Source organism: Zea mays, chromosome 4 (assembly GCF_902167145.1).
Source record: "Zea mays cultivar B73 chromosome 4, Zm-B73-REFERENCE-NAM-5.0, whole genome shotgun sequence".
NCBI classification, from domain to species: domain Eukaryota; kingdom Viridiplantae; phylum Streptophyta; class Magnoliopsida; order Poales; family Poaceae; genus Zea; species Zea mays.
The window spans coordinates 183563861-183634742 of NC_050099.1; the positions used below are offsets into that span (position 1 = coordinate 183563861).

Consider the following 70882-nt stretch of genomic DNA (forward strand, 5'->3'; position numbering starts at 1 on the left):
GTCAATACAACTAACCAAACAAAAACATCCTGCACTCTCGAAGTCTGGTCTTTTACAGCTTGGCTCTCTATATACATGTTGGATCTAGCTAGACTCTCGGATTCCTAAACCAAACAGATGTATTGTGGTCAACCGCATTTTGGTAGCGTTCAATTTCGAGCTTAAGTGCCAAACGCGGTGTTTGGATGGAGCTACTAAATTTTAGTCTATTAAGTGTTCGGATGCTACTAGTTACAAGTATTAAATATAGTCTAATTATAAAACTAATCCGAACATATTAAGTCTAATTAGTTCATTATTGTGATGCTATAGTAAATATTTGGTAATCATGAATTAGTTAGGTTTAATAAATTTATCTCACTGCTAGGGGTGGACCTAGGTACATGGGAGTGAGGGCATAAATATTTGATTTCGAACTTGTATGTGTTGTTTATTCAGAATAGGTAAGGTTTTGTAAAAAAAAAAACTGTATAGATTTTTTTCCCCTGTATGTTAATTCGAGAGCTTCAAGCCACTCAGAGCATTGATGGGTTATTACCATCGTTTCCACAATCCATATGTATATATATGTACGACCAGTGGCTAGATGACCTGTTTCAGTTGTTTTCTTTGCAGCTTAGGAGTCAAAGAAGCTGTATGCATAGCTTTGGCACCTTCGATCATCTCTATAGCCTTTTTCTTCTATGAAACGGTAATACAGCTTCCTCTTTCCCGGAAGAAAGCGGACTCTGGCAGGAAAATACAGCACGGAAGTATAGGACTTGTGGGGGTATGAGTCCATGACATCACATCACTCTATAGGTCGCAGGCTAGCAGCACTGATTCTGTCGTTTCCGTGAAGACCTGGCCTCGGTTAGAAACTGAGTGCTAGTAGTGACCCGGAAACAGTGGGCAGTACGCTGACTATTTAGTTAGCGGGCCTCGTAAATGATCGTACAAATTATTATTTTTCACTTTATATTATATTATTTATAGACTAGAATTTAAAATAAAGGATAAGATAAGGAGTAGAATCGAGAGTCTTGCAGAGAACTTTGTATGCATCGTCACACCGTAGTAGACTAGTAGTACGTGCAGGAGCACCTCTGTCGAGTGTACATGGTCTGGTATCCGTATCCCTCGTGTAGTCGTGTTGTGTCGTGTCCCACGCTGCGGCGCCGGGGCCCGGGGGGCCACCTGAGTACCTGACAGCACGCCCCGGCCATCCGGTCAGGATCGATCTCGGTTGTCCGCTGCTGGCGGTTGGGCCCGCGCCGACGCCGGAAACCTGGGGCCGCCGCGGTACGGGGTTGCTGCGCGCCACGCACGCGGCGGCAGCCGGCAGGCAGGGCCCAGGATAGACGATGGCGCCGCGCCGGCCGTACCGCCGGTGCCCTGCTGTTTTATGGTCTCGAGTCTCGACTCTCGAGTGTGGCGTGATGCATCGTCCTGTCAGTGCTTACGTGCGGTACAGTATTTGTTAATCGCCCGAGGGTGATGATTGCACAGGGTACAACATGGGTGAACAGGGAGATCCTCCCGTGATTGCTCAAGGCCCGGCAGCAGCCAGCCGTGCTGTGCCCAACTGTCGATGGATTTTTTCTTCTTCTTGTTCCAGGCTCAAAGACTGCCCTGCACAGCACACCATCGAATGTGGTCTTCTTTTTCATGATTAGACAGGAAATCACACACCTCACATCTGACATGGGAGCCTGCCCGCCGGAGCTACTAGGTTCTCGAGTGGCAACAGCTTGATCAAACGGGCCGCAGCGCCACCCAGGGTCCTTGCGGCTGCATCCAAACCCAAGTCGTGCTCGCGGGCTGCGCGTCTCTGCCGTCAGCGGCAATAGATCCTAGGCTTTTCTGGGCCTGGGCCCAAAACGATTGGGCTGGCCAGGTTGGTATATAGATGGCTTCCTAAAGTTTTTAAGGCCTCCTTCGGCTTGCGGGGGTTTCTCTTCTTCCATTTTCTGCGTTTTTTCTGTGAAATCAACTTTTTAAAAATTTCTATAATACGTTCTCTGAAATTTCTGCCATACAAAGTAGACATAAATGATTTACGACAAAGGGGGGGTCTAGGCCTCGGGAAATATCACCCCACTTCTCTCCGTTCGCCGATGCACAGCGGTGACCATGCCAACGAAGTATAGGCATGTTGTCTGCCGTTTTTCTAAACTTTTCTACTTGAAGGCCATGTTCCAAATCTAAAACTACTAGTTAAAGGTTAAATTTAGCCGAAAGTTTAGAAGTTTAGAACGAATCTGCTAGTAGACCAGTTAATTGTTAGATATATTGCTTTAACGTAGCTAAAACCAACTAACAACTTAGTCTCGCTGCTCATTCCCGTGCTACTACACTGCTACCACAGAGTGACAGAGCCAGACCTATCCACTCCCTCATGCAGCATCGCGGCTAACTTCCCAGCCACTGCTTGCACCATCCCGATTCCCCCCCACCCGCCGCGCAACAAGGCGCAACCCAGACCCCGGCCCCTCCAGCTCGGAAAACCCCCCCGACGAGCCACCGCCACGCGACGCCCCCTCACTCACTCACTCCGCCGCCCGGCCCGCCGCGCGAGGCCGGTCCTGGAACACGGCGCGCCGCGCTCGTACCCATGCCGTAACGCCCGAACCCGCCAACCGAGCCGCAGCCGCCTCGCCGCGCACACATGCACTTCCCCTCGCCGCGCGCGCTCGCCATGGCCGCGCCGGCGGTCGCCCGCCCTCGCCTCGCCCCCGTGGCTCACCCCGCCTCGACCTCTTGCCTGCTGGCCCTCTGGGACCGGAGGCGCGGGCACGGCCGCGCGGTTGCGGCGGTGAGGGCGCGCGAGCAAGGCGCGGCGCCGCCCGACCCGGCGGCCTTCCTGCGCCGGCCGGAGGTAGCGACGGTGACGTCGACGGAGGAGGAGAGGGAGGCCGATGCGGGGTCCTCGTTTGATGGCCCCGGGGAGGACGAGGCGCCCGAGGAGGAAGGGGTCCGGGGGAGGAGGAAGGCGCCGGAGAGGGAGTGGGTGGATTGGGAGGACCTTATCCTCGAGGACACCGTGCCGCTCGTTGGCTTCGTACGGATGATCCTCCACTCCGGCAAGTACGCAACATTTCTCTCTTCCTGCCTCCTGTTTTGTTTGTTGGCACCAGAAATTCATCACGGACTTTGTCATCCATGCTAATAAATTTTAGAATAGCCTAATACCGTAGGTCATTGATGCTGTCGCAATTCATCGAACTTAATGCCTGCTAGGTAAACTTATCGTGCATGAGCCTGGAATGCTGACAATGCCCAGGAGGCACCATTGGATCAATTACATCTATATTTTTTTTCTTTTTGTATTCAACTCCATTGCTATAATGACCACAGTTGGTTTTATGCTGGACATAACACTATAAACAATGTAGAGAAAGCTATGTATTTATTGTTTTCTTTAAATCAAAGTATATTATTTATTTGTTTTTTTAAAAAAGATAAAATTGTGAATTATTCCTTCTGTCCCAAAAAGAATGGAAATCTCGGTTAACAAGGAGCCAAACAGTCCCATGTTTCACTAGGTTTATGATAGTATCAACATTTGTATCTTCATATAAGTTTATTGAAAATAGATTCCATAATTAATCTAGTAATACTTATTAGGCATAGCAAATATTAATAGTTTCTGTGTATATATTTGGTCAAATTTGGGATTGTTTGACTCCTCAAGAACCAAGATTTGTATTCTTTTTGGGGATGGAAGGAGTAGTTCAATTGGTTTTGCACAATTGGTTGCACAACATATTCCACCACAAGGCATGCAGTAGATTAATCTATCATGTATTACATATATACGAGTATAAATTATCATAGGTCGCAATTTGAGGGGAAGGTGTCATAACATGCTGCAGAAAAAAAACACAAAATCTACAACTCTTATAGGAGCGTTTGCATTTAATCCTACTCCCTGAGGCCTGAGCACTTAATATGTTCTGGTCTCGATTGGCTGCAGCGCTTGGCTCTGTGCCAGCAAAATTCTGAAACACTGATCTTTAAGTACCTGCTCTATTTTTTAGAGCAATAGTTCATTTTGAGAGGAACTTGCACTATTTTAACATGCATATTTGTTTAGATAGTTAATTCCAAAATGTGTTTCCTCCTTTCTTTTACAAAAGGCGAAAGGGTATCTAGCTGAGTTGGTTAGGTGGTCTGAGTAGCACTACTTAAGCTCCTGAGTTCGAATCCCAGTGGAAACGAATTTCAGACCAGTGTTTACAAGTCGTCCGACTAATCGCGATTAGTCGGTCTGGTCGCCTGGAAGAGGGCGATTAGGAGGACGACGCGATTAGGGTTTCTAGTCGTCCGACTAGTCGTCGACCTGGGCGATTAGTCGTCTGGTCGAACACTTCCTGGTCGTTTTTGGTCGTTGCAATTTTGGTACTGGGCTTCACTCTGGTTTTTGGCCCATCTACAGTAGCCCGTTCCTCCAAAAACCCTCCCAGCCGCCAGAAACCCGCCATAACCCTTCCCAGCCGCTAGAAACCCTACTCCTCTCCTCTGTCCTCTCTGGTTTCTGCCGACGTCTCTGCTCCAGCCTCCAAGTGCTCCAACCGTCCAGTACTCCAGTGCTCCTACGTCTGTCAGCTAGTCAAGAATTGAAGATGAGCTCGTCATCTGAAGGTAGCACCTGCTCTCCCTTCTCTGATTATCTCCCAGTCTCCCTTCCCTTTCCCTCTATTACCTCTGCAGCGTCCGGAAGATAGCAGTCATCTGGTATCTCCCAGTAGGCAGTAGCCCAATACCCAGTAGTTACCGTGCATCTCTGTTTGTGTGTTTGTGTTGTCTGTTCAGATTTTAATGGTGGCTGTGGACGTGCTAGTCTGCTACTAATTATGCCTATATTATTGCAGAAATGCAGTGTTTATATAGTTATATACATATGCATATGTCCTTAAATCTATAGGACGACTAACGGACGACCAGAGGTCGACCAGGACCGATTAGGTGAGGTCGACTAATCGTCGCCCTAATCGCGATTAGTCGCCTGGTCGCCCCTCTCACTTGACTAGCTGGTCGCCCGACTTGTAAACATTGTTTCAGACTAAAGTTAAAAAAGGCCACTCGCTGGTTCCCCTGATTGCCCTCATGTTGCACCGGGGGGGGGGGGGGGGGGGGGAAGCTTACGTGACCTTTCTTGGTCGGGGGCTCGGGGCTCCGATTGAGCTTCTTAATATAATACCGTGGGGGCGGTCTTTCCCCTACTGGCTGAGTTTTTTTTTCTTTTACAAAAGACCTCTCCTTGATGTACCTCCACTGCATGAGGCTGTGAGCAAGGTGTCAATGAACCATCATTTCCCCTTGCACATCCTTGTCAATCTGTTCGAGATGGTTACATATTCCTAGAATCCTAGTTGTAAACAAACAACCGCACATCGTGAACAATACTACTCCCTTTGTTCCAAATTATAAGACGTTTTGGTTTTTCTAGATTCATGGCTTTTGCTATGCACTTAGATATGCACTATGTCTAGATGCACAACTAAAGCAATATATCTAGAAAAGCCAAAACTCTCTTAATGAAACACGTTCAAATGCACGTTCCTGAAAAACAAAGCTTTATGTGATGCCAAGTTCAGCAGGAAAAGTGGGTCTTCACACTGGTATAAACGTATAGATCATGATACTGGTGTAAAGGCTGATCCATTCTACGCTTCTGTACTGTAGTGAGCCTTCGTGCTGTTCTTCACACTGGTATAATCGTATAGATCATGTTAGGCAGCAACTGTATATTGGAAATATGCAGCGTTACTTAAAGCAATATGCTGTTAGTGTAAGGCGACTCAGTCCTGACTAATGAAGCACATTAAATCAGCACTAGGCTTACTTTACAATAACATGTCTTATATAATATTGGACATGTCATGTGCTTCTATCATCATCCAGCAATCAACAGGATCCTGTTTTAGAACTGATCTGATCGGACTATACATCTATACAAAAAGATTAGGATACAACAACAGAGTATTAATTCTTCCTGTGGCAGTTATCGCGCTTGCAGTTTATGCTATGATTCCTGGATTGTTCTTCGTTGCTTTTTTTGAACGCAATCTCTTTTTTCTTGTCAAAAATTCACTTTGAAAACTTGGTGCAGGTATGAAAGTGGCGATCGGCTGTGTCCTGAACATGAGAAGGCGATTCTGGAACGTTTGCTTCCATACCATCCACAATATAATGAGAAAATTGGGTGTGGTATTGACTACATCACGGTATGTTGTCCTTGAAAATGGACTGAATAAATTAGTCTAGTTGTTGCCTTCAAGAAGTGGAGAGTTAAAAAAGTGATCATGTACAACTGTTTCTATATCTTATTGCCATTGAATGTTGAGCTTGAACTCTCAGTCAATTGTATGTCAACTTTGTGTTGTGATGTTTGAAGGACTTAAAACAGTAAAACACAATATAATCAAAAGATGCAACAAATATAAGAGTTTTTTTTTTCTGATCTGAACAGAGATTTCCTTTTCTTTTTTGAGAAAATCTGAATAGTTTGTTTCATTGACACCAGAGTTCTACACTAGTGAACGATTAGCCCTAAAATTTCAACGACAGTTTTATTTCAATCATATCAAATGCTGTTGGTTCGTGATACCTTAGTTTTTCATCTGACTTACTTGGGAACTAAAGTTGGTATGGTTTTGCAGGTAGGGTTACATCCAGAATTCGAAAACTCAAGGTGTTTATTCATAGTTAGGAAGGATGGCGAGCAGATCGATTTTTCGTTCTGGAAGTGCGTCAAAGGTCTCATTCGGCAAAAGTACCCCATGTACGCGGACAGTTTCATTCTCAGGCATTTCCGCAGGAGACAAGACTACTGAAGTAGTTGCTCGTACGGCTGTTTCAGTGTTATATTTTTCTGTGTAATTGATTTTGTCCTGTCCCTTTCATATCATGCGATTCTAGCATTTGTTACGTGGAGTTTTTCATTAAGCATATTATTCCATGCAACATAAATAGATATAGGTTTGTCGCTTGCAGATGAAATTGTAGCGCGCCATTTAGTTACTACATTTCTAATTGTGAGTCGTTCTTTTTAAAAAAATTATACTTTTTGCTGCATAATTAGATATATATTATGTATAGATGTAAAAGGTATATATAAAATAACCTAAATGACTTATAATTTGAAGAATGGAGGAAGTAGCATATTGTTACACTTTTCAGTTGTGTGTGTGATGTTTGCTTAACGTACACATGGCATTTAGAGATATGGGTTGGGCTACAAAAGTATTCTCACCGTTTGAAATATATGACACTGCGGACAATCCAATTAATAGTTTGTTGAACTAACTGGCTTGCCATCGCCATACTTTTATATTTAAAAAACGGAGGGATTGATTAATTGGTTTGTGATCAAAATGATTTTGTATCAAAATGAACTTCATGGAACTAGGGAAGGCGGCGACAAGAGCGGCTAAGAATGAAGTACCCAACTCTGTAGAATGTCAGATAAGACGGACTCCTTACCGAAGATTTGCTCCTGCTCCGCCAATGGTTACATGTTGCCAAAACCATCGAAGTCTGGTAAGAGTAGCATGATTTCTATTGCATAGAGCGGCCCCGTTTGGACAGCACATTTTAGAGGAACCATACAGAAATTGGACCAATTTTGCGTAAAAGCATAGTAGGAATTAGGAAACTTTCCAAAGCAGACCCCGCACTATCCCGTCCCCGTGCCCGGTGCCCCCCTGTTCCCATCCGCTGCAACGGCAAGCACGCAGATTCGCAGACACGATGGATCTCCCGACCCCGTCTGTCGCCGTCCCTGGGATGCTCAGACCTGTTATCCCGGCCGCCGGCAAGGATGCGACGTGAAGCCACTCCAGTCCTCTCCCTACTCCCGCTGCTCCCCTCCTATCGTCGCTCTGGAGACAGATCTGCTCGCCGTCCCCGGTCCTCCTTGTTGCCATCCCTTACCTCCTCCAGGGCTCGTGGCCGAGACGCGCCCCCGGGCGGGGAAGGTTGGCGTTGTCCAAGAGGCGGCCGCGCGCCCCGCTGTCTGGCACATGACGATGGATGTGCACGGCCGCACAGGACACGTCGCCCGCCCTTGCACGCGCATCAAAGGACAAAGGCCGGTCGCGGCGTATGGCCTGGGCTCCAAACGTGTGGCCGCTGGAGCCCCCCAAGCCAAGGCACGGTGCCATCTCGGCCGTTGCTGCCTGCTCGGTAAGCCCTGGCTCAATGTCATGCAAGTAAGCAGCCCAGTAGTACCGGGCGACCCGGTTCGACCAGATGGACGCAGCAGGAGCTATCAGAGAGAAGCCAGTGCACGGCACGCCTCGCGCCGGACCCGGTCCCGTGCGCGGGCGTCTCGCCGACGAGCGACACCGACACCGACCCTTTGGGCGGCTCATGGGGCGCCTTGCATTGCCGGTGTATCTATCACGGGTTCATGTACGTGGCCTCGGTGTCCCCACATGCTTGCCGCCTGCGCCTGGCCAAACTTTCCGGCTCTTCTTGGCTCTGCTTCAGCAATAAGCAAGCAGCGGCCGAAACTGGGGCAGCTCTTTTCCGCCCCTGTCTCCCCCCTGGTAACGGTTTTGGTGGTCTCCGGGTCCACTTGGATAGATGTGAACGTGTCAGTATGTACTCTCCAGAAAATCGAGCTTCCATTGCTTTAGAGAGGCAGATGCATATATAATTCTTGAAACGCCGCGCTGTTTCTCAACGTAGGTAGCCTCTGTCAACGCGATACAGCAGTAAACATGAGTACAACGTGAGCTCAGAGCCGTCCATGGCGTACGAGGGCACGTCGGTAAAATCTCAACGTCCCGTCCCGTGCCTGCCTGCCATTTCGATTAGTTAGAGGAGCTGCGCCTGCGTCTGCCTGCCCCCTTGAACTCCCCAAGAGCCAAGAACCAGCGCAGCAGCGCGCCCCCTCCCCGCCCCACAATAAAACAGCCACACGCTCGCCACCCATGGCCACCACCACCACCACCACCACAGCACAGGCCCACTGCCACCGCTACCGCTAACCATGGCCTCCTCAGCGTCCCTGCAGCGGTTCCTCCTGCCCTCCTCGCACGCGGCGGCGACGGCGGCCTCGCCGTCCTCCCGGCTGCGCCGCACAGGGCGCGCCCGCGCGGCCGTCTCCGTGCCGCCGCCGGCGGCGGCGGGGGAGCAGGTCCCGACGGAGCGGCTGGAGCCGAGGGTCGAGGAGCGGGCGGGCGGGTACTGGGTCCTCAAGGAGAAGTACCGGGCGGGGCTGAACCCGCAGGAGAAGGTGAAGCTGGAGAAGGAGCCCATGGCGCTGTTCATGGAGGGCGGCATCCAGGACCTGGCCAGGGTCCCCATGGAGCAGATCGACGCCGCCAAGCTCACCAAGGACGACGTCGACGTCCGCCTCAAGTGGCTCGGCCTCTTCCACCGCCGCAAGCACCAGTGTACGTCCACTCCCACTCTGCAACAGGGCTAGTTTACTTGCATGCAGCTCGTAATGCGGCCGAGCCGCTTGCCACTCGTTCGGTCTCGGGCGACTCTGTTCTTCACTTCTTGATGCGCTGTGACGTGCTGTGTCTGCGGCAGATGATTGAACAGGACAGTTGTTCTCTCTGAGACATAATGTCTGCCAATCGTTGCTTACGGCCGGCTTAGAGCTCGCGTCTGAATGTTCGACGCTTCCGTCTGATCGTTTTCGCGCGCTCATGTTTACCTTTTGGGCTGGTTCTGGAATCTGCATCTTGGTTTTGTTTCCCTTTCAGATCTGATTCACGCTGCGTCAACGTGCTTGCAAAGTGGTGAATATGCTGCGTGGGAGGGAGCCTTGTAAAGTAGTCGGACGCATGGGATTTCAGTCCCCTAAAATCACAACCTGTGCTAATCTCACCCGCATAACGACACAAGATCCCCTGCCGACTGTTAAAAACAACAGTTTAGGACGTCATTTCAAAAACAAAAACAAACGCGTAGCTGAACCCAAAAAAAGTCTCAGCTTGAACTCTTGGTAGGCAATAGAAAATTTCCTGTTGGCATCATGGGGTTGGCAGCACTAGCTAGTACTAAATAGAAGCATCCCAGCTGCCAAAGTTCTGTGCTGAATAGAACGTCTGTTCCAAATAAAATACACCTGAGGAGCCAAAGGTCAAGCATCCCAGTTGTTCAAACTGCCACTGTTACACTCCACGCTTGTGAATTGTTTTCCTTTCTTTATCCGTAATGGACTGCTAATCCAAACCTGCTACTTGTAGATTCCTCATTCGTCATGCACTTTTTTCCTTGATAAACTGGTGAAATACAAAGGTTCGTTTATATTATAGTAGCTTTTTATAGACAACGAATATATTATATACCTTACCTTTGTCACAAATACGATCTTTCCTGCCTTTCTGTGTTATCTCGAACCAGCGGCTTCAGTTTCGTTCTTTCTTGGACCACCCGTTGGTTGGTCCTACAGAGGAGAGGACAAGACGTCCCGGATTGGGTTCACTCCGAGCTGAGCCTGAGACCGTGAGACGAACTGGTCAAGCAAGGTGACAACACTGTTGTTAACTAACGAGCAACGACTAACGACACCTCCATCCCCATGGCTGTGCTGCACTGCAGACGGGCGGTTCATGATGCGGCTGAAGCTGCCCAACGGCGTGACGACGAGCGAGCAGACGCGGTACCTGGCGAGCGTCATCGAGGCGTACGGCGCCGACGGGTGCGCGGACGTGACCACCCGGCAGAACTGGCAGATCCGCGGGGTGACGCTCCCGGACGTCCCGGCCATCCTGGACGGCCTCCGCGCCGTCGGCCTCACCAGCCTGCAGAGCGGCATGGACAACGTGCGCAACCCCGTCGGCAACCCGCTCGCCGGCGTCGACCCCCACGAGATCGTCGACACGCGCCCCTACACCAACCTTCTCTCCTCCTACGTCACCAACAACTCCCAGGGGAACCCCACAATCACCAACCTGTCAGTCTCAGTCTCTCTCTCTCTCACACTGCGTTGAGTGAGCCGTTGACACGGTGTTACCAATCTGACACGCTGCTGCCGGTAATAACAGGCCGAGGAAATGGAACGTCTGCGTCATCGGCTCGCATGACCTGTACGAGCACCCGCACATCAACGACCTCGCGTACATGCCGGCCGTCAAGGACGGCGAGTTCGGCTTCAACCTTCTGGTGGGCGGGTTCATCAGCCCCAAGAGGTGGGCCGAGGCGTTGCCGCTCGACGCCTGGGTCGCCGGGGACGACGTCGTCCCCGTGTGCAAGGCCATCCTCGAGGCGTACCGGGACCTCGGCTCCAGGGGCAACCGGCAGAAGACGCGCATGATGTGGCTCATCGACGAGCTCGTAAGTTCCCCTCGATCGTCTCATCCATTCAGTCCAGTCAATGGTTATTGGTTACTACCCCAAGCGTAGGGTACGTAGCTGACACGATGCGCATACGTGCAGGGGATGGAGGTGTTCCGGTCGGAGGTGGAGAAGAGGATGCCGAACGGGGTGCTGGAGCGCGCCGCGCCGGAGGACCTCGTCGACAAGCGCTGGGAGCGGCGGGACTACCTCGGCGTGCACCCGCAGAAGCAGGAAGGCCTGTCGTACGTGGGCCTCCACGTGCCGGTGGGCCGGCTGCAGGCCGCGGACATGTTCGAGCTGGCGCGGCTCGCCGACGAGTACGGCACCGGCGAGCTCCGGCTCACGGTGGAGCAGAACATCGTGCTCCCCAACGTCAGCAACGAGAGGCTCGACGCGCTGCTGGCGGAGCCGCTGCTGCAGGAGCAGCGGCTCTCGCCGCGGCCGTCGATGCTGCTCAGGGGGCTGGTGGCGTGCACGGGCAACCAGTTCTGCGGGCAGGCCATCATCGAGACCAAGGCGCGGGCGCTGCAGGTGGCGCGGGAGGTGGAGAAGCGCGTGGCCGTGCCGCGGCCGGTCCGCATGCACTGGACCGGATGCCCCAACAGCTGCGGCCAGGTGCAGGTGGCGGACATCGGCTTCATGGGCTGCCTCACCAAGGACAGCGACGGCAAGATCGTCGAGGCCGCGGACATCTTCGTGGGCGGCCGCGTCGGCAGCGACTCGCACCTGGCCGACGTCTACCGGAAGTCCGTGCCGTGCAAGGACCTGGTGCCCATCGTGGCCGACCTCTTGGTGGAGCGGTTCGGGGCCGTGCCGAGGGAGAGGGAGGAGGATGAGGAGTAGGACCTTCGTCAAGCGCCGGCTGGGACTGTCCTGACCTATTTTATGAGGTCTTGATTGGATGTATATATATATTCATCTTAATCTATATGGATTTCTGAAGTTTGATCTAAAGTTCACACCAGATTACTGCAACCCACGTGGATTAAAGTGGATACGTAGCATTCAAACAAGTCCTCAGCGGTGAGATGTTGTTTGCTGTAAAAAGTAAGATGTTGCCTCTTCGCTGGCACGGCAAGTGTTGTTGTAGCCAAGACGTCCCCCCCCCCCCCCCCCCCCCCCCCCCTTCTCTATTCATTTCACGCTATAGAGAACGCCGATGTATAAAGTAACACGCTATCAATCATCCTACTACTGTTGTGGTCCGTCAACCTTGTTACAGTATTTTGTATGTTGTGAACTTACCCTCTTGTTTAAATCAGTTGGAATTTTTTTCGCTGTTTAATCGTCTCACAGAATATAAGGTTATTGACAATGCTACTGCGGGGTGATGTGGGTACAAGCACTATACAACACGAAATGGAAGTTCAGACGCATAGAGCAGCAAAACTGTGATGGGATAACCTACAAACATTGTAAACAATACTAGTAAGTAGCTAACATCAAAGGGGACGTAGCTCATATGGTAGAGCGCTCGCTTCGCATGCGAGAGGCACGGGGTTCGATTCCCCGCGTCTCCATTATTTTATAGTTTTTTTATACAGGTTTTGTCTCTCTTCGTTTTTCTTTATACAGTCGAACAAAGGACCTGGCATATGCTTGTTTTCTTGCGAGTTAGTACAGCCTATGGCAACTTATCAGCCAATCATGGTTACTAGAAGCTTGTGAAAGACATTTTTTGACGATGGGGCAGAGCCCCTATTTCATTAAAAAATAGGAACAAAGTTTATTATAAGGATCACGATCATAACCAACGAGACCAGTCGACAAGCAGCCAGAACAAAAGAGCGACGCAAGGCACAACCTGCAATAAAAGAGTCAGGGCCGGTCCTGACATTTTGGGGCCCTAAGCGAAAATCCATATAGAGGTCCTATACGAAAGTTTGATTTTGCTATTTTTCAACTATGATATCTGAAAAATCAAAGAAATTGACGATTTACATTTTTCTTTCAAAATAATATGATTGGAGACTGTTACAATATTTTAAGAGTTGTAAAATTATTAATATAACTCTACATTTGCTTTTAGAGCGAGTATTTTACTTTTAATTTGTCAAACTAGCCTAAATCTTAAAATGCACAGTAAACCAAATTTAAATACATTAGAGAAAATTTTCTGAAAACAAATTTCAGCAACCTCAACTTGGATTAAGCAACGTAGGTTATCAGGGTGGGCCCTTCAGTAGGCTAGAATTAAATAACGCGACAGGCACAGGTGTACAACACCTTACGACCTTCCCGCGTCAATCAATATTTAGTATTCGTCATAAGCAGAATGTTACACGATCTCGAAGAGATGATTCCAGAAAATCAGAGAGACGCAACAAAGAAACGAGAATAGAGATTTATTTGTAACATATATGTATTTAGACATAATCTGAACAAACGGGGGCCCTACTGATCTTGGGGGCCCTGAGCGGTCGCATACCCTGCATACCCTCAGGGCCGGCCCTGAAAAGAGTGCACTCGATAGATAAAAGAAGCGACCTATCGTGCAACACACGCATCCGACAGATCAGCATTTTGCTTATTACAGAACGGCACTCCAGAAAGGAGGTGAGGCTCGCAACACGCATAGCACTAAATTCACAGTTCAACCATCGGACGATCCTGCTAACTAAAGCGCCATGGACCTGACATATGTTTTTTTTTTGGGCAGAGTTTGTACAGACTACAGCAACTGGCAACTAAACAGCCAATCATGGTTACTGGTAGCTTGAGCAATTAGGAAAAGGTGCCTTGGCGGATCCCAAAAGGATGCCGGGAGCTGCAACCGAACGGTCAAGAAACGAAACATGGATAACTTATGGTTCTCAAACGAACGCAGCTCGGATAAACTTTTACAATAGGAAACACTAGAACTTTCGACGGTCAATGTAATTTTCGGCGGCCGCTGCCAAAAAAAAATTAATTATTATCGTCGGACACTTAAATTTCGGTGGCTCTGGAGAAACCACCGAAAACAGCTATCTTACTGTCGACGGTCTAAAATCAGGCGCCGAAAATAATTAAATTCCAGCGGTACTGTGGCAGGCCGACAAAAATTAACTTTAAATTTTGATTAGAAAATGGTGCAGGGTGTTAGGAATTGAAAGCATTTTTATGTTTATTTTGATTCAAATTTCTATATCAATTATGTAATGATAATATAAAATTGTATAAAATTCTACTATACTCTCTTAAGACGACATAACTCACGCCTACTTGGATCCCAGGAATTAAAGCAAAATTACTAAATTTTAGGTTCTCCTTATGAGCTAAAAGTGAGTAAAATGTTTTTTCACTATTTTAATCACTTTTAGCTTTTTTCCTGTTGAGACCTTTAGCATCTAAAGTGACTAAACTTTAATCACTATGTTTTATATTTAGCATCCAAAAATGATGGATAGAGATGGCAATGGGTAAAAACCCGCTGGGTATTACTTGCCCAAACCCGTACCCGCGAAGAAAAAATATGCCCGCTAAAAAACTCATACCCGTGACGGGTATAAAATTTTGCCCAAACCCATACCCATGCGGGTTTCGGGTACCCAACGGGTTTCCCATACCCACTAACATCAACATAAAAAAAATTCATCATGTAAATGACAATCAATACATTAATAAGCTAGCATAAAAGGAGCAAGTGATAACTAATTTTAGCCTAAAAATTGTTACATGAAGTTTAGTTCAATTAGAACGTATTCAATTAATAATATTATGAGACATATTTATAAGTAATGTTGATTTTAAGGCGGGTTTTTAAAACCCATGGGTTTGCGGGTATGGGTAGTGGAAGAACAAACCCATGCCCACGTACCCGTTGGGTTTCCATTTGAACCCATTAACAAACCCATGGGTAGAGAAATTGACCCAAACCCATACCCTAATAGAGCAAAAACCCACCGGGTTTCGGGTAGCGGGTACCCATTGCCATCTCTAATGATGGATGCTAGAAGAACATACTATTTTTTTGTATCTATCGTATATATGGTTTTGACTTTTGACATTTTATATGGAGCATTTATATGCTCTGGACCTAGTGTCATATATTAGCGTGATTCCCCTAGGATGAGAGAATATGGCTACACCTATCACACCCGATGGATATAGAAAATGGTCCAATAACATACCCGCGAGCATTGAAATTTATTGTACTCATGTTCTAATAGGAATTTTTACCTATTAGATATTGGGTGTCCAATGACATCACCGAGCCGTAGTTTTTAGAGAGATGGCTTTCTACGCTTGAGTTCGTGAGGACAGGATGAGTCGTTGGGTTGCGAGGTTTGAGTGGGATGGCCCGGTCGACATGACAAGTTGACAAGTGAACCTCTTCGGCCGGTCGCGACTCGACTTCCACGACGGCACGGGGACGCGTGCTAAACGCAGTAACGCACCGCCGGCCCGGCCCTCGCGCAGTGGTTAGGTGGGCCGGCCGACTAGCTCAACGGCGAATACAAGATAGTCTACCACCCACTTTGGGGACCGATCTCATCTGGATCTACTACTAGACAATTGCCGTTGCCGTGCCATCGTCGAGGTCTGAATCTTTTGGCTTCTCCAAAGCGGACTTGTTTTATTCAGTTCAACGACGTCAGCCAGCACAGTCGACATGTAGTTTCAGCGTCCAGGTCGCTAGGGCCAACCCCCCAAGTGGCCAAGTCGGTATGTAGATACAGGATGGACAGGGAAAAAATCTGTGTTTTCGTACACAACAGCATATGACAGCTAGCAATACGAATACAGTTAGTTAACCATTCGGACTGGTGCAGCTGTAATCTATAGAAATAAAATATCGGAGAAACTGTAGTTGTAGCCGGATTAACGCCGCAGCAACCAAGTTTGTTTGATTGAACAATAGTATGTTAATTCTTGAGTTATGAAGCACTAACATCGATAGCACTCCACGTCATATAGCAACATCAATGGTACTTCTTTCTTGAAAAAAAAGGGATATGTTTACTAACGTGCGTTGAGCTCATGATAAGAACTAATCATAAGATAATGATACCGCATGGGGCCTCCGCAGAATAGAAAAAATACCACCGCAAATGGAATGAAGCCGCTTCCACTCTGATCATCCGTCCGTCGTTCATATCTTCTTAAACTATACTCTCCGTTCACACGTACGCGATGAGAACCCGGTGCACCGCTTCGACTCCGCGTACACGGTATAAATTTCCCACTGCGCAACACCCTGAGACATCATCGCCGCGACCTCGGAGTACACGACCGCCATCTATTCTCCGCCACTTTTTGGCGACACCGACGCCACGTCGTCGCACTCGAATCGGCAGAGCCACCACCACCCCCCGCAATGACGTCGAGGCTGGAGAGCGGCGGGTTCCAGCTCCCGAACACCGAGCAGGAGAACGCACTCTTGCTCCGCGCGCTCATCTCCGTCGTGTCCGGTGACACCGCCGCCGCGTCGTTGGTCCCGGAGGCGGCCGCCGCAGAGGCCCCTGCCGCCGCGGCGTCAGCGTGCGGGTGCCCCGGCGGCTGCGACCTCGCCGCCGCGTCGAGCAGCGACAGCGATGGCGCGGAGTGCTCCGCGAGCGGCGGAGGCGCGGGCAAGCGGAGGCGGAGGCGGAGCAGGGCGAGCAGTTACATGGGCGTGCGGCGGCGGCCGTGGGGCAAGTGGGCGGCGGAGATCCGCGACCCGCGCCGCGCCGCGCGCAAGTGGCTCGGCACGTTCGACACCGCCGAGGACGCCGCCCGCGCCTACGACGCCGCCGCGGTCGAGCTCCGGGGCCGCCGCGCCAAGCTCAACTTCCCGGACGCCGCCGCCGCCGCGGCGGCGCGGGATGTGCAGCCGCGCCGCCCGTTGCCCGGTCAGAGCCTCCGCGAGAACTGCGGGTCCAACGCCGCGTCGCCGCTGCACGTGGCGGTGGCGCGGGCGCCGACCACGCTGCAGGGAACAGGGCCGGCGCCGCCCAAGGACCAGGACATCTGGGACGGCTTGAACGAGATCATGACGATGGATGACGGCAGCTTCTGGTCCATGCCGTGATCCTGCTACTTCGGCCGTCCATCTCCGGATCTTCCTCTTGTTGTTGTGCGTTTATTTTTATGATGACCAGATTCTACGGTTGTTTTTTAGGGGAAGAGAATCATAAATTGAATTTTGGAGCCATGTGGCCACCAGCTCACTGGCTGTGCTGTAAATCTGTAACTCGTCAGTCAGCCATGGCTTTCGTACGAGTTTTACACCACCGTCATCCCTCAATCCCCTTTAATACGAATGGAAAATTATGGATCCAAACTAGCCTTAGGACTGAGTTGGTAGGAGAGAAATTGAAGAGGATAGATAGAGAAGAAGAATTTCTTTGCTATTCGATTTTGAATAGCAAGGAAATTCATCCTCTGTAATCCTTTTCCATTTCTCTTATACCAAACCAGCCTTTAGGGCCTATTTTAGAAGTAGAACTTAAGGTTACTTTCTACCCATCATAGGATCGCAACATCAATCAGGTTTCTCAAAAAATATTTTTCGTCTTCGGAAAATTCCCCTAGGCGAGATATTTGTTGGTTACCTATTCTAGCTTCTACAAGAAACTGTTAACAGAACAACATAATTAAAATTATAGTAGCTTCTCCTTTTGCTGTTGGGCGATAGAAAGGCAAAAGGATAAAGATGAACACAGTGAGAAACAAATAAATGCATAAAATGTAGAGACAAGTGTTCAAAGAAATAAGTTTACGGTAATTCACTTACACCATTGTTTCAGTTAAGTTACAGTGGTACCTTCGGGACACACAAGAAAAAGGTTCTCTAGAATTGAAAGGAAACCCTAATTTTTATGATCCTGGACCTTCAAAGGTTAAACCTTGGAGAACATTTGTGAGAAGGTTAAACCTCTAAGAATGTTCAGCAAAGCATTAAATCTAATAAAAATTGAAAGAATGTTTAGTCTCTAAGAACCTCCGAGAATAAAACATAGACAAGGTTTACCTTTTAGAACCTCGAACGCAATGTTAAATCTTCGAGAACCTTTGATAGATGGTTTAACATCCAAGAACTTTTGCGGGCAAACCTTGAAGAAAAAGACTTTTGAGAACCTCCGGGTCTTTATTATAACATGCTGAAGTGAATTAAGACCTACTGACGACGTTATTTCACCAACATGAATGAATAATATTAAAGCCTATTGTCACTAAAGAATAGCATAAGCCAGACAGCAACGGGCAACGCGCAGCACCGCCCGAAAGCCCAGAACTCGTAGAGTGGCGTAGCAAACCACGTGAGCCTCGGAGTAATAAACTAGCGTATTCTTTCTGTGAGCGACTAGAAGAAGACCATAGCAAAAATCGTGTTGTATTTTACGCAGTACGAACACTAATGCTACGCGGAAAGCACGTCGGTGAGCAGTCGGCGTAGCCGACCGGTGTAATCAAATACTTGATCTTAGCTGGATCACAATCACAATCAGGAGGATCTTGACTTGGCCCAGCAATCACAATCACGAGGGCCTTGACCTGTTAGGATCGGATACTTTTCTATAACTAGAAGACACCTCCTATGTTGCCGTGGGATTTTATAGCGTTGCAGATTATGGAAGGAGGAATATTTCTTTGTTTTTAGATGGTTTTAGCCTGAAATACTAATGGAAAACAATTATCCATCTCTAGTAAAACCTAACAAAACGCCGACCGATCGAAGATATATATGGATAAAGAAAATACATGTACCTGATATATGATAAAAAAAAAGAGTAAGGCATCTGATTAATTAATTACTCACGTCCAGCCTATACAAACAAATTCTCTGCAGTTTCTCAGATATGTTTCGGTCTCCAAAAAAATATAATTTAGATTTTATTATAAAACGCATACTTCAAATTTGTTAAAAAAAATGCACATATAGAACACACACAATGAAATAGATATACTTTTTAAAATATAATTAATAAAAATATGATAATACTTATGTAATATCATAAATATGTATTATGCGACCTGTAGACACCATATTTAACTCCCGTTGGATTAACAAGTACACTAAGCCCAGATGCGAAAAAATTACCTCATTATTAATTTAGACTCTGATGATAGAAAGGCAAATATTTTCTAGTTTCAGAACAAGCGAATCCTCAGAACTTGATCCAACTAACAGGTATTACTCTGCACCATACTATGTCAATACATTATTTACTAACAGCCTCTACCAGCATGGAGAGTCTAGTCACATTTTATATTTCTATAGAATACCCTAGGAAATCAATAAATATGTTCCCTGGAGAATATGATATTCTTGATATGCAGATGACAGGCAAGTACGTAGTAATCCAAGGCCCGGTGAAAACGGGGTAGCGGCATGGCAGGTGTACCCGCAGTTCTTCAAATCTGAAAAACAGATAAAAAAGAAGAGGGTAGAAGACATTATCAAGATGTCAAAGCAGTATTACCCTGGTTAGAGGGTAGAAGACATTATCAAGATGTCAAATCAATAAGCATCACCAAAAGTTCAGTTATGAATTGTGGGCTTTACCCTGGTTAGAGGGAGCCCTTCCAGAAATTCTCTGTGGCCCTTGCGGGCCGCAGAGGGGGTTTGGAAATAGTTTTCAACCAGCAATTGACGCGCCTCGGTATAACCTCATGAGCTGCGTCATTGCCCCAAGCGCAAAGATGAGTTGCAACGTCTGCCCACGGCCTACTTTTATACATCTCTGGGGATAGGCGCTCGATAACAATAGGCGATGTGGCACTAAATGGCAAACAGACACACTACCGCTTCTATCCGCCTGGCTCGACCAGCGAGGCTGCAGCGCCAAGTAGAGCTACCGAAGTGCCGATTTGGGCTTTTCCTCTTTTATTTTACGCACTGCTAAACTGGGCCTATTAGCCGAAGCCAAGATTATTTTTTTTGCATGGGCTTTAATGGTCTGGATAACAAGGCTGACTCGAACCCGTGCTTTTGCCTGTGATTCTTTGCAGTTACTCCGGCCTCCGTGTATCAGTGACCAGCAACCTTCCCCTATGGTTTGAAGCAGCGAAAGATATAGAGAATGCTGATGAAGAGAAGCTGGAAGAAATTCAAGAATGGTAGATTCCTCTCGGTACAATTTGCGATAAAAACAAGCCTACACCTAGGTTTGTTAATAACGTGATTTCTTACTGTCACAGGGAGGTCGGCAATGCTAGTTGAGGATATGTTTGGTTTGAGATCAAAGTGTGATAATAAAGTGGGTGCGACACCGTTCCCTCGATTTTTAGGTTCATACCACCACAGAGACATACTATGGTGTTTACCTCGCTTTTACGTGACTTTCATCCAAACGCTATATAAATTATAGTCACCCTCTTCTATCCATCCATGTATATCCAACCAGACACCACGACTAACTATGCTTGGCTTCATTGTGCAAGAATCCGTAACTCGTGCCGGGCCCCCATCGACAATCTTTTGACGCACCTTTCGGACCCGTTCGACAAAAATGCCATTCACACACTCTCCTCCTCCTAAGTAATCGTCCCAAAACCTTTGTTTGTATAATGCTACGGCACATAATGGTGACAATAATGTTTTTTCTGACAGTAAATGGAATTTGTTAGGTCTGCTCGTTGCAAAGTTTTCTATCATGAAAAATGAATAAACACCCCGATAGCTCTGACGACGTGTACTGATATATAGATCATGGTAGGGGGACGGAAGATAAAGGAAATACATTTTATCATTCTTTGCGATTGATCATGATAATCCTCAGTATATCCGCTCACTTTTCATTTTCTTGGTCGATTCTTTCCTAGTTCAATCATGCTATAATCGCATAAATAGACGCTACAAGAGATACAATTAATTCGTATGGTGGTATTGTGACTCCATCGGTCTTAAAGTGCCTCAAACATTTGTGTAGAGATGTCATTTCATGTTTTGTCAAAGAGTATATTTATCGTCCGACTATTGATGATCTTAAACGACTTTTAGGGTGTGTTTGGTTTGACTTTTGGCTTTGGATTTTGTTCCCTAAAAGCCAAAAGCCAAACCAAAGAGTTGGATCGAGTAAGCAGTTTTTTTTTTAAAAAAAAAAAACTGACTTTCTCGCAGTGCAAAACTGAAAGCATCCGTGAGCCTGCTTTTATTGGCTTTTCGGATGGAACTGTGAAAACATATATCGAAGAACTTTTAATAGTTTTTAGTGGTTTCGACCAAACAAATTTTAGCTTTTTAACACCTCACAGCTCACAACAGTTTTTTTCATAGCTCACAGCCCACAACAGTTTTTTTACAGCCACAACTCAATCAAACAGACCCTTAGATAAGGGGAAGGACATGTGTTTTCCTCGTGTATTGGAAGACATTGGATGAATGGATGGAAAGAGCAGTTTAAAGGCAAGATATTTGATCTCCGACCATCACGGTCGAGGCATTTACCACGTATAACTTACGGAGTTGACACGTTTTTTTGGAGACAGTGAAGTCGAATAACGACGTCAATATATTGAACTAATCATCGGTTTTTACTAATGCACTTGAAGGAGAAGCACCAAATGTGAACTTCACGTTGAATGTACATAAATACAATCAAGAGTACTACCTCGCCGATGATGTTTACCCCTAGTGTATAAATGGTGTTTACCCCTAGTGTATAGTGTCTGTGAAGATTATTCTCCCCCCACGTACTCCAAAAAGCTGGTGTTTGTCATATGTCAAGATGGCACGTAGAATGACGTACACAGAACATTTTGGGTCCTAAAGACTCGCTTCCACATCTCACTACCCTAGGTTTTCTTTTTTCTACTAAGTACTCAATGCGATGATGCGTTCGTGTATCATTATGCATAACATGGTTATCGAGGATGACCGTGGAGGAGTATACGACGTGAACGATTGCAAGACAGTCAAGTCATCTGTTACAGTACTAACCATCACTCTCGAAGTGTTAACGTGAAACTGAAATACATACTAGTATGATCCATGATCAACTAAAAAAATATTTAATAGAACATATCTGAGATCTGCATCATAGAAATTAGATTTTAGTTTTATAAATTATGTAAATTTTAATTTCTTTCGGTTTATGTGTTTTTTTACAATTTAGTTTTTTTTTGTTTAATTGTATGCTTGGATGGTTTTTTATTTTGCCAAAATGATGTGTTTTATGTTAACTAAAAGTCCGTCAAATGAACACTAATATGGCATTGAGGTGGTTGTAGGCTAATGATAACAGCTGTGCATTGGAATGCTGCTACAGATAAGATTATATTAATGTTACAAGACAGCACATGAATATTAATATTGTCCTTCTCTTTCTGCATGGTTGTGATTTGAGTACCTAGGATAACGGCATAAAGCCATATATTAGAATTTAGAACTCGTTTAGTTGCACTGCAATCAACCTTCATTCATATGATTGAGATTTAAGAGCGAGCGAGGTGAATTGATGTACAGCCAAATAACGCCTTAGGAATTTAGACCCTGATCTGCACATGTCTAAGAAACAATCAGCAGAAAACTCCATTTCCATGGTTTTGTAGTTCCTGACGGCACGTTCCTGGGATTTTTGGTAATCAAAGCTAAGCAAGCTGAACCCTGCCACTGGTCAGCACCTGGTAATCAAATCTGTTCTGAAATTTCAAGATCTGTACAACTTTGTATCGACAAGTTTCAGTCCCCAGCTCACATCCTCGCAGTTCCTGACGTGCGGCAGCATTTTCCCTGTGTCGGCTCCACGCTTGAGCTTGCAGTCGTAGACGTGCGGCGCATGGAAGCACGGCTCCATGGACACATCCCGGAAGCACGGCGGGTCCGGCGGCGACGTGGCATTCGTGGGCTTGTGCAACACCCACGGCGTCATGCCGCCGAGCCCCTGCGCCACGTACCCGAACGTGGACCAGCCGCTGGTCACCAGCACGTCGCACAGGCTCAGCAGGTACATCTCCGCCCAGGCCCGGTCGTCGTGCGACTTCTTGCCGTACTGCTGCTGCCCCTCGTGGCTGGGCTGGTGCACGCTCACGTCCTCGCCGGTCGCCGTCGCTTGATCCCAGTACAGCCCCTTGATGCGCTCGTAGTACCACGACCGGAGAGAGGTGACCAGAACGGCCGTGGTTCTGGCGCCGCCCGGCGCCGGCACGGCGTGCTCTTCCGTGTCAAGAACCTCCGGGAGCAGTTTCTCCCTCCACAGGCACGACGTGATCTGCCGGAGAACGACCGGCGACTGCTGCGCCCAGGGATCGAAGTTGCGCACCTGGACGCCCAGACGGAGCTCCGCCCGCGCGAGGTACGCGCGGTAGTACCGCGTGACGAGGCCCCAGACGCGGTTGGTCGGATGGAACAGGTACCGCGCCAGGTGGTGGAACACGGCGTCGCGCTCCGGGAACAGCACGTCGAGCTCCTCCTGGAACGCCGCGACCAGGAACAGCCCCGGCACGGTGTACATGTCGGTCCTCATGACCAGCCACTGCACGCTCGACAGCAGCCGCTGGTCGTCGTCGCAGAAGAACATCTTGTCCTCGTCGCCGTAGTCGTGGTCGAGGTGGAGGTACACGAACGCCGGCAACTGCGTCTCCGTCGGCGGCGGCGGCACGTCGGCCCTGAGCACCCTGTTCTTCAGCATGTTGCCGTAGCTCTCGGCGGTGTCGATGCTGAAGTTAGTGTAGCTCGCGAGGGGGAACTCCCGCGGCAGCAGCCACGTCGTGCCGGGGAAAGGCTCACAGAAGAGCTCGCCCATGTCGTTGCTGGGGTCCACGAGGAGGACGCGGTCGGTGAGCACCGCGTAGAGGAACGCCGACGCGGCGGCCAGGATGCGGTTGCCGAGGCCACGGTACGAGATGGAGACGACGTACTTGCACTCGGGCGAGCCCACGCTTTTGCCGGCCCTCAGCTGCTGGACGGCGCGGCTGTACGCGTCGGTGTTCGGCCCGCACCGTCTCTGGAGCTCTTCGTGTCTCCGCAGCTTTGCTATGAGGTGCGGTGAAGGTCGCCGTGCCGGCCTCCGGCTGTACAGGGAGGACTCGTACCTGCTGCGGCACGTTCTCTCATCGAGTCCATCGGCCAGGAGGCCGCCGAGAAGTCTGTCTGGTGGGCCATCGCCGGAACCTGGAGCAGACGAAAATCCATATCCAGGTACCACGAGAAATAAACAACGACATGAAATGGAAGTGTGTAACTCACCTCGGCGTAGCTGGGCCTTGGCGGCCGCGATCCAGACCGCGGGCGCAATGCCGCCCCCAGCGAAAACGACGACGACCGGCGGCACGGCCATGACGAAGGCGACAAGCATGACGTTGACCACCGTGTTCCATCGCTTCTCGTCCAGGGAAAGCCTCTTCTTCCGCGGCACTGGTGAGTGCTCCGGAGCCCCTTCGCCCTCAGGCCAGCTGCTGTTGTGTGCCATCGCCAGCTGCGACGACGCCGGGATCTCCTGCGCCGCCGCGCTCTCGGCGCCACCCCAGACAACCTTGGCCTTGCGTTGCTGCATTTCTCTGTCTCGTGTCTCCCTGCTAGCTTGAGATGCAACGCGAATCCACAGGCTAGGTAGGAGGAGTTGAAAACTATACCTGGGCCTGGGCGTGCGTTGGGATTGGGCACTGCTAATTTGGAGCAGTAGACTGCAGTAATTGTAGTATTTGTTTTAGTCGACCGATACGCATTGGATTTGCCACTAATCGTAAGCTACACTCCAGCTGGGTGCTCACTGAGCTACTGATGCTATCAGCAGGACAGGGTTAATTACTGAATAAGAGTATCTCTACTGCTCGTAGATCTTCATATGGCCATACACTAACCAGTTGACTAGCATGGCTATTAGTTTTGTAAGTACTGTCCGGTTTGAGTAGCCCAGCTGCTGGGCATCTCGAGGTGGCATTTTTGACCTAGGGAGATTGGCCATTGGGGAGAGCTTAGTAAACGAACTGAAACTTAAAACGTCTTTTTCCAGCGGAGCATTATAGGTCCGGAACTCCGGATTGACCAATTTATCTATATTTTTTTTGTGGGGAGAAGAGAGGTTTGCACCGGATGTCTTAGCTCTGCAAGATCTCGCCGACACTCTGCAAGATCTCTTAGCTCTGCAAGGTCACTTATTATTCACTAATACAAGTTCCAAAATTTAAATAACATAGACATAGCTTGCAACACATAGTTCATTGTCAAATAGCACTCTAATCTAAGTTGAACTATCGTTGTTTTTGGTACTCTTCTCCATAATTCATCACTGCAGGTTTAGGTAGTAAGCTCTCCTGTCCTCTGTCACCTCATCAATGTACACAGCCATGATCTTGAACTCCTATCTCTTGTTCCTTCAAATCAAGCTCACGCTCCCTGCGTGCAAGTATCTCCTTGTGCTGCTCATCACGTTTAACCTCAACGAGCTCGCGATTCTTGGTCATACGCTCATGCACTACAAACACGAGCAATGGAGTCAACGGGTGCATTATTTGTATTTACTACACGCTTTTTCTTGCATGAGTCACGACCCTCAAGACGTATTGTCGCCTCAGGTTCACCAGAATGTGAAATTTTTTGTGGTTGATCTTCATTACAATCCTCCATGGACTTGTTGCAGTAGACCTTTCACACCACTTTCTCTCATTTCTCGGTAATATCCAGCAATGTGTGAATTGAAAAGGGTGATTTTGTAATTCCTCAAACATCTTCATGGCATCCTTTAGCTGTAAAAAAACTAAAACATCAGTACCATTGAACCCAATATGTCACCAAGATAAAAAAAAAGTAACTAGAAAAGTTACCCATCTTTTGCCACTTTCCCACTCTCATTTTGGTGCTCTATTCCAAACAAGTACGCACAAAACTTGGCCACTTCCTTTTTAATTGTCTTCCACCTATGTTGTACAACTATTTGTGTCCTTTGTGGTCCTTTAGGCTTGTATTTGCCACTGTAATCGGCAAAACACTTCCAATAGCCACCGCTCGTTTGGTTCATGCCAATTATCACGTCTTGGCTAACCTTTATCCAAGCAGAACATATAACCTCATCCTTCTGATGGCTGAAGTTCTTTGCTCTCCAAGCTACTTTCTTTTTTGCACTTATGTTGGGGATCGTATCCAGTGCACAAGGGCCACACCGTGCACAAATGCACAAAACGAAACCTGGTCGTCCGTCTCCCATCCAACGACCGTCGTAAATATGCAGATGAACCCTCCCGCAGCCTCCGTAGCTTGCCGAGTCTGTTTTGTGAAAAAAAACCCCGCGCCGTCATTCTTTCTCCCCGGGCTTCTTCATTCCCCAAATTGAAGTGGAGATTGAAAGGGAATTAGGCTCACACCTAGTCCCTAATTAATTTTGGTGGTTGAATTGCCCAACACAAATAATTGAACTAACTAGTTTGCTCAAGTGTATAGATTATACAGGTATAAAAGGTTCACACTCAGCCAATAAAAAGATCAAGTTTTGGATTCAACAAAGGAGCAAAGAGTCAACCGAAGGCACCTCTGGTCTGGAGGCACCGGACTGTCCGGTGTACACCGGACAGTGTCCGGTGCACCAGAGGACTCCAACTCGAACTCGCTACCTTCGGGAATTTCTCAGGCCGGCGCGCTATAATTCACCGGACTGTCCGGTGCTCCAAGGAAGCGCGGCCTCCGGAACTCGCCAGCCTCGGGAACGGGCAGCAGCCGCTCCGCTATAATTCACCGGACTGTCCGGTGTACCAGCGGAGCAACGGCTATTTCGGCGCCAACGACTACCTGCGACGCATTTATTGCGCGCTCTACGCGCGCAGAAGACAGGCGCGCCCATACTGGCGCACCAGACAAGGAACAGTGCATGTCCGGTGTGCACCGGACATCCAGGCGGGCCCACAAGTCAGGAGCTCCAACGGTCAGAATCCAACGGCAGTGATGACGTGGTGGGGGCACCGGACATGTCTGGTGTGCACCGGACTGTCCGGTGCGCCATCGAACAGACAGCCTCCCAACGGCCACTTTTGGTGGTTGGGGCTATAAATACCCCAACCACCCCCACATTCATTGCATCCAAGTTTTCCACTTCTCAACCACTTACAAGAGCTAGGCATTCAATTCTAGACACACCGAAGAGATCAAATCCTCTCCAATTCCACAAAAGGCTTTAGTGATTAGCGAGAGAGATTTGCCGTGTTCTTTTGAGCTCTTGCGCTTGGATTGCTTCTTTTCTTTCTCACTTGCTCCTGTGATCAACACTCAATTGTAATCAAGGCAAGAGGCACCAATTGTGTGGTGGCCCTTGCGGGGATGCTTTATTCCCGGCTTTGATTTGAGAAGAGAAGCTCACTCGGTCTGAGGGACCGTTTGAGAGAGGGAAGGGTTGAAAGAGACCCGGCCTTTGTGGCCTCCTCAACGGGGAGTAGGTTTGAGAGAACCGAACCTCGATAAAACAAATCCGCGTGTCACACTCTTCATTTGCTTGCGATTTGTTTTGCGCCCTCTCTCGCGGACTCGTTTACATTTCTAACGCTAACCCGGCTTGTAGTTGTGATTATTTTTGAGAATTTCAGTTTCGCCCTATTCACCCCCCCTCTAGGCGACTTTCAATTGGTATCAGAGCCCGGTGCTTCATTAGAGCCTAACCGCTCGAAGTGATGTCGGGAGATCACACCAAGAAGGAGATGGAGACCGGCGAAAAGCCCACTACAAGCCACGGGAGCACTTCATCGGAAGAGTCCCGCACCAAGAGGAAGGAGAAGAAGAAGAGCTCCTCCAACAAAGGGAAGGAGAAGAAATCTTCTTCTCACCACAAAGAGAAGAAGGAGAGATCTTCCTCTCACAAGCCACATCGGAGTGGGGACAAGCACAAGAGGATGAGGAAAGTGGTCTACTACGAGACCGACACTTCATCAACATCGACCTCCGACTCCGATGCACCCTCCGTAACTTCTAAACGCCAAGAGCGTAAGAAGTTTAGTAAGATCCCCTTACACTACCCTCGTACATCTAGACATACTCCATTACTTTCCGTTCCATTAGGCAAACCGCCAACTTTTGACGGTGAAGATTATGCTAGGTGGAGTGATTTAATGAAATTTCATCTAACCTCACTCCACAAAAGTATATGGAATGTTGTTGAGTTTGGAGCACAGGTACCATCCGTAGGGGATAAGGATTATGATGAGGATGAGGTGGCCCAAATCGAGCACTTCAACTCTCAAGCAACAACAATACTCCTCGCCTCTTTAAGTAGAGAGGAGTATAACAAAGTTCAAGGGTTGAAGAGCGCCAAAGAAGTTTGGGATGTGCTCAAAACCGCGCACGAGGGAGATGAGCTCACAAAGATCACCAAGCGGGAAACGATCGAGGGGGAGCTCGGTCGGTTCCGGCTTCGCAAAGGGGAAGAGCCACAACACATGTACAACCGGCTCAAGACCTTGGTGAACCAAGTGCGCAACCTCGGGAGCAAGAAGTGGGACGACCACGAAATGGTTAAGGTTATTCTAAGATCTCTCATTTTCCTTAACCCCACTCAAGTTCAATTAATTCGTGGTAATCCTAGATATACTAAAATGACCCCCGAGGAAGTTATCGGGAATTTTGTAAGTTTTGAGTGCATGATCGAAGGCTCGAGGAAGATCAACGAGCTTGATGATACATCCACATCCGAAGCTCAACCCGTCGCATTCAAGGCGACGGAGGAAAAGAAGGAGGAATCTACACCAAGTCAACAACCAATAGACGCCTCCAAGCTCGACAATGAGGAAATGGCGCTCGTCATCAAGAGCTTCCGCCAAATCCTCAAGCAAAGGAGAGGAAAAGACTACAAGTCCCGCTCCAAGAAGGTTTGCTACAAGTGTGGTAAGCCCGGTCACTTTATAGCTAAATGTCCATTATCAAGTGATAGTGACAGGGGCGACGACAAGAAGGGAAGAAGAAAGGAGAAGAAGAGGTACTACAAGAAGAAAGGCGGCGATGCCCATGTTTGTCGGGAGTGGGACTCCGACGAAAGCTCAAGCGACTCCTCCGACGACGAGGACACCGCCAACATCGCCGTCACCAAGGGACTCCTCTTCCCCAACGTCGGCCACAAATGCCTCATGGCAAAGGACGGCAAAAAGAAGGTTAAATCTAAATCCTCCACTAGATATGAATCCTCTAGTGATGACAATGCTAGTGATGAGGAAGATAATTTGCGTATCCTTTTTGCCAACCTTAACATGGAACAAAAGGAAAAATTAAATGAACTAATTAGTGCCATCCATGAAAAGGATGATCTCTTGGACTCCCAAGAGGACTTACTAATCAAGGAAAATAAGAAACATGTTAAGGTTAAAAATGCTTACGCTCTAGAAGTAGAAAAATGTCAAAAACTATCTAGTGAGCTAAGCACTTGCCATGAGATGATTGACAACCTTAGACATGAAAATGCTAGTTTAAATGCTAATGTTGATTCACATGTTTGTAATGTTTCGATTGCCAATCCTAGAGATAATAATGATGATTTGCTTGCTAGGATTGAAGAATTAAACATTTCTCTCGCTAGCCTTAGAATAGAAAATGAAAATTTAATTGCTAAGGCTAAAGAACTAAATGTTTGCAATGTTACAATTTCCGATCTTAGAGATAATAATGATATATTGCGTGCTAAGATCGTTGAACTTAATTCATGCAAATCCTCTACATCTAATGTTGAGCATGTTTCTATTTGTACTAGATGTAGAGATGTTAACATTGATGCTATTCATGATCACATGGCTTTAATTAAACAACAAAATGATCATATAGCAAAATTAGATGCTAAAATTACCGAGCATAACTTAGAGAATGAAAAATTTAAATTTGCTCGTAGTATGCTCTATAATGGGAGACAACCTGACATCAAGGACGGCATTGGCTTCCAAAGGGGAGACAATGTCAAACTTAATGCCCCTCCTAAGAATTTGTCTAACTTTGTTAAGGGCAAGGCTCCCATGCCTCAGGATAACGAGGGTTACATTTTGTACCCTGCCGGTTATCCCGAGAGCAAAATTAGGTGAACTCATTCTAGGAAGTTTCACTCTGGCCCTAACCATGCTTTTATGTATAAGGGTGAGACATCTAGCTCTAGGCAACCAACCCGTGCCAAGTTGCCTAGAAAGAAAACTCCTAATGCATCAAATGATCATGCTATTTCATTTAAAACTTTTGATGCTTCATATGTGCTTACTAACAAATCCGGCAAGGTAGTTGCCAAGTTTGTTGGGGGCAAACACAAGGGCTCTAAGACTTGTGTTTGGGTACCCAAAGTTCTTGTTTCTAATGCCAAAGGACCCAAAACCGTTTGGGTACCTAAAGTCAAGAACTAAAATTGTTTTGTAGGTTTATGCATCCGGGGGCTCAAGTTGGATACTCGACAGCGGGTGCACAAACCACATGACAGGGGAGAAGAAGATGTTCTCCTCATATGAGAAAAACCAAGATCCCCAAAGAGCAATCACATTCGGGGATGGAAATCAAGGTTTGGTCAAAGGTTTGGGTAAAATTGCTATTTCACCTGACCATTCCATTTCCAATGTTTTTCTTGTTGATTCATTAGATTACAATTTGCTTTCCGTTTCTCAATTATGTCAAATGGGCTACAACTGTCTATTCACTGATGTAGGTGTCACTGTCTTTAGAAGAAGTGATGATTCAATAGCATTTAAGGGAGTGTTAGAGGGTCAGCTATACTTGGTAGATTTTGATAGAGCTGAACTCGACACTTGCTTAATTGCTAAGACTAACATGGGTTGGCTCTGGCACCGCCGACTAGCCCATGTTGGGATGAAGAATCTTCATAAGCTTCTAAAGGGAGAACACATTTTAGGATTAACAAATGTTCATTTTGAGAAAGACAGGATTTGTAGCGCATGCCAAGCCGGGAAGCAAGTTGGAACCCAACATCCACACAAGAACATCATGACGACCGACAGGCCGCTTGAGCTACTCCACATGGATCTATTCGGCCCGATTGCTTACATAAGCATCGGCGGGAGTAAGTATTGTCTTGTAATAGTGGATGATTATTCTCGTTTCACTTGGGTATTCTTTTTGCAGGAAAAATCTCAAACCCAAGAGACCTTAAAAGGATTCTTGAGACGGGCTCAAAATGAGTTCGGCTTAAGGATCAAGAAAATTAGAAGCGACAATGGGACGGAGTTCAAGAACTCTCAAATTGAAGGCTTCCTTGAGGAGGAGGGCATCAAGCATGAGTTCTCTTCTCCCTACACCCCACAACAAAATGGTGTAGTGGAGAGGAAGAATCGAACTCTATTGGACATGGCAAGAACCATGCTTGATGAGTACAAGACTTCGGATCGGTTTTGGGCCGAGGCGGTCAACACCGCCTGCTACGCCATCAACCGATTATATCTACATCGAATCCTCAAGAAGACATCCTATGAACTCCTAACCGGTAAAAAGCCCAATATTTCATATTTTAGAGTTTTTGGTAGCAAATGCTTTATTCTTGTTAAAAGAGGTAGAAAATCTAAATTTGCTCCTAAAACTGTAGAAGGCTTTTTACTAGGATATGACTCAAACACAAGGGCATATAGAGTCTTTAACAAGTCCTCAGGACTTGTTGAAGTTTCTTGTGACGTTGTGTTTGATGAGACTAACGGCTCTCAAGTAGAGCAAGTTGATCTTGATGAGATAGGTGAAGAACAGGCTCCATGCATAGCGCTAAGGAACATGTCCATTGGGGATGTGTGTCCTAAGGAATCCAAAGAGCCTCCACATACACAAGATCAACCATCCTCCTCCACGCAAGCATCTCCACCAACTCAAAATGAGGATGAGGCTCAAGTTGATGAAGTAGAAGATCAAGCAAACGAGCCACCTCAAGATGACGACAATGATCAAGGGGGAGATGCAAATAATCAAGACAAGGAGGATGAAGAGCAAAGGCCGCCACACCCAAGAGTCCACCAAGCAATCCAACGAGATCACCCCGTCGACACCATCCTCGGCGACATTCATAAGGGGGTAACTACTAGATCTCGTATTGCACATTTTTGTGAACATTACTCTTTTGTTTCCTCTATTGAGCCACACAAGGTAGAGGAAGCACTACAAGATTCGGATTGGGTGGTGGCAATGCAAGAGGAGCTCAACAACTTCACTAGGAATGAGGTATGGCATTTGGTTCCACGTCCTAATCAAAATGTTGTAGGAACCAAATGGGTCTTCCGCAACAAGCAAGATGAGCATGGTGTGGTGACAAGGAACAAAGCTCGACTTGTGGCCAAGGGATACTCCCAAGTCGAAGGTTTGGATTTCGGTGAAACCTATGCACCCGTAGCTAGGCTTGAGTCAATTCGCATATTATTAGCCTATGCTACTTACCATGACTTTAAGCTTTATCAAATGGACGTGAAAAGTGCCTTCCTCAATGGACCAATCAAGGAAGAAGTCTATGTTGAGCAACCTCCCGGCTTTGAAGACAGTGAGTATCCTAACCATGTCTATAAGCTCTCTAAGGCGCTTTATGGGCTCAAGCAAGCCCCAAGAGCATGGTATGAATGCCTTAGAGATTTTCTTATTGCTAATGGCTTCAAAGTCGGAAAGGCCGATCCTACACTCTTTACTAAAACTCTTGAAAATGACTTGTTTGTATGCCAAATTTATGTTGATGATATTATATTTGGGTCTACTAACGAGTCTACATGTGAAGAGTTTAGTAGGATTATGACACAGAAATTCGAGATGTCTATGATGGGGGAGTTGAAGTATTTCTTAGGATTCCAAGTGAAGCAACTCCAAGAGGGCACCTTCATTAGCCAAACGAAGTACACTCAAGACATTCTAAACAAGTTTGGGATGAAGGATGCCAAGCCCATCAAGACACCCATGGGAACCAATGGGCATCTCGACCTCGACAAGGGAGGTAAGTCCGTGGATCAAAAGGTATACCGGTCGATGATAGGTTCTTTGCTATATTTATGTGCATCTCGACCGGACATTATGCTTTCCGTATGCATGTGTGCAAGATTCCAAGCCGACCCTAAGGAAGCTCACCTTACGGCCGTAAAACGAATCTTGAGATATTTGGCTTATACTCCTAAGTTTGGGCTTTGGTATCCTAGGGGATCCACATTTGATTTGATTGGTTATTCGGATGCCGATTGGGCAGGGTGCAAAATCAATAGGAACAGCACATCGGGAACTTGCCAGTTCTTGGGAAGATCCTTGGTGTCTTGGGCTTCAAAGAAGCAAAATTCGGTCGCTCTTTCCACCGCCGAAGCCGAGTACATTGCCGCAGGACATTGTTGCGCACAATTGCTTTGGATGAGGCAAACCCTGCGGGACTACGGTTACAAATTAACCAAAGTCCCTTTGCTATGTGATAATGAGAGTGCAATCAAGATGGCGGATAATCCCGTCGAGCATAGTCGCACTAAACACATAGCCATTCAGTATCATTTTCTTAGGGATCACCAACAAAAGGGAGATATCGAGATTTCATACATTAATACTAAAGATCAATTAGCCGATATCTTTACCAAGCCTCTTGATGAACAATCTTTTAACAAACTTAGGCATGAGCTCAATATTCTTGATTCTAGGAACTTCTTTTGTTAAATTGCACACATTGCTCTTCTATATACCTTTGATCATGTCTCTTTCATATGCTATGACTAATGTGTTTTTCAAGTCTATTTCAAACCAAGTCATAGGTGTATTGAAAGGGAATTGGAGTCTTCGACGAAGACGAAGGCTTCCACTCCGTAACTCATCCTTCGCCGTCGCTCCAAGAGACTCTCCATCTTTGGGGGAGAAAGCAAAAGGACTTCGTCTTTGGTATAATCTTAACTCATTTATTTATGACCAAAGGGGAAGATAGCACTTGAAGGGCTCTAATGATTCCGTTTTTGGCGATTCATGCCAAAGGGGGAGAAAGCATGAGCCCAAAGCAAAAGGACCGCACCACCACCAATTTCAAAAACTTCGTCTCAATTAGTATCCTATTGTGTTCAAAAGGGGGAGAAAGTAGTATTTCAAAAGGATATATCAAAACCCTCTTGAACACTAAGAGGAGGATCTCATTTAGGGGGAGTTTTGTTTAGTCAAAGGAAAAGCATTTGAAACAGGGGGAGAAAATTTCAAATCTTGAAAATGCTTCTCAAAATCTTATTCATTTGCCTTTGACTATTTGCAAAAGAACTTTGAAAAGGATTTACAAAAGAGTTTGCAAAAACAAAACATGTGGTGCAAGCGTGGTCCAAAATGTTAAATAAGAAAGAAACGATCCATGCACATCTTGTAAGTATTTAGATTGGCCCAATTCCAAGCAACCTTTACACTTACATTATGCAAACTAGTTCAGTTATGCACTTCTATATTTGCTTTGGTTTGTGTTGGCATCAATCACCAAAAAGGGGGAGATTGAAAGGGAATTAGGCTCACACCTAGTCCCTAATTAATTTTGGTGGTTGAATTGCCCAACACAAATAATTGGACTAACTAGTTTGCTCAAGTGTATAGATTATACAGGTATAAAAGGTTCACACTCAGCCAATAAAAAGATCAAGTTTTGGATTCAACAAAGGAGCAAAGAGTCAACCGAAGGCACCTCTGGTCTGGAGGCACCGGACTGTCCGGTGTACACCGGACAGTGTCCGGTGCACCAGAGGACTCCAACTCGAACTCGCTACCTTCGGGAATTTCTCAGGCCGGCGCGCTATAATTCACCGGACTGTCCGGTGTACACCGGACAGTGTCCGGTGCTCCAAGGAAGCGCGGCCTCCGGAACTCGCCAGCCTCGGGAACGGGCAGCAGTCGCTCCGCTATAATTCACCGGACATGTCCGGTGTGCACCGGACTGTCCGGTGTACCAGCGGAGCAACGGCTATTTCGGCGCCAACGGCTACCTGCGACGCATTTATTGCGCGCTCTGCGCGCGCAGAAGACAGGCGCGCCCATACTGGCGCACCGGACAAGGAACAGTGCATGTCCGGTGTGCACCGGACATCCAGGCGGGCCCACAAGTCAGGAGCTCCAACGGTCAGAATCCAACGGCAGTGATGACGTGGCGGGGGCACCGGACATGTCCGGTGTGCACCGGACTGTCCGGTGCACCATCGAACAGACAGCCTCCCAACGGCCACTTTTGGTGGTTGGGGCTATAAATACCCCAACCACCCCCACATTCATTGCATCCAAGTTTTCCACTTCTCAACCACTTACAAGAGCTAGGCATTCAATTCTAGACACACGGAAGAGATCAAATCCTCTCCAATTCCACAAAAGGCTTTAGTGATTAGCGAGAGAGATTTGCTGTGTTCTTTTGAGCTCTTGCGCTTGGATTGCTTCTTTTCTTTCTCACTTGCTCCTGTGATCAACACTCAATTGTAATCAAGGCAAGAGGCACCAATTGTGTGGTGGCCCTTGCGGGGAAGCTTTATTCCCGGCTTTGATTTGTGAAGAGAAGCTCACTCGGTCCGAGGGACCGTTTGAGAGAGGGAAGGGTTGAAAGAGACCCGGCCTTTGTGGCCTCCTCAACGGGGAGTAGGTTTGAGAGAACCGAACCTCGGTAAAACAAATCCGCGTGTCACACTCTTCATTTGCTTGCGATTTGTTTTGCGCCCTCTCTCGCGGACTCGTTTACATTTCTAACGCTAAACCGGCTTGTAGTTGTGATTATTTTTGAGAATTTCAGTTTCGCCCTATTCACCCCCCCTCTAGGCGACTTTCAGAGATGCATCCCTCGGCGACAACTATGCAGCCCGATCTACGCTGCCGCGCTTGAGTTCTAGCGAGTCCGAGGTGGGAGATGTGGGCATGCTAGCGAGGGGCTGCCAAGCCCCAGTTCCACATCAAGCTTCAGTCTTCAGTTCTCGCGAGCACCACGCTGCCAAGCTCCAGTTCCACGTCAAGGGCGCGCAGCTCCTCGACACCAGCACCGTCGCAAGCTGCCTCGTCCTCGCGCATGGTCGGCATGGATCTGGTGGTGGCCACGGTAGCTGCCTCAGGTCCGGTGAAGCTGTCCGACGTAATGTCCTGATGCTGCTGCTTATCACAACGAGACTGAAGCCTCCCTCGGCCTGAAAAATGAATTTCGAGCACAATTTTTTGTTGCTCCAGCATCAATTTTGTTAGCTATCCAGGTTTCTTGCAGGTGATTGTAAACTATTGGAGTCCAGCGTGTGTGGTTGAAAAGTGCAGAGAGTCCAACGTTACAGCCTGGTTGAAATGGCTGGAAACAAAGTGCTGCTCATTCCATTGTTACTAGAGTGAAACAAAGTGCAGCTTGTGTATTTTGATTTTGAGTCATTCAATGTAATTGTACCGATTGATTGGGTTGTAGTAAACAAAAATTAAGAGAGAGTGATTGTTTCAGTGAACAAAAATTGAGCCAATATTGTGAATGTGTTGGACAAAAATTGAGTGATGGTTTCAGTGAGGACTCACTTAACATTGAGAACCAAAATGAAGATAATATTCAGCTAACATTCAGTACCAAATTTCAGCAACATTAAACTAACACCCATAAGCAAATTTCAGCAACATTCACTCAACATTGAGAACCAAAATGAAGCTAACATTCAACTAAATTCAACCAGAATTCTATACATGTGGCTCCTTCACCATATTCTTCGCATTCTTTCCTTTGCGAGGCTTCAATAGTTCTTTTGCTCTCTTGATTCTTTTACTTCTACCCTTTGATCGAACATCATTTGGAGGGTGTATTTGTATTTCTGGTGGAATTTTGCAACCAATAAAATTCTCATATTCTTCTTGTGTAGGTTGCACTATGCTAGGTACAATGTGTCCCAAGGAATCACCTATGTTGAGAACACTTGAAACTAAGAAATCCAAGGCTTCTTTTGAACTCTTTGCTCTTTGGATCGCCTCTTCTATCTTGTTTCGCACCACTGCTATCTTTTTTCTTTTTTCCACTTCATTAGCGTCTTCGGGCTTTTCTTCCAATAGGTTGCCTTCATCATCATACACACACGCTCTAAGGTAACATGTCAAAAAGATGTTCAAGTAAGAGGATACACAAATAGGATGAGAAGATTAGTACAAATCATAATTTCTTTTACCTCTTGCATCTTGTTTCCCATCTCTTCAAAATATAAGATGAAGGTAGTTCATATAGCTTTTCACCTCGCAATGTCAAAATGATATGGCGACATGGAATTCCTATTTTTTCGAATAGTTTGCACGAGCAACATCCAAAAACATTTGATGTGCACCACTGAACCACTCTATCCCTCATAGACCCATCACTAACTATAATAAACTTAACATCCTCTTGTTTTGTAGTTCCCAGAACAGAGCAATGGTCTCTAGCAGCAATCACTTATTCCTGAAATATTTTGAACACATTGTGCGTGTACAATATGCTTGCTTGTTTCTCCACAGCCCATGGGGTACATAAGACAGGTGTGCTATGTATGCTAATATGATCAGCTTTCAACTCCTCATGTCGTTGGCATTCCAAGGCCGTATCAAATCTAAGCCAAAACTCAACGAAACATAGCTTGCGGTGGATAAAGCGATTGAAGAATGAATTTGCACTTTCAGATCTCGATGTAGTTCTAAGAACTCCTGCAAGAGATATATCCATAAAGAATGCTGGAATCCATGACTCACGAATTTTAAATCTATTACCCAACCATTCGTTGCTATGAAGACCATAAGCATCTATGATAGCAGTCCACCACATCTCAAATTCTTCTCTAGTTTCTGAACTCCATACACAATTGTTTAAAGCAGCCCAAAATTTGCCTCTTTCTTCCTCTCCATTTGTGCCACAAATAATTGAGCATCAGCATTCTTTATTTTCTCTCTAAGTCCCCGATAGTAGTTCTGGAGGTCTCGCTTCATACATCCAATATTGTCAAATTTATCACTAACCTGTAGGAGTCTATATGCTTGAGAGGTACCAATACTTGCTTTGTGGCACATGAATAAGGTAGTCTTGGCTCTTTGACTGATTGTTCGGTTCGATCGGAGAAAAGGAATTTTATCAGGCGAGACCAGACCATGGTTATGCTCCTCAACAAATGAAGCGATATAGTACCTATTGTCCTGACCCAATCTCATATATATGCGTGCATTGCATCCACATCTTGTTTCTAAGTGCTTCTTTTGCTTGTTTGGTTCAGCACGTCTCTTTGTAAAACCTTCCCTCGAACACACGAACCTCTTATGCTCAATCACATCGCTTTTCTTGCCTTGAGCTCCTATACGAACTGAAAAACCACATTCATGTGCATATGTCTTGTAAAATTCTTCCACTTCATTGAGAGAATCAAATGTCATTCCAACGACAGGTTTCAATCTGATCTCACAATCAGGTACAAACCACGGCGACTATAATGAGAAAAATCAATGTGTTGTCAGGTCAAATTGCAATAATTGTGACAATAAAAAGAAAAACAAATGTGAATGGGATCAGGTCACAAATTTCTCACCGCTGTAGAATGGATTGGAGCCTTTTTTGGTGTACTAAGTCCATCTTCAGTATCAACGTGATGTGTGCATTCAATAGGACCATAGACAGAAGCAACTGTCTGAGGAGCATCAGGAGGATACATATCGACTTGAGGAGCAGGACTATGAACAGGAGCTTGACCTTCAACCGGAGCATGGATTTCAACATCCGTCGTGCTGCCACTAGGGTCGGCTGCCCGTCGCGCATCCATGGCAGTGAGGAGTGATATCAAACTGTCACTAGGGCAAACTGGGAGCGGCTCCGCCATACCGCAGTTGTCACATGGCGACGGCGACAAGGGAGGTGGCTGTTGGTGAGATGCGCAGCGAGGGAGTCCGACGTGGTACTCCATGGCGGCGTCGGTAGTAGCGGCGGGAGGCGAGGTCGGCGGCATGGCAGCAAGGGTCCCGCGGCAAGGTCCGATCGCTATATCGTGTCTCATAAGCTTCCTGCCTAGAGCGCTCAGGGAAAGTCCGCCGCGGGGGGTTTTCGCAAAACAGACTCGACAAGCTACGGGGGCTGCGGGAGGGTTCATCTGCATATTTGCGACGGCCGTTGGATGGAAAATGGACGACCAGATTTCGTTTTGTGCATTTGTGCACGGCGTGGCCCTTGTGCACTGGATACGATCCCCTTATGTTGGCTACTTCAAGATCCTCGGTGCGCAGCCCTTGTACCTCATGTACATGTTCATTATGGTCCGAATCCTACATGGTGGACATGGCGATACAATCATATAACTGAAATTGATAGTAGTGATCACATGAAAATTTAGGTCACCTCATCCTCCATGATGTTGTAATAGCATCCATCAAAGTTTCATGTATTAATATTTGCAAACTGTGATGGATTCGAGCCAACAACAAGATTAGACCTATTTGCCTCCATATGCACAAGGTTCAATCTGTTTGAAAATTAATAACAAAGGAAACCTCAACTTGGATTTTAGAAATTACATCAAAATGGAACATCATGGTAATTTTGTTTAATGTTTGAATGAGCAATGATTGTTGCCATACAGTTGTCGATGGAAATCAAAATAGCCACACAGATAAAAAGAATAGGGACATTTACATTTCACCCACTAGTCTGGACGTCTTGCTCAGATCTACCCCGCCCAAATTCTGTACTCAGTTTTGCCCTCCACCTTCACAACCCACTCAAAAATCCCCTCACGGCGCTATTACGTCCGCAGAAAAAAGGACAAAAAATGCTGCATGGGCCAAGATTCGAACCCATTCCCTTATCACACACGGAGCCTCACAGCGGAACGAAGTAACCAATGGGACAGATACAAAATTCGTGTATGTAATGCAAAAACAACTTTATAACGTGTACGTACTAGTATAAACCATACCAAAATATCTTTTGAAGCTGAAAATAAATAAATACCAAATGTTGTCCAAAAATAGTGAAACTTGGCATGGAGTCATAATTTGGTCCTAGCTGCTTGAGATAAATAGAGCATGAGGTTATACAAAAGTGACAATATAGGTGCTTCACAAATGAACACATCTCTCACTATGTTTCATAACATTCAACTATAACATCAGTGCTTGAGCTATATTTCTTACGTTTGTCATTGTTTTTGCTTCAAAAGTGCACCATTAGTTCATCTAACAGTTACAAACTTACTTCATGTAAAGATGCCACTTTTTTATTGTTTACTAATTTATATGCTTTAAATGCCTTTTCAAGCTGAAAATAAATAAATAAATATCAAATGTTGTTAGAAAATAGTGAAACTTGGCATGGAGTCATAATTTGGTCCTAGCTACTTGAGATAAATGGACCATGAGGTTATGCAAAAGTTTCAATATAGGTGCTTCACAAATCGACATATCTATCTCTAAGTTTCATGACATTCAACTATAACATCAGTGTTTGTGCTATATTTCTTACGTTTGTCATTGTTTTTGCTTCAAAAGTGCACCATTAGTTCATCTAACAGTTACAAACTTACTTCATGGAAAGATGGCACATTTTTATTATTTACTAATTTATATGGTTTAAATACCTTTTCTAGCCAAAAATAAATAAATAAATATCAAGTTTTGTAAAAAAATAGTGAAACTTGGCATGGAGTCATAATTTGGTCTCAATTGCTTGAGATAAATATACCATAAGGTTTTGCAAAAGTGTGAATATATTAAGGGACCTGCCGGAGCCAAAGCGAATATATTTGAGCGATTTAGTATTGGTTTTATCAACATTCAACAGCACATGTTCAATTTCATGTTCAACAATTCAACACGCTAAGCTCAACAAGCAGAGCAACACGTAGTTGAGCGTTGAGCAGAGCTCGCCGTAGCCCCTGCTGTTGACAGGAGAACTCATCGTAGCTGAGCAGAGCTTGTCGTGGCTGTGCAGAGCGAGCGCCGATGACAGGGACGAGCAGGTGGCCGGAGTCGCGCAAAGACTGGAGCCGCGCAAAGACTGGGACCTGCCAGAGCCGCGCACGACGCACGACTGGGATCTGCCGCGCAAGTCTCCTGGCACATGTGACGTCTCCTCGCAGCCGTATGTCATTCCTGGCGCACCGAGGAAGATGGCCGCACAGCTCGCCAGACGAAGATGGCCGAGCAGCACGCCGGAGCGCTTGCCCGAAGACCCGGCCTAGCCGCGCTCGCTGGAGATCTGGTCGCGCCGCTCCCGCCACTGCCGAGCTCGCCTGCGCCGTGCCCGCCCCCATCCCTACCGCCCCCGCCCGCGCCGAGCCCGACTGGGAAACGGCCAGAGTCGCGCCCGCCCGCGCCGAGCTCACCTACGTCGCGCCAGCGCCCGCCCGCGCCGCGCCCGACTGGGAAACGACCGGAGCCAGGCTTGCCGGAGATTTGGACACACCGGCACACCGCGCTCGCCCGTGCCTGCGCCCGCCCCTGCCGAGCTCATCTGCGTCGCGCCCGCCCGCGCAGAGCCTGACCACGCCGAGCACGCCCGCGCCGCGCTTGACTGGGAAACGACCGCAGCCGCGCTTGCCGGAGACGCCGCACGCCGGAGACGTCGCACGGGAGTGAACCTGGGAGCGAATCTCACGTGTGATTCGATTTAGGAAGAGAAAGCAGGGGAAAGGAAAAGGTGTGGAGGTGGCGGGGCCCACATGTAAGGCATTGGTCCACCTGTAAGATGCTTTGACGGGATGGAAGTGCGCCGTGAGGTTATTTCCGAGCTAAGTGTAGAGGTGGGAGGGGAAAACTGAGGAGAGAATTTGGGCGGGTGTAGATCTGAGCAAGGCGGCCAGACTAGTGGTTCAAATGTAAATATCCCAAAAGAATAACACAGAAAGATGGACTTCCTCTTCAGTGCAGCGGACTCCTACTTCAATCTACCATGACACCTAGTTGAACCACATGGGTGCAGTGTGAAGCTATACTTATGTCACAATCGATGGTAGAATAAGATTTTTTGTTTCTTGTTTCTTGACAAAAGAGTGTAAGTGATATGTGCATAAGGTTTGCAACTAATTTGGTATCCAACGAAGGGGTGGATTTTGTGGATCCATATTGTAGCCATTGCTCATGAAATTTAGTGTCATAGAGATTGTTAGTGTAGGATGAAATTAATTTATGCAGACTCAAGTTGGATCTTAATATGTGAATTGCAATTTCATTCTCTTCTACTTCCAAATCAGTGTTGATATTTTGCAAAAGAATTTGCAATAAACATCAGACATGAGAGCATGCCGACATACTGAAACTTCATTGTTTTAGTGCAACCATTCAACATATTGGGCATGTAAAACATGAACAGAAAGCAAACCAACCTCGCGGCGCCCTGTAGCTGGCCCCTCGCGTCACCGAGTCGCCGCTTCGCCCTGCGCCGCCACGTCCTGCCCCACCGCGTGGTCTGGTTATTGCGCCCTGCACCACCAAGCTCTTATGGTTGTTGTGCTTTGCGACGTCGTCCCCGATCGCATGGAAGTAGGACGATAGTTGGTCGCACACGGTCACACGGATGCGTCAAGGATGCATAGTGGCGTGGTTTTAGAAATAGGGAGGACAATAGATTTGTGTCCAGAGGGGGATGCAAACATGGACTCACCCCAAATGGTGAATCACGAGGATCCAGCCTGATGAGCTGAGACGCAGGAGGTTATACTGGTTCGGCTCGGGGTCCTAGTCTAGTGTAGTGCTGATCACTGTATTGCTCAGTACAGGAGCGTGTTACAACAAGTGTGCTTGTGTCGAGAAAGAAGGTTGCTCGACCCTTTTATCGCTCTAGGGTGGCCTTTTATAGCTTGGTTTCGAAAGTCATGTGAGTGTTTCCTTCCTGGTCGTTCTTTTGGCAATCTTTTGCTCATGCGCGGATTGTCTGTTTGGTTTGTCCCCCTCCCCCCGCACATCCTCACGCGATCAGAGGCTCTGGCAGAGGTGCTACAGGCGGTGCAGCTAGAGATAGAGCATCTTTGCATGGGAGCCACCTGTCACACCCGAGCTTTAAGGGACAAAGCCGGGTGCATCTCATACATGCGCCAAAGAAGACAACATATATAATAACATAGTGTATAGAGATAAATGTCACAATATAATTAGAGTATTTATTACATAGCGGAAGTCTTACAAAATATAAGATAAATATAACAGGATCTAAAATCTATCCTTGGCGCCAGAAAGCTGACTGGTAGACACCACCTAGATCAAGTTGAATGCCTCAGTGTTAAGCGGCTCCTCTTCGACCACCTGTTCTTCTCCTATAGAGGGGGTGTGAGACAGCAAGAGTGAGCTCACATACGTTCATAGCTCAACAAGTCGTGGGGAATAATGTGCATGAACTCACCAAACGTGGGAGTTCATGTGAAGTGTAAGGCTGATCAACAAAATAGAAGTTGAGGCTGAGCATTGCTTTTATAAGTTGGTCAAAATTTTATTAGCAATTACTAAGTGTAAGTAAATACCAAACCTTAATAATATTAAAGAAAAGTAATAATAAAATAATCCCAAATACGATGCAAATGTCCAATTAAATTTAAGTTCCATAAATTAATCATGTGAGGGTCCGAGCTGCTCATGACCGTGAGCACGACTAATATACCAGTTTTACACTCTGCAGAGGTTGCGCATCTTTACCCACAAGTCATGTTACCCATCTGTCAAGAGATGGCCAATCCCATACACCTCTAACGAGGAGGCGAGGCAGGGTAACACTACGAGGCCTTTACAAAGTTCCATTAGCTTCAGAAATCCCGCTACAGTTTATAGGAAGCTCCAGTGCAGGAATCCCTCGCCTGACCGCCATTGCAGCAAAATCAACCCAAGGACCTCCCTACACTGACCACTCCCCTACTACCTTTGCCCCTTTCGGGTAAGGAAGACATCACTAGCTTTCCTAGTTAATCAGCCAAGAGCGTCCCATTAAACCCTTGTGGTAGCACTGTTTTCCCGGGTGGTCGCTCCATGTTCCCATTAACATAATGATCTTAACATGAACAATAATAATAAAAAAAGATAATAAAGGTATAATCATGAATAATGTATCTTCATACCTAAATCCACATAAAGCAATAGCAGGTACTACCCAAAAAATATTTCAGTGGTAAACAAGGTATAAAGATATCAAAACTGGGGTAACCTATTGGGTCCCATCAAAATTAACCTATGCAGATCATTATAATTAATAAGAACATGGCTGAGAAAAAGTAAGTGATCAAGGGCACAACTTGTCTTCAATGAGCTCATGCTCAACAACTTCTACTTGCTTAACCTCAGAATCCACAGTGGCTTGCTCATCTACTCGCATCAACACAATACATACATAGTATAGCAAAAATTAACATCACACCAAACATGTAATTAAAATACACAATAATAATCTAAACATTAAAATAAGATCACTGGAACTGGAATCATTAAATTTGGAGTTATATATTTTAATTTATGAATTTCTAAAGGTTTAATGTGCTTGAAATAGGATTAAATGAGAAATAAATTCTCTTACTGTTTTCATGTTAAAACAGAGACTCTAGGTGATAGACATTAATATTACAAAAATTTAGAAATTGTAATGGGTCAATTTGGAGTTCATTCGAATTTTCTATGAATTAAACACTTCTAGCATTTATTTTTCACATCAAAAATCAATTTCTAATTTCATTTATCTGATTTTCTTAACCTTATGGACTGGGCGCACTAAATCTGAGAAAGGCAGGGGCCTCGAGGTAAGATGCCACTGACACAGAGCACATCACAAGTGGATGGCAGCTTCTATTTCAAGGGAACCTAGGGTCTCTTATGCTAAAGTGCCCGACCGAAGGGGTATTTTCTATTGTGGGCCGGATGATCCAGATCCTGCGGTCTGGATTAGATGCTAGCGCGACGAAGCGGTATGCCATAACAACCGTCCGATCCGAGTGCAATGCTCCCGATTTAAAAACATAAGATCTAATCTCTAGCGTTCATCCGCCGATCGACGGGCGTGATCGCCCCGTTGCCCAACCGGTACACAGCGACTAATCTAGGCCGTAGATTACGCGATCGACGAACCTAGCCAATCCTGGCGTCACCCGACCGGCTCTGGCGGCGCCGCCCACCAAATCACGGCGGCCATCGCCGGAGTAGTGCCCGCACTAATCCCGCCGCCATCCAGCAATTCACTTGCGCTACACTGACATAAGACCATGGGGAACACGATGGAGGTGAAGAATACCAGGAATCGAGCGCACAGACGGGTTGTTCTCGCGTTGGGGCGGCTCGGCGGTGTTGAAGACACTCCGACGAGCAATTGCCGGAGTCGTGGTGCCCTCCTGCCCCTCCGGTGACCACCCGTACTTCCGCGATGACCAACCGAACACCCCGAAGCTACACGCCGAGACCAAATGGTGGCGTAGGCGCGATTCCTCCGTCGGCCATGCGGGACCTACTTCTACCGAGCGCTGCACTAATAGGGTTCCGGCGGCGAGAGCGTTTAATAGGGAATGGGGTCACCGGTGCATTGCGGTCTGGAGAGGGAGAGAGACTCCCGAGCTTATAGGCTCGATGAGGCGGAGCATGCGCGTAAACCTTGTCGCGGTCTTCGCGAGGTCATTGTAACGGCGACGAAGCAGCTGACAAGCCGGCCCGCGTGACAGTGAAATAGATGAGCGCGCGGCGCGGAGGTTATGTCTGGTCACGGGGCCCCACCGCACAGTGAGTCGAGAGGGAGGGGAAATGCGGTGCCACTGACCAGACTGGTCCACATGTCGGCACCGCGGATAGGTAGTGGGCTGTGCGGATCAAAAGAGAAGTTGGGCTGAATTGATGATTTTGGGCCCAACAGTAGAATTTCTCCTTTTTTCTTTTTATATTTTCAGTTTCCTATTATGTCTCCTTTTTATTTTGAATCCCAAATTTGAATTTGAGACCTTGTATGAATTTCGCCTTTGAGTAAATGTACAAATTCAAATCTTAAGGTAGAAATAATATATTTTATTGTATATATTTTTATTCTATTTTTTTGTCACATAGTATTCCCTTTCTTCCTTTTCCAAACTCTAGAATTTCTTTTAGGATTTAGTTTTCCCATTGGAGTATTAACACACTTATTATTATATTTTTTACCATATTTTTATATCATCCTAAAATGCACACAAAGTAAGACCCAGCATGATGCATAATTTGTTTTTGGGTATCTTTTGGTATTTATGTATTTGTGTAAGTAATGTGTCCACAAGAAATGATAAACATTGGTAACACTTATAGCTATAGAGTAATATGATTTCTCTTTTTAGACCTTTCTTACAAAGTGGGTGTTACACCACTCGCGCCTTAGAAGAAGAACACGAGATCGCTGACCTCCGCTCCAAAATCAGCCGTCTTCGAGGCGACACGTCATCCTTGTGCGTGGAGTGCGACGGGGCTCGTGACGACGTGGATCACCTTCAGGATGAGGGTTCCCAGCTTGGAGAGGCACTCCGTGGAGTGAAGTCTCATGCTGAGCTCACCAAGTCATCCTCACAGGTGGAGGCTCGTCTAGTGCAAGTGGACTCGGAGCACGTGAGGGAGCGCAACGCAACCTGAGGTCAACCCCCTTTCTTACCCCTTATGTATTTATCGTCCACATCCCTGACTGCCTCACGCTCTTTTTCGACAAAGCTCCGCAAGATGCTCTTGTTGGGGCGAAGGCGAAGACGCCACCCTTCGCTCGAGGCCTTCGCCGTACTCGCTGCACCAACGGTGACAAGACAACGGGCAGACTTACCCTTCGTCTCATACGCCGCCGGACGAAGACCTGTGACGAGGTCGTCTCATCTTGCGACCTCGTCCAGAATGGAGGCCCACGTGTGATCCGGCCCATTGTAACAGGCCCTGCGTGGCCGTTGCGTGTTACGGGCCTAATTTGTAAAGGCCTCCCTGTAATTACGGTCTGTAACCCCGCTTTATGGGAATATTCCGGGGATAACCTAGGCGTCTGAGGGCACATGCGTCCTTAACACGGGACGTTGGGCACCCGGATACCTATAAATACCCCCGCACAGTGCCCTTGAGAGGCTAGATTAACAGAGCTATTGCCATCTCGTGCGAAAACCCTGTTTACGTTGCTGCACCCCCTGTTGGATCAACTTGCATCAGTGAGCAAGTTCCAACATTTGACGCCCACCATTCGTGCTACGAAAAACCACCCGCGATGGCACCCAAGAAAGCTAGCTCGAAGGATGACGAGGCTGTGAAGGCAGCACTGCTGGCCGCAAAAAAGGGCAAGGCCCTCGCCCTCACCCACTCCACCCACCAAGAGGCTACTGAAGACGACGTTCTCCGCACCTGCGAAGATGACGCTCTCCGCACCTGCGGCCCTGAAGGGCAGCCGCAACCTCCCCCAGGCTTCGCTCCACCAGAGGGCACGGACTTCACCGAGGACGGCGAAATCATCGGTGTCTTAGCAGAAGAACAGCTACAGCTGCGCGCCCTGCGCATCAAGAACCGCAATCTCCAGAAGCAAAAGGAGATACTTGAGGCCAACGCTAACGTGTGTCTGCACAAGCCAAGATGCGGCAAATGATATGAGACGAAGAGCAGAAGGCCCAGGAGCTCGAGCAAGAGATCGCGTTAATGCAGCGCGAAGGCCACTTCGGCCTGCAACACGGGCCACCCCTGCAACAGCGCGCACAAGTCGAAGACCTGCACTTCCCCCAGCGCGACCATGCCATCCAACACGCCGCGCCATTCCAAGGGGTCAACTACCTCGACGAGCGAAGTCCCCTGGCACCACACCTGCAAGTGACACCCTGGCCTGCCAACTTCCGGGCAGGGACCTATCCCAAGTACAACGGCAGCACTGACCCAGCACAGTACATCATGAGTTATCAGGTCACCGTTGCATCTTCCAGAGGGGACGACGCCACGATGGCCAAGTCTTTCATCATCGCCCTCGAGGGCCCAGCTCTCACCTGGTTCACCCGGTTGCCACCGCTGTCCATCGACTCCTGGAGAAGCCTCCGGGACAAATTCCTGCTTAACTTCCAAGGGTACCGCCCAGACACCGATGCATTGGCCGAACTCTCACTCTGCAAGCAGCTGGAAAAAGAGACTCTGCGGGAGTATTACCGCAAGTTTCTGACACTCAAGTCACAGCTGCCCTCGGTCGATGACCAGATCGCCATCCACTACGCCATCAATGGCCTTCGCGCCGGCGTCCTTTACAGCCACTGCATCAGAGATCCGCCCAAGAACCTCCAGGAATTATATCAGCTATTTGAAAAATACGCCAAATCCGAAGAGCTCCACCAGCGCAAAGTTGAGTCTCAAAGGAAACCCAAAGATGCTCCACAGTCCAGCCGCACGTGGACGAGAACTCCGCAGCCAGACTCCGGTCGAGACGGCCGCAATCAGCAGTAGGTGCACAACATTGCCAACCAGCACCCCGCTGGTGACGCCCCTCGCCGCCAGGAATATCACCCCCAGGGCCGCGGAAATGGAACTCGCGGTAGGGGCCGGGGACGCGCGCAGCCGCCGTGCCGATTCTACTGTCTTTTTCACGGCGAAGACTGCGCCCACCAAACCAAAGACTACCCAGAGACGAAGGCCACCAGAGACAGGATGACACGGGCGCAACCAGCCGACAACCCTAGAGTTGTCGCGCACACTTATCAGCAACCCCCTCCACCATACATCCACGCCCCCGCCCCGCATCCACCGCACCACGCATACCAACACCACCAGGAAGTACAAATCGTACCTCCCCCACCCCCACCTCCACACCAGCAACAACAAAACATCCCCCACCCCCACGCCCCAAAACAAGAAGACTTCGCCGATCAGCCGTATCGCGGAGTCATTCATATGATCACTGGGGGGTCCAGCACCGACTTCAACACAAAGCGGCAGAAGCAGGACCACTACCGCAGCATCAACCACGTCGCCATCACCGGTCCAGTCGTGCAGACGAAGTGGTCCCATGTACCGCTAACCTTCGATGCCCGAGACGTCGACCTGCGCAGCGCCCCCCACATCGACGCCATGGTTATCAACTGCAGCGTGGCAGGCTGGGACCTGCACAAAGTCCTAGTCGACAATGGCAGTCAAGCAGACATCATTTTCCTCCATGCCTTCGACCGCATGGGCATAAGCCACAGCCTGCTCAAGCCTTCGGACAACCCGTTGTATGGCTTCGGCGGCAAGGGCACTTTTCCTGTCGGCAAAATAGAATTGCCTCTCTCCTTCGGTGTAGCACCCAATGCCCGAAGTGAGCAAATAACCTTTGATATCGTCGATATGGTGTATCCGTACAATGCCATCATGGGCCGGGGCTCCATCAACAAGTTTGAGGCAGCCATTCACGGACTGTACATGTGCATGAAGATACCAGGTCCGTTAGGCGCCATCACGGTCTACGGTAATCAGCAGACTGCGCGCAATATAGAGCGGGACTTCGTCCCCGGGCAAAGAAATGTGCACTGCCTCATGGCCCAGCGCGAGGTCCCTGCGTCCGCCAGCCCAACCGACAAAGAACACGACAAGGCACAGCTGCAGAGCAACGACGGGACCAAGACTGTTCCCCTCGACCAGGCCACGCCCAAGCAGACAGTCACCATCAGCGAAGACCTCACTTCGCATGACGAGGAGAAACTCCTATGCTGCTTGTCCAAGAACAAAGACGTCTTCGCCTAGTCCGCCCTCGACCTGGTCGGGGTCAGCCGATCCATAATTGAGCACAGCTTGGGAATCGGCCCTTCGGTGAGACCGAAAAAACAGTGGCTCCGCAAAATGTCCAACGAGATTACCGAAGCCGCCAAGGCCAAGGTACATCGCCTCCTGGAAGCCAAATTTATCGAGCCAGTGGCTTACCCCACGTGGCTCTCCAACGTTGTGATGGTGCAGAAAAAGAGAGGCAAGTGGCGAATGTGCATCGACTTCACCAGTCTCAACAAGGCCTGCCCAAAGGACAACTTCCCGCTGCCTCGGATCGACAAAATAGTCGATAGCGCGGCCGGGTGCGAAGTCATGTCACTCCTCGACTGCTTCTCCGGTTACCATCAAATATATATGAAGGAGGAAGACAAGGCCAGCACTAGCTTCATAACACCCTTCGGCACATATTGCTTCATCAGAATGCCGGAGGGACTCAAGAACTCCGGGTCCACCTTCTCCCGACTTACCAAAACAGTGCTCGAGGGGCAAGTCGGCAGAAATATATTCACATATGTGGACGACATCGTCGTCGCCAGCAGGAGCAAGGAGGACCATCTTGCTGACCTCGCCGAGACATTCGCGAACATGCGGGACGCACGACTTCGCCTGAACCCCGAAAAGTGCGTCTTCGGCGTTAGCCAGGGGAAAATATTGGGCTACCTGGTATCACACCGCGGCATCGAGGCCAACCCAACCATAATTCAGGCCATCATCAACATGACGCCCCCGCAGTCAGCCAGAGACGTCCAGCGCCTGACGGGCAGATTGGCCGCCCTCAACAGATTCATCTCCAAATCCGCTGAGCGAAGTCTCCCCTTCCTCAAAACACTCCGCGGCGCAAAAGACTTCGCTTGGGGACCAGAGCAAGCGGCGGCCTTCGCCTCATTGAAACAGTACCTGTTGGAATTGGCGGTTCTTACAAGCCCCGACTCTTCGCTACCCCTGTTGCTTTACGTTGCGGCCTCGCCGCACGCGGTCAGCGCGGCACTGGTTCATGAGCAGACAGTAGAGGGCGTGACCAGACAGTGCCCAGTTTATTACGTCTCCAAAGTGCTCACACCATCAAAATGTAACATGACGGAACTGGAAAAGATTGCCTATGCAGTTGTTATGTCTTCGTGCAAATTGCACCACTATTTTGAAGCATTCAAGGTCCGCGTCACCTCAGATAGGGGACTCAGCGAATTATTCAGAAACCCGGAGGCATCGGTACAGATCGCCAAATGGGCGGCCGAACTCTCCGGCTACCACATCACTTTCGAGCCCAGGACAGCGATCAAGTCACAAGTTCTAGCAGACTTCGTCGTCGACTGGACCGGGCCAATAACACAGCCGGACCCGTCCGCAGAGAAGGTTTGGACAATCCACTGCGACGGCACATGGTGCCATGTGGGGGCAGGCGCTGCCGCAGTCATCACCTCACCCGCCGGGGTCAAGCACAGATACGCGGCACGCTTAAGCTTCGCTCTGGAATCTGACAGATGCACAAACAACATAGCAGAATACGAAGCTGTCATTCTCGGCCTCCACAAACTAAGAGCCCTTGGTGTCACCACCTGCATTGTCAGAACAGACTCCAAGGTAGTCGCCGGCCAAGTCGAGAAATACTATGCAGCAAAGGACCCCGCACTTATGCAATACCTCGCGCCCATCCGAAGTCTCGAGAGACAATTCAAGGGATTCACCTTGCAGCATGTGGACCGGGCCAAGAATGAAGAAGCCGACACATTGGCCAAGGCTGCCGCCAGAGGCGAGTCCCTGCCCTCCAACGTGTTCTACCATGTCATCGGCACGCCAGCCGTCCGGAGCCCCGAAGGGCTCCAAATAACCAATGACAGCGAGGGCCACCGCATAGTCAACCTTATTATGACCGAAGACTGGCGGGCACCAATAACCCTGTTCCTACAGGGGTACTACCACCCAACCGACATCAACGAGGCCAAGCGCCTCAAACATCGAAGCCGGGACTTCGCACTGATTGAGGGCCAACTCTACAAGAAGGGGGTCAGTCAGCCAATGCTTAAATGTGTCACCGAGATCGAAGGCGTCCAAATCCTGCGTGAAGTCCACAGTGGTACTTGCGGCTCTCACGCAGGGCCAAGGGCCCTAGCCGCAAAGGTGATCTGCCAAGGTTTCTACTGGCCCGCAATGATCTGCGCCGCAAATCGGGTCACAAGGTCCTGCGAAGCCTGCCAGAAGTTTTCTCCTCGATCAGGCAGCCCTTCGCAATTCACAAAACTGATCGCCCACACATGGCCTCTCCAGCGCTGGGGCCTGGACATCGTCGGGCCCCTGCCCACGGCTCAGGGGAACCTCAAGTTCACTTTCGTCGCTGTCGAGTATTTTACTAAATGGATCGAGGCGAGGGCTGTTTCCACAATAACATCAAAGACTGCACAGAAATTCTTCTGGCAAAACATTGTTTGCCACTTCGGAGTACCGTCCGAACTCACAGTTGACAACGACAAGCTGTTTGACAGCCAAGACTTCAAGGATTTCTGCTTCTCCATTGGCACCAAGCTTGCCTTCGCCTCAGTATATCACCCACAGTCCAACGGAGTTGTGGAACGCGCCAATGGAAAAATTTTCACAGCTGTCAAGAAGATGCTCCTCGACGAAAAAAGGGCAGGTGGCCCGATTTGTTACCTGAAGCGGTCTGGGCGCTAAACATGACCGAGTGCAGGGCGACCGGGTTCACCCCTTTCTGCTTTCTATATGGATCGGAGGCCATGACCCCACAAGAAATAAAACATGGGTCCCCGCGAATAGTTTCGTCAGCTGTCCCCGACGTGGACGAACCCACTTCGAAGGATCTTATCGACGGAGACCGCATCTTCGCTCTACAGGCTCTAAATAAATACCAAGCCCAGACAAAAGCATGGCGCGACCACGCAGTCATCCCGAGGGAATTCAGCGAAGGAGACCTCGTACTCGTCCGAACAGCTCGGACAGAGTCCAGGGGCAAGCTGGAGCCCAAGTGGGAGGGCCCTTTCATTGTCAAGACGAAGGCATCCCCCAGCGCATACAGGCTCGCAACGCCAAACAGCGAAGACTTGGAGCATTCCTGGAACATCGACAATCTCCGCAAATTTTTTGTTTGACTCATCAGGGCCAGCTCGCCCTTGTAATTCGCAAAAACAATTTTATTCTAGCCCGCACTCTTTTCCTCCCGGGGGGTGAGGTTTTTAACGAGGCGGAGTCATGTAATATACAAGTGAAAAATCCCCCGCAAAAATCTACGTCGAAAAAAGACCGCGCCGACGGTCTTCGACATTCGACCAATACAAAGTCACCGCGAGGCCCAGCGCTAGCTACCCTCGCGTGCGACACTCCACGCAAAAGTTGCCTAAGGGTGCAGCCGGACTAGCACAACAAGTGCGTAAAATCGAAGTCTTCTTCAAAAAAGACTATCCGCGCAAAAGTCGCCTAAGGGTGCAGCCGGACTAGCACAACAAGTGCGAAAAATCGAAGTCTTCCTCAAAAAAGACTATCCGCGCAAAAGTCGCCTAAGGGTGCAGCCGGACTAGCACAACAAGTGCGAAAAATCGAAGTCTTCCTCAAAAAAGACTATCCGTGCAAAAGTCGCCTAAGGGTGTAGCCGGACTAGCACAACAAGTGCGAAAAATCGAAGTCTTCCGCGAAGAGTATCCGTGCAAAAGTCGCCTAAGGGTGCAGCCGGACTAGCACAACAAGTGCGAAAAATCGAAGTCTTCCGTGAAGAGTATCCGTGCAAAAGTCGCCTAAGGGTGCAGCCGGACCAAGCGCAACAAGTGTGAAAAAGACTACACCAAACTGTCCGCGCAAAGACCGACTACATGTGCGCCAGACAGACACAACAAATACACCAGACCAAGTGCGCAACGCCTTCGTGAGCATAACCGAATGTGCGAAGGCACACAACCTCATCATACAAGCCATTACATATGTACAGCGAGGGCATCACACTTTACATCGGCTCAACCTTCGGAATAATTCCCATCTCCCTATAGTTAAATAGCATTATCCTCAGCTCCTCACCCGCAAAAAGACCTCGTAGCTCCCCCTCACCCACACTCGCAGCGGCCGGCAAGGACAACAGTTCCTGCCTGCCAGCCCTACCCACACGAAGCCGACCGTCGTCCGCCTCACTCACTCTACGCTTCGCAACCGCCCTTCGCCGCCTACGCCCCACACTTGGACCAGGCACAACTTCAGCATCCACAGCACGCGGTGAAGCCTCCGCCGCTGCCACATCCAAGGCCGCAAAGTAATCCAAGTCCTCATCCGACGACTCTTCAGTCCACTCAACCGAACTCCCAGAGTCACCAAAATTAGAAAACTTAGACGCAGATTCATCTGATTCATTCCCATCATCCACGGTCGAGCCGCCAAAAAATTAGCAGTAGCGGTTGCGTGCGCAGGCCCAAAATCTTGAACTTGCGCAGCAACCAAGGTTCAGCAACATATGCAAAATTCCCTAACTACCCACACCCACTAAGCCACCTGCGAAGACCCAGCCGTCGCGGGATCTTCCGCTGCAGACTCCGCCGCCATCTTCACAGGATCCTCAGCCCTCGGCGCAGCAGTTGGCGACGAGCCACTGCCGGCCGCAGTGGCTGCGGGGGCATCAGGGGCGCCTTCGACGGTTTCTGGGGGCGGCGCCGGGCCGACCTCGGACACAGCTGCCACCGGGTTCGACTCCAAATCAGGCTGCGCGCTGTTCAAAGCCCCAAAGTCCTCCACTTTCTCGTTACGCGCCGCCTGAGACACAGCACACAGATTCATCAAGCCCACATATAACCCACATTCAGCAACACTAAACAAGAGTCAAACATTACCTGACCCCTCGCCGTGTCGGACCGCTCCCTAACCACCTCCCGACCGTGGGGACCCCACATCCGGTCGAAGAGGGCTCCCGCAGATTCCTTCACCACAGGGTCCTCAACCTTGTAAATCTCGCGCTCGAAATCCTCATCAGATTGGTCGAAGACCTCATAATGTCGGCACCCTTCGCGGGACAGCGCGTTCATCGCCCCTTCGCAGGTGACCAGGGAGGCATAGGACATAAAGCCCTCCACAATGGCGGGGAGCGCCAGCAACTCCTCCTGCAGCCACTCGAGGCAGCGAAGTCCGGGCTCTTGTTCTGGCACTTCGAAGTCAGCGGTCCGCGCGCCCAGCTCGTGGTACAAGTCCATAAGTTGTTTGCGCGTCCGCTCAGCCTCTGTGCGCGTCGAAGCCTCGGCCCTCTCCACACGGGTCTGCAGAGCGTTGAACTGCTCCTCCCATTCCTCGGCGCGCTGTCTGGCAAGGCTACCCTCCACCCGAGCCAAATTGGCCTCCGCCTGCGCAGACTGCGCCTTGGCGAAGGCCTCATTAGCCTCCCTTCTCTCCTCCGCCAGTTGGCGCCGGAGGTCAGTCCTCTCACCCTCCAGCGCGGCCACCTTCTCCGCCAGCTTGCGGCACTTGCTGTCGGCGGGCGACTTTTCCCGGACGGCGTCAGCATGTTGCGCCCGAAGTCTCTCGACTTCGGTAGACACAACCGCCGTAAGGGCCCCCGACGCCACGCGGTCAGTGAAGTCAGCCGCCTACAAGACACACATAAGACCACAATCCCAACGAAACTGGTAAAAGCCGAAGTCTAGCTCAACTTACCTGACTTAATGCCTCCTTCAACCGGTGGGACACAGCGCCCGCCTCATCCTTGACGGCAGTGAGTGCCGGAATCTCACCACCGGCGCTGACAGCGCTACCCCTCGCCCTAGGCACCACGGCAGCCGCCGCAGTCGCCACCGCAGGCGGAACAACAACAAGTTACCCTTCGCCCGACCCTGCAACGCATCAACAGTAAAAAAAAAAAGAAAAACCTCGGGCTAACGACTTACCAATGAGATAATCTTCCACGCTAATCTCGGTGGTGAAGTCGGCAACACGCTTGCCCGGCGGAGGCAATTCTCGGGCCTTCGCAGCTCCGGCCGGGGCAGGCTTGGTTCCGCCAGCGTTGGCCGCCTTCACGGCCTCCGGCACCCTGCTGGACCCAGGGGCGGCAGACTTCGCTACCAGCGTCGGCTGGCTGCCGCCGGGGGCAGCAGCCTTCGCAGTCCCCCGCGACCTCTTTGGCCTAGCCTCAGGCAGCCTGACGACCGCCTGGCGCTTCTGCGCAGCTCCCTGACGATCCTTGTCCATCACTGCCGACACAACAGCAGCAATATTTCGTCCATAAGGAAACACTCTCCAGTCACGAACCATGCGAGATGTAAAAAAGTCTTCACCGGCCGCGTGGGGGATAGGAACATTCTTAGGCCACCAACCCCCGGTAACCTTCAGCATCCGCGCCGAAGACTCCCGGAGCTCGGGCGAAGACATCCTCCCCCCGGGGGCCGCGCATGTCCTCATCAATTCCGTAGCAAAACCATCGGAAACCCCCAGTCCTCCCGTAGCAATACCTAGCTTCCTCTTCTTAGAGAATGGGGCGGCCGCTGGCGCGGGGTCGTCTCCAGTCTCTGCCGCCGGCTTCTTCCCACGACGATCCACATCGTCTTGCCCGGGATAACCGCCATACGACAGACGGTTCAACTCGAAGACCCTGTTCAAGCGGTCGTTGGACCCACGTATATCCCAGCTACGCTGGCCCTCTGTCTTCGGCACGTACCGACCAACAATCCGCACCGCCCCATCCTCCGCCTCACGCACAAAGGCGGCCGGATCGCGGCTATGTAGATCCAGTGCGAAGGCGAGACTTCGCACCAGCATCCCACCACGGGAAGGTATCTGGCGAGGGCATACTTTGCCAAGCGCCCAGCCATGCACCAAAGGCCACACCCCATACGCCACAAACTCCTCAACCAAATCACGCCTGCTGCTCAGGCCGGTCGCGCACCGAAGGGCCCCTTCGTCTGCATCCTCCTCCGCCACTTCAAACTGCGGGTATGCTGAGTAATAATGCGAGCACATCTCGGCCACGGGGAGCCCCGGATGGTCCTCGACCGTGCCCTCCGCAACGTAGAACCAAAACTCATACCAGTTGCCCCATTTATTGCGGGCGCAAGGAACCAACTCAACGACCTCCATTGAAGTCTTGCCGGTCTTCGGCGTAAATGTACAGGACCCAAACTGAGCAATCTTATTTCCGATCATCCTTTTCTGCCAGTGCAGACAATAGTACTTCGCGAAGACTTCGACCGATGGCTGTCCGCCGTACGAAGTCGTCGCCTAGACATATTTCGACAAGGCCACCACGACATTCGGAGTCAGCTGGTGGATCTGGACGTTGAATCTGCGCAGGACTTCTCCCACGAATCGGTGTGCAGGTAGGCGAAGACCAGCGGCAAAGAACGCCTCGAAGACAACCAACTCACCTTCTGGCTCGGGGACCTCCTCCGTCCCCGGGAGACGAGCGACTCCGCCGCCAAAGTAACCAAGCTGCTGCATATCTTGCACGCGGACCGAGGACATCCGCGACACACTGAAATCCACCGTGTCGCCGGCGCGCAACTCCTCCGCCGCCACAGTGCTCAGCGTCTCCTCAGACGACGCGTCGGCCGGCGGCGTAGCGGCAGCAGAAGAAGAAGAGGTCGACATCGCTACGTACCGTCGGCGGCGGCGGGCGGTCTGCTTCACACGGGCCAGATCTTCGGCGAACAAGAGCAAGGAGGGCAGACGAGCAGCAAGAGGTTTGAGAAGGCGGTTAGGGTTTTCGCGGAGCGCGGAAAGATAAAGTTCAAAACGCGCCGCCCCCCGTCCCCTTTTATACACAGGGCGCGGCGCTTCGGGAAACCCGCAATCCAACAGTACGACGTCAATCAACGGTCATGTCAAAAACCCCCGCGGAACCACTTCGAGCGAGGGCAGCGTCTCCGCCATCTAACGACGTCTTCGACACCAGGTGACTTAGTCGAACTGGTCCCTCGGAGGGCAAATGTTGGGGCGAAGGCGAAGACGCCACCCCTCGCTCAAGGCCTTCACCATACTCGCTGCACCAACGGTGACAAGACAACAGGCAGACTTACCCTTCGTCTCATACGCCACCGGACGAAGACCTATGACGAGGTCGTCTCATCTTGCGACCTCGTCCAGAATGGAGGCCCGCGTGTGATCCGGCCCATTGTAACAGGCCCTGCGTGGCCGTTGCGTGTTACGGTCCTAATTTGTAAAGGCCTCCCTGTAATTACGGTCTGTAACCCCGCTTTATGGGAATATTCCGGGGATAACCTAGGTGTCTGAGGGCACATGCGTCCTTAACACGGGACGCTGGGCACCCGGATACCTATAAATACCCCCGCACAGTGCCCTTGAGAGGCTAGATTAACATAGCTATTGCCATCTCGTGCGAAAACCCTGTTTACGTTGCTACACCCCCCCCCGTTGGATCAACTTGCATCAGTGAGCAAGTTCCAACAGCTCTTTCAAGCGCGGGACACGAGGGGCACGACAGATGAAGCGAAAGTGGCGGGAGCGGAGAAAGCGCACGAGCTCTTGTTTGCTCGTGAAAATGCTATCGCTGCGAGACGCCAGGCGGACGCCCTACCCTCGAAAAGCTGCGTCGAACTCCAAGAGCTCCGTATGGTAGGCAGCACGATGTGTGCCTATCTCTCTCCTCCACCGTTGATCGAGACGTCTCTGGTGATTGCTTGTGGGAGCTGCCCAGCCATGTGGAGCGTGCGGTTGCCGAGGGGGCGACATCACCCTTAGGAAAATGGTCTCTCATTTTGATGATATTGACGTCGTTGTAATTGTTGATGGCTATGCTGCCGACCGAAGCGATGAGGAGCTGGATGTCAACGAAGAGCAGGTCCACCCCCATGCTCAGTCGACCGCGAGCTGGGTCGACGTCAGGTCCCTCCTGATCGCCCCTGACCCTAGAGCCTTCCGCTTTGTGGCCCACCTGCCCCTGTTTAGACGATGTCCCTACCCTTAGGATTTATGTATCGAACCTCTTTGTGGTGTTTCTTGTGTATATGAAAACATTTGTTTCTGTGTGGACAATAGTGTGGACGCGCATTCCAAAATTCATTGATTTTGGGTGAAAATACACAGTTGTGCCTCGCTTAGATGGGGTAGTTCCTTGTCATACTTTTTTGCTGGGAGCCCACACATTCTGTGTTTGTGCTGCTCTACCCATCGACCTTTGCGCGCTTAGGGACATCGACAGCGCTCGGAGTCGTCTCGAGACCTCTTCCTTGCTCAATGAGCCTGATGGCGTCAGGGCCGATTACGGCCGTGCTGGCGGTGCCTAGAAGGACACTCCTCTAGGGTCCAGTGAGTGTCGAGGCTAGCTCGGAGCTGCCTATTCATAGGTGTATGCTACCTTGAACGACGTAGTGGCCATGATGACTCCACGCGGCCCTGGCATCTTCATCTTCAAGTATGTGTAGTTGGGTATGGCCATGAACTTGGCGTAGCATGACCTCATGAGGATGGCGTTGTAGCATCCTGGGAAGTCCACCACCTTAAATTGCATTCGTTTGGTGCGGAAGTTGGCGGGGTCCCCGAACGTGACAGATAGAGTGATCCGCCAGAGAGGGTAGGCCTGATGGGCTAGGATGACGCCATGGGACGACGTCGAGCTAGGGCACAGAGCTGAGCTTGTGATGCCCAAAACGTCAAAGGTCTCGATGTACATGATGTTGATGTCGCTTCCTCCGTCCATGAGGACCTTGGAGAGGCGTTTTGTACCCACGATCGGTTCAACTACGAGGAGGTAGTGAAAGTCGCCTAGAGGGGGGGTGAATAGGCAAATCTAAAATTTATAAAGTTTAAGCACAACTACAAGCCGGGGTTAGCGTTAGAAATATAATCGAGTCTGAAAGAGAGGGCGAAAACAAATCACAAGCAAATACGGCAGATGACATGGTGATTTGTTTTACCGAGGTTTGGTTCTTGCAAACCTACTCCCCGTTGAGGTGGTCACAAAGACCGGGTCTCTTTCAACCCTTTCCCTCTCTCAAACGGTCACCTAGACCGAGTGAGCTTGTCTTCTAAATCAAACGGGACACTAAGTCCCCACAAGGACCACCACACAATTGGTGTCTCTTGCTTTGATTACAATGATCTTGGGAACAAGAAATGGCGAAGAAGAAAGCCAACCAAGCAACAAGAACAACAAAAGAACACAAGCCAATCTTCTCACTAGTCCTAAGAACTAGAGTTGAATTGGGGACTTTGATTTGATCGGAGGCTTTGATTTGTGTCTTGGAGTGTTGTGTATTTCTCTTGTATTGAATGAGTAGTAGTGAATGCTTGGATGCCTTGAAGTGTGGTGGTTGGGGGTATTTATAGCCCCAACCACCAAAGTGGCCGTTGGGGATGGCTGCTGTCGTATGGCGCACCGGACAGTCCAGTGCGCCAGTCACGTCACCCAATCGTTAAGGTTCGATCGTTGGAGCTCTGACATGTGGGGCCACCAGACAGTCCGGTGGTGCACCGGACAGTCAATGTTCACTGTCTGGTGCGCCTTCTGACGCCTGCTCTGACTTCTGCGTGCGCAGGAGCGCACTGTAGCATTTCACTGTTCCTTTGCAGACGACCGTTGGTGCTGTTTAGCCGTTACTCCGCTGGCACACCGGACAGTCCGGTGCTACAACGGACAATCCGGTGAATTATAGCGGAGTGGCTTCCCAAATTCCCAAAGGTGACAAGTTTGGAGTGATCTCCCTGGTGCACCGGACACTGTCCGGTGGTGCATCAGACACTATCCGGGGCAGCCTTCGGTTGTCTTTTACTCTTTTTATTTGAACCCTTTCTTGGACTTTTTATTTTCTTGTGTTGAACCTTTGGCACCTGTAGAACTTATATTCTAGAGCAAACTAGTTAGTCCAATTATTTGTGTTGGACAATTCAACCACCAAAATCATTTAAGAGAAGGGTGTAAGCCTATTTCCCTTTCAATCTCCCCCTTTTTGGTGATTGATGCCAACACAAACCAAAGCAAATATATAAGTGCAGAATTGAACTAGTTTGCATAAGGTAAGTGCAAAGGTTACTTGGAATTAAACCAATAATTATTTCTACTAGATATGCATGGATGGTTTTCTTCTTATTTAAAATTTTGGACCACGCTTGCACCACTTGTTTTGTTTTGCAAATGTTTTGGAAATTCTTTTCAAAGACTTTTGCAAATAGTCACAGGTATATAATAAGATTTTGAGAAGCATTTTCAAGATTTGAAATTTTCTCCCCCTGTTTCAAATGCTTTTCCTTTGACTAAACAAAACTCTCCCTCAATGAAGTTCTCCTCTTAGTGTTCAAGAGAGTTTTAGGTATGAATTTTGAAAGAGGTCATACTAATTTGAAATTATATCAAAAATAGGATATCAATTGAAAAAACTTCTTTAACACAAATTGAAAGACTACAAATTCTTGAAATTGGTGGTGGTGCGGTCCTTTTGCTTTGGGCTAATACTTTCTCCCCCTTTGGCATGAATCGCCAAAAACGGATACTTGTGAGTGAAATATAAGCCCTTTTTCAAATTTTCTTCCCCTTTGGTAAATAATATAGGAGTGAAGATTATACCAAATTGGAGAGCGGTGTGGAGCAACGGTGAAGGATGAATAATTCGATGGAGTGGAGTGGAAGCCTTGTCTTCGCCGAATACTCCATTTCCCTTTCAATCTATGACTTAGCATGAAATACACTTGAAAAACACATTAGTCATAGCACATGAAAGAGATGATCAAGGTACACTAGTACACAGAAGCTCTATAGTGGCGGTTCTAAACCTATTTACACTGGCGTTTTTCAGTACCGCCAGTGCTAGGGGCCAGTGGAAATCAGCATTTCCACTGGCGGTTATTTTGGAACCGCCAGCGGAAATTCTATTTTCACTGGCGGTTTTCTTAAGGAAACCGCCAGTGATAATAGAATTTCCACTGGCGGTTTGCTTTATAAAACCGCCAGTGGAAATGCACTTTTCACTGGCGGTTTTCTTTATTTAGCCGCCAGTGGAAGTTTTCCCGCCTTTTTTCAAAATTTCAAACAATACTGAATTATATATATATTTATTTACACACACAAACATATATATATATCTATATTGATATTGAAAGCAACATGAAATTAAATTCTATCATACATTTATATACATCAAAGTATTCTGTTTACAACCATATATGCTTCATGCATTCTATACATCATAAGTTTTCACCTAAGCTCTAATAACTATCTCGGCTAAGAGATAATCTACTAATTTCTGTTAGTATTCTAAACTCTAGCAAAGCTAATGTTTCGGAAGCATCGTGATATTTTCCTTCTGCGGGAATGACCTCTTTCAATATGAATGTGCAGAGGTCCTCGACTATGCCATACAATGCAGCTTTAGTCAAGTTCTCCGGGTTTCCTCGTTGAAATTGCTGTAAAGGAATTTTATAAACATCATCTATTTATACTCAATAATAACACATTTGCATCTTTAATGACATAAATACATACTTGACTATTACTAATAATACCTTGTCAGGGTTCGTGATGTATCGTCCGTTCACTCTCATGAACTCGCACGCATAGAATCCACATAGGACCGATCCTTGTGGTTGCTTGTGGCACTACATAACGGGAGATTGGTTATTTAGTTGCAACATTGTGTATGATATGTATTCATAAAATCACATACTTACCGGCCAGTGATAATGGATGTCTAGTGGCACGCGTTGTTTCGACAGGTCGTACTTTCCACCTCTCATCTTATAGAATCTATAAGCCCTGTGATCTCAAATAGAATCACCATGTTATTCTCAAATTTTAATCGATAAAAGTATGCATGCATAGAAAAGGCTTACAGCTCTAAGATGCTGAGGAATTCTGCATATGTCGAAAGGTCGAAGTTCAAGAGTCGAGCACCAGCACCTTTCCAACCTTAGGATAAATGAGGAAGCATATCCAGTGGTCCCTGTACGAATCAAATTTGTGATGCATGTGTATTGAAATTATTAATTTTATTTATGCAAAATCACACTTACTTAAAGTTGTACGGGGCCATTATGGCTTCCCTGTCTTGAAATTGAAGCATTGCATGTCCTATGTAGGTGGCGTATCGATCTTCAAAATCCTTCTTCATATCCTTTATACGCTTCTCAACTTCTTCGTCCGTCTTTCCCCGTATTTCATCGTTGTCTTTCCCGATTCTAAAAGTGTGGCTTTCCTCGGATATAAGTATTGGGTTGAGATACCCAACCCTTTTACTGGCACTAGCATTGGGCTTGGTACCGTAAAGGATCTCCTGCTGATCATGTTGCATTCTGCAAGTCACACGTGCATGTCAGATATTGAAATTTTATACAGCTCACTAATAATAACACACATATGTGGAAGTATGAGCGACACTTACAATGCAAACATCGTTACAAGTTGCACGTCGAGTCTCTGAAGGTTCATCATTAACCACATGTCCTCGAATGTAACAACGGCCTTTTGGTCCGAACCAATAAAAGCATGGTCTGGTATATGCACACTGATGGTGTCGATGCCAACCGATGATGCCCGCATGTACCAGTCATGCAACCTTTTAACACCAGCCGGGACCTTTCTTAGTTTCTCAAGAGGTAGCAGAGGTCTGCCCGACACATATTTTTTAGGCACGTTTTTGTAATCTGCCTTAGTTGGCTTCTTTATCTTTGCGGCCATTGCCTCAGCCTTTTTTGCAGACTCCTCGTGCTCGGCCAAATCAACAGTTTGTGACGTGAGGCTCCGTCCAATCCCTTTCAAAAACCGAGCTGTGCCAGCAGTACTAGCTTTACTCTTCTTTTTCTGATACGGGGACACCAATTTTGGTATAGGAAGTTTAGATTTCTTTGATGGCCGTGGATCCTTTGATGGCTGTGGAGAAGGTGGATCCCTTGATGGTGGCGTAGACAGTGGGTCACCAAGAGGATGGGGAGGAGAAGGTGGTGGAGCCCTGAATGGTGATGCTTGTGGCGGAGACGGTGGGTCAGAAAAAGGATGAGGAGCAGCATGTGAAGTTTGAGGAGGTGATGATGGATGTACAATAGGAACAACAATTTGAGAAGGCGGAGACGGTTGGGCCTGCGACGAATTCGACCAATCAAGCAATTCGACATCCCTTCGAGGCCAAAGGATAAAATTCTTGATAGCTTGTCCAAGTTTCTCGATACCTTCGGGCCCAGGGATGTCTAGCATGTCGTCCTCGGATCCTTGGACGACCGTCGTCACTTCTACTTTGCAATAATCATCTGGAATATCGTTTCCATGGAACTTGCGTCCTGGGGTCGCAAGGCCTGTGGCTACTTTCTTTGTACGTTTATTGTTAATACCATATCTTATAACCAGTGTGCACACCACAGGCCTTGTGATGTCATCAACTGGATAACGGACCTTATTTCCCGTTGAAGCAACAGAGCTTGGGAATGTCGTACAATCGGTGGAAGCCGGCGGTTGAGCTGCTGGAATTATTTGTATCTGTGGAGTGGTCATCTGTTGAACAGACATCGCACTCGCCAACTGTTGCATCAATTCTGGAGGAGGATTCGATAGCATTTGAGACATCATGGCTTTGAACTCTTTCTTGGCCTCCTCCTTAAAATAATCCGCCATCTCTTCCTTGTATCGATCATGTTTCTTGTACAGACCTTCCCACTGTGGTCCGAATCCTTCCTTCCGTCCTTCCTTAGACGAGATTCCTCGTACACGACCAAGATGCTCAGGGTTACCGAGACCAGCCGTTAGGATGTCTCTTTCCCTTTGTGGCTTAAAAGTTCCTTGGCTCTGCTTAGCTGCCATTGTATATATGTTTTTTGCCGCTTCTTCGACAATGGGATCATCAAAAGATACACCGGTCTCGGTTTCCCTTGGTTTTCTAGCATGGAGCCAATTTGCCGCCCTTTCACCAAGTTGCTCGGACAGCGTCGGCAACCCTGCGGCCTTCTTCTCGGCGTCTTCTTGTGTCCATTTAGGAACCTGACGCTTGTAACCACCTATGCCTAGGTGGTGGCGGTACTTGTTCTTCTTTGCTAGTTCCGAATTTGCCTCACTTAGAGATATGAAATCAGGGCTGCTCCTCTGCTCTAGAAATACTGCCCACTGACCTGCTGAGATTTTATATTTTTTGGTCGGGTCCAGACCTTTCTTTGCAAACTTTGTGTTCATCTCAGACCTCCAGTTTCGGAAATTGATTGCAAGCTGCTTCATCGTGTATTCCTTCACGAGTTCTTCTGAACCCCGAGGCAGAACGAACCTCATTAATAGCTTATTCCATATTTGATTCTTGACATCATCTGACACATCTCTCCACTGTCGTATTGTTATGTCAAGATTATCTCTAACTAAAAACCCAAGTGCATTCCGGAACTTAGGTAGTGCCTCTTCTGGAGCTAGGGGCTGACCTTTCGGGCTCACGTCTGAGATTTTGTATGTTTTGTCGGGAAACTTGTTCAGCCCCCTGTCACCTCTTTTTCGATCGCTCTGCTTCCTTTTCCTTGACGTCTCGGTTGTTGTCTTGGTCTGTTCCGGTGCGTCTTGGGTCGGCTCCGGTACGTCTTCGTATCGTGCCACGGCTTCTTTGAGTATCGCACGAAATTCAGACACGACCTCCTATTCATGTAATAAAATGCACAAGAGATCATGCATGTGAAATCAGTAGGGTACACATACGAAGCTAAAGATGCGTACTTTTACCTCAGCTTCTCGTGGATCATAAGTAGGGTCACGTTGCAACTCACGGAGAGCGGCCCTATCTATGCTAGTGGTAGGAAAAGGGTCGCTAGGCGTTTCATATCCTTCACTGCTGGATTGTTCTTGAGCAACACTCTTGTCCATGTGGTCGGGCACTAATCCTTGGTCCTTGATCGGAGAACTCATTGAGCTATATATATACAAATACATAAGCAATAATTAAATACATATTAACACATATTAACGTAAGCAATAATTAAATTCATATTAACAAATACCCTAAACCCTTAACCCTAACCCAAAACCCCAACCCTTAACCCTAACCCTAAACCCTAACCCTAACCCTAACCCTAACTATAACCCTTAACCCTAACCCTAACCCTAACCCTAACCCTTAACCATAACCCTAACCCTAACCCTAACCCGAAACCCTAACCATATAGTATCGTATAGTCGTATAGTATCGTGTTACGGATATTATCGAGTTACGTATATTATCGAGTTACGTATAGAGAGGGAGAGAGGGAGAGTCGTATAGGACGGGGAGAGAGGGAGAGAGGGAGAGTCGCATAGGACGTATAGAGAGGGAGAGAGGGAGAATCGTATGGATATTATCGAGTTACGTATAGAGAGGGAGAGAGGGAGAGTCGTATAGGACGAGGAGAGGGAGAGAGGGATAGTCGCATAGGACGTATAGAGAGGGAGAGAGGGAGAGTCGTACGGAAATTATCGAGTTCAGATCGAATTCGGATCGGATCGGATACGGAAATTATCGAGTTCAGATCGAATTCTTGATTTTTATGTATATATTCAACTAGATGAACACACACATATATATATATATTAAACACATACATTTGAACACATATGAACACACATATATATATATATATTGAACACATACATTTGAACACATATGAACACACATATGAATAAAAATAAGTATTGTATGAATACTCTCATCTCCTCTCCTCTCTCTCCCTCTCCCTCCTCTCTCTATCTCTCTCCCTCTCCCTCTCTCTATCTCTCTCCTCTCCCTCCTCTCTCTCTCACCCTCCTCTCCCTCCCTCTATCTCTCTCCCTCTCCCTCCTCTCTCTTCCCTCTCCCTCTCCTTCCTCTCTCTTCCTCCCTCTCGGCGGTGGCGGCGCGTGCCCTCCTCTCTCTTCCCTCTCCCTCTCCCTCCTCTCTCTTCCCTCTCCCTCTCCTTCCTCTCTCTTCCTCCCTCTCGGCGGCGGCGCGTGCCCTAGGGTTTACTAAACGCGGCGGCGGCGGCTGCCGGCACGGTTGACGGCGGCGGTACGACAGAGGGGAAATAGAAAGAGAAAGAAACCTGACGGCGGTGCGGGGGCGCGGGGCGGGGATGGCGGCGTGGGGACGGGCGCGGGGACGATCGCCGGCGAAACCCTCGGGGTCGAAATCCAGCAGCCTGACGGCGTCTTGAAGTGAACTGGCGCCAGGGGACTTGTAAATTTTTCGGCTCCCGCGCGCCACCCTTTATATAGGCGCCATTTCTACTGGCGGTTGACAACGAGAACCGCCAGTAGAAATTATTTCTACTGGCGGTTGTCATAGAGAACCGCCAGTAGAAATGGCTTCTACAGTCTGTGGAAGCCATTTCTACTGGCGGTTCTCTATGACAACCGCCAGTAGAAATTGTTTTTTATTATTATTTAACATAGTTTTTTATATATTGTTTTACTTCACTTTTTATATATTATATTAAGTATACTTTTATATATTGTTTAGTATACTTTTTATATATTTAATTAGTATAGTTTTTATATATTACATTAAGTATACGTTTTATATATTACATTTACCTCTCTCCATCCCCTCTCTCTCTCCTCTCTCTCCATCCTCTCTCTCCCTCTACCTCTCCTCTCTTTCCATCCTCTCTCTCCTCTCCACTCTCTCTCCCCTCTCCCTCTCCATCCTCTCTCTCCTCTCCACTCTCTCTCCCCTCTCCCTCTCCATCCTCTCTCTCCATCCCCTCTCTCTCTCTCTCTCCTCTCTCTCCATCCTCTCTCTCTCCTCTCTCTCCATCCTCTCTCTCTCCTCTCTCTCCATCCTCTCTCTCCTCTCCCTCTCCTCTCTCTCCTCTCTCTCTCCCTCTCCTCTCTCTCCATTTACCTCACTCCTCTATAAAGTCAATAGAAAGTCATGTAAAATTGTAAATGGTAGCCACGAAAATTGAATGAAGACAATTACATGCTTCGGTTTGTCGCTAACAATAATCAATTACATGACAAGTCCTAACAATAATCAATTACATGACAAGTATATAATCTAGGAAGCTATTGTTCTGCCTTGTCCATCGTGGCGTACCCAGGGCAACGAATTGCGTGGGATGCTTCGCTCAACGTTCCTTATCTTGGTTGGATGGTCTATGAAAAGAGACATGTCGTTGAACTGGTTAAAATCCTCTAAATCAGATACACCATCAACTCCTATAGCTTGTTGTTTTCCAGGAAAAACTACATGCTTCGGTTTGTCGGTGCTTTTCTTCTCATTGTTAGAAATGATCTGTTCAGCATAGAAGACCTGTGCAGCACGATTAGCAAGGATCCATGGGTCATCTTTGTAACCTACCTTACTTAGATCAAGAACTCTGACCCCATAGTTGTCTACCGTGACATGTTTGTCTTCAACCCATTGACATCGGAAAACCGAGATCTGAAATGTACCATAGTCTAGTTCCCATATGTCCTCAATAAAGCCAAAATATGTAATAATCTCACCAGTTTCATCATCTATGGCCTCGCATCGAACACCACTGTTTTGTGACATGCTCTTTTTGTCCTTGGACTTGGTACAAAATGTGAATCCACTAATGTCATAGGTTTGCCATGTTGTGACCTGGCGTGATGGTCCAGATGCCAAGCCCTTGATGGTTTGTTCTATTGTTTCTCCACGTGGAATGTCCTTCACCATTAGCCATGTGTTGAACCGCTGCTTATGTTGCTTCATTACCCAATCATCCGTATGCCCAGGATTTTGCTCGCGAAGCTCATTGATGTGTTGTTGGATAAATGGCTCCATTATCGTTAGCTGATGTAGGATGCTCTGATGTGCCTCAAGTACTATATCGTAATCCGGTGGGATGAAAGATTTCCGTCCCATCCTCCCGCTTCCATACAGTCTACCCTCGTGTCGTGACGGAGGCAGACCTATTGCAACCTGGTCTTTTAGGATACTATTGCAGAATGGACCTCCGGACTCAATGGCCTCTTCGGTACAGTACCCCTCTATCATGGATGCCTCGGGACGAGCACGGGTTGATACATAGCCATTCAGTATTGACATGAAACGCTCATACGTCCACATTTCATGCAAGTACATAGGACCCAATGCCTCTATTTGTGGCACCAAGTGCACCACAAGGTGCACCATAATATCAAAGAACGATGGAGGGAAACACATCTCAAACTGTGATATTGTCTCCACTGCGAATTCCTGAAGAGATGCCAACTCATCACGGCCAATTACCTTTTGTGAAATCCTGTTGAAAAAGTAGCACAACCGTGTGATTGCCATCTTTAAAAACAAAGGATTTATAGCCCTGATGGCAATAGGTAGGAATGTAGTCAGCATGACATGGCAATCATGTGAGTTGTAGTTGGTGATTGTCAGGTCTTTCATTGACACAATACTCCGTATGCTAGAGCAGAATCCGGATGGGACTTTCAAATTCTTGAGCCAAACACACATCGCATGTTTCTCATCTACATTGAGATTGTAGCTTGCTGCTGGGAGATGGTACTTCCCATTTTCTTGAAGAACGGGATGTAGTTCCTTTTTTATGCCTAAATCTACCAAGTCCATGCGTGAATTGAGCCCTTCTTTTGTTTTGCCCTTTATGTCTAGCAAGGTGCCCATTATGCTTTCAAACACGTTCTTCTGAACGTGCATACCATCGATCGCATGCCACACATCTAACTCTTTCCAGTAAGGCAAGTACTCGAAGAAAATAGACTTCTTCTTGAATATAGCCCCCGGAGCTGGTTTGGCATCCTTCCTTGTTTTTCCGTCTTTTGTCTTCTTCCCGAAAACAAACTTGATATTCCTGACTATTTCAAAAACTCTATGACCTCTATTGTTACCTGATGGAGCAGTAGAATGTAGTTCACCATTATTGTCGAAGTACTTATCCATCTTTCGCATGCGGTACCTGTGTCCTTCCAATAAAAAGCGTCTGTGCCTCATGTAAACTATCTTCTTAGATGCAGCAAGGGATACGTAAGCAGTTCCATCAATGCATACTGTGCAACCAACCTTTCCCTTAAACTGGCCTGATAATGTGAAGAGAGCAGGGTAATCGTTGATCGTAACAAAAAGAATTGCTCTCAGCGTGAATGAACCTTTACGATACTCATCCAACATTTGAACACCCGTTTCCCACAATATTTTCATATCCTCCATTAAGGGCTCCAAAAATACATCCATGTCAACTCCAGGTTGTGTAGGTCCAGAAATAAGGATGGTTAGCAAAATGTACTTCCGTTTCTGCATCAACCATGGAGGAAGGTTGTATATGGTGAGGATCACCGGGCATGTGCTATGCTTGCTGCTCCTCTCAGCAAATGGGTTCATTCCATCAGTACTCAATGCGAACCTAACATTTCTTGGTTCATCGACAAAGTCTCGGTGGTTGTCATTGAAATCTTGCCACTGCTTCCCATCGGCTGGATGTCGAAGCTTCCCATCGTTTTTGTGCTCATCAGAAGCATGCCAGCTCATAAGTCTGGCATCCTCAGGATTAGCGAACAAACACCTCAATCGATCGACGACGGGGAGGTACCACATCACCAAAGCAGGAATCTTTTTGAGCGCATAATAGTCTACTTCTTTTTCTTTGCTCGTGGATTTTGAAGTCTTTTTTTGGGCTTTCTTTCACTTCTTCCCTTTAGACACGGATGCAACACACTCTTCCTCTCGATAGTCTTTATTCGTCTTGTACCTACTTGCACCGCACTTTGGGCAGCTCTCCAAGTCTTTCTAATCATCACCTCGATAAAGGATACAGTGATTTCTACACGCGTGGATCTTCTCCACACCCATAGTGAGCGGACTGATTAGTTTCTTTGCATAGTACGTGTTAGCAGGCACTTTGTTCTCCTTTGGAAGCATGTCTGCGATAATACTCAAGAACGCATCGAAGCCAGCATCAGACACACCATATCTAGCTTTTAACATCAACAGCTTTAGCACAGACCGGAGCGTCGTGAACTCTTTGGTACAACCCTTAGACTCGTCGTACAAAGGCTCTTCGGCTGCCTTCTTTAGGGACTCCATACCTTTCATGAAGAACATCGATTGATCTGTATGACGACGCAACATTGCCTCTAGCAACTCTGCATCTTCCTCATCCATAACACTTGGCAGAACATGAGGTCTATCATGTTCATTTCCTCCAGCGTAACCATGATCAGTAACATTTTGCACTACATGTTCGCTCTGTGGAAGAGGTTGGTGTGTCTCGTGAACGAACTGAAATCTGTCGTCGATGTTCTCAGGGTTTCCAGTCGTATAAGGCGAAGAGCTACCCTCTCCATGCTTTGTCCAAATTGTGTAATCCTTCATAAATCCTCGG

At 48.2% G+C, this 70882-nt stretch overlaps 4 protein-coding genes, 1 long non-coding RNA gene, 2 other non-coding genes and 1 pseudogene across 7 annotated transcripts; 4 read left to right on the forward strand and 4 right to left on the reverse strand.

Moving 5' to 3' along the window:
• The first annotated feature begins 2368 nt into the window (after positions 1-2368).
• On the forward strand, positions 2369-7130 carry LOC100273638 (uncharacterized). Its single transcript, NM_001148054.1, has 3 exons — positions 2369-3066; positions 6095-6209; positions 6645-7130. Exons 1-3 carry the CDS (start codon positions 2648-2650, stop codon positions 6816-6818), a joined length of 708 nt encoding a protein of 235 aa, NP_001141526.1. The 5' UTR covers positions 2369-2647; the 3' UTR covers positions 6819-7130.
• A 1713-nt stretch (positions 7131-8843) lies between these two features.
• On the forward strand, positions 8844-12380 carry LOC542264 (nitrite reductase2). The gene is made up of 4 exons (NM_001397120.1): positions 8844-9386; positions 10546-10900; positions 10992-11280; positions 11383-12380. The coding sequence occupies exons 1-4, from the start codon at positions 8981-8983 to the stop codon at positions 12124-12126; spliced, it is 1794 nt and encodes a 597-aa protein (NP_001384049.1). The 5' UTR covers positions 8844-8980; the 3' UTR covers positions 12127-12380.
• Positions 12381-12730: 350 nt separating this feature from the next.
• Positions 12731-12803, forward strand: TRNAA-CGC (transfer RNA alanine (anticodon CGC)). Its single transcript has one exon. It is a non-coding gene; the product is annotated as a tRNA-Ala (tRNA).
• A 3669-nt stretch (positions 12804-16472) lies between these two features.
• LOC100280788 (ethylene-responsive element binding protein 2) lies at positions 16473-17501 on the forward strand. Its single transcript, NM_001153709.2, has one exon. It carries the CDS (start codon positions 16583-16585, stop codon positions 17273-17275), a length of 693 nt encoding a protein of 230 aa, NP_001147181.2. The 5' UTR covers positions 16473-16582; the 3' UTR covers positions 17276-17501.
• Positions 17502-19362: 1861 nt separating this feature from the next.
• Positions 19363-19886, reverse strand: LOC103654231 (uncharacterized). Its single transcript, XR_565979.2, has 2 exons — positions 19754-19886; positions 19363-19608 (listed from the first exon to the last, which is right to left on the reverse strand). It is a non-coding gene; the product is annotated as an uncharacterized lncRNA (long non-coding RNA).
• Positions 19746-19892, reverse strand: LOC111591491 (U4 spliceosomal RNA). Its single transcript, XR_004858096.1, has one exon. It is a non-coding gene; the product is annotated as a U4 spliceosomal RNA (small nuclear RNA).
• A 2647-nt stretch (positions 19893-22539) lies between these two features.
• LOC103654232 (galactoside 2-alpha-L-fucosyltransferase) lies at positions 22540-24980 on the reverse strand. The gene is made up of 2 exons (XM_008681061.4): positions 24377-24980; positions 22540-24301 (listed from the first exon to the last, which is right to left on the reverse strand). The coding sequence occupies exons 1-2, from the start codon at positions 24681-24683 to the stop codon at positions 22839-22841; spliced, it is 1770 nt and encodes a 589-aa protein (XP_008679283.1). The 5' UTR covers positions 24684-24980; the 3' UTR covers positions 22540-22838.
• A 969-nt stretch (positions 24981-25949) lies between these two features.
• Positions 25950-39482, reverse strand: LOC109945877 (uncharacterized; annotated as a pseudogene).
• Positions 39483-70882: the final 31400 nt, after the last annotated feature.

Coding starts and splice junctions, on each gene's coding strand:
- LOC100273638 (NM_001148054.1), top strand. CDS start 2,648: ATGCACTTCCCCTCGCCGCGCGCGCTCGCCATGGCCGCGCCGGCGGTC. Junction 3,067..6,094: donor ATGATCCTCCACTCCGGCAA/GTACGCAACATT, acceptor AACTTGGTGCAG/GTATGAAAGTGGCGATCGGC. Junction 6,210..6,644: donor GTGGTATTGACTACATCACG/GTATGTTGTCCT, acceptor ATGGTTTTGCAG/GTAGGGTTACATCCAGAATT.
- LOC542264 (NM_001397120.1), top strand. CDS start 8,981: ATGGCCTCCTCAGCGTCCCTGCAGCGGTTCCTCCTGCCCTCCTCGCAC. Junction 9,387..10,545: donor CCACCGCCGCAAGCACCAGT/GTACGTCCACTC, acceptor GCTGCACTGCAG/ACGGGCGGTTCATGATGCGG. Junction 11,281..11,382: donor TGTGGCTCATCGACGAGCTC/GTAAGTTCCCCT, acceptor GCATACGTGCAG/GGGATGGAGGTGTTCCGGTC.
- LOC100280788 (NM_001153709.2), top strand. CDS start 16,583: ATGACGTCGAGGCTGGAGAGCGGCGGGTTCCAGCTCCCGAACACCGAG.
- LOC103654232 (XM_008681061.4), bottom strand. CDS start 24,683: ATGCAGCAACGCAAGGCCAAGGTTGTCTGGGGTGGCGCCGAGAGCGCG. Junction 24,302..24,376: donor CAAGGCCCAGCTACGCCGAG/GTGAGTTACACA, acceptor CGTCTGCTCCAG/GTTCCGGCGATGGCCCACCA.